We start from the raw sequence: 72,089 nt of genomic DNA on the forward strand, positions 1-72,089 counted from the left end.
CGACATTAAATACGGTACAATGAAACAGTGCCCTACCAGCAACAATGTAAAATTAAACAGAGCCCGACATTAAATACGGTACAATGAAACAGTGCCCTACAGTGAACAATGTAAAATAAAACACAGCCCGACATTAAATACGGTACAATTAATCAGTGCCCTACCAGCAACAATGTAAAATTAAACAGAGCCCGACATTAAATACGGTACAATGAAACAGGGCTCTACTGTGAACAATGTAAAATAAAACAGAGCCCGACATTAAATACGGTACAATTAAACAGTGCCCTACAGTGAACAATGTAAAATTAAACAGAGCTCGACATTAAATACGGTACAATGAATCAGTGCCCTACACTGAACAAGGTAAAATTAAACAGAGCTCGACATTAAATACAGTACAATGAAACAGTGCCCTACACTGAACAATGTAAACTTAAACACAGCCCGACATTAAATACGGTACAATGAATCAGTGCCCTACACTGAACAAGGTAAAATTAAACAGAGCTCGACATTAAATACAGTACAATGAAACAGTGCCCTACAAGCAACAAGGAAAAATTAAACAGAGCCCGACATTAAATACAGTACAACGAAACAGTGCCCTACAGTGAACAAGGTAAAATTAAACAAAGCCCGACATTAAATACAGTACAATGAAACAGTGACCTACAGTAAACAAGGCAAAATTAAACAGAGCCCTACATTAAATACGGTACAATGAATCAGTGCCCGACACTGAACAATGTAAAATTAAACACAGCCCGGCATTAAATACAGGACAATGAAACAGTGACCTACAGTAAACAAGGTAAAATTAAACAGAGCTCGACATTAAATACAGTACAATGTAACAGTGCACTGAACTGAGCAAGGAAAAATTAAACACAGCCCGACATCAAATACGGTACAATGAAACAGTGCCCTACAGTGAACAATGTACAATTAAACACAGCCCGACATTAAATACGGTACAATGAAACAGTGCCCTACAGTGAACAATGTACAATTAAACAGAGCCCGACATTAAATACGGTAAAATGAAACAGTGCCCCAAACTAAAGAAGGTAAAATTAAACACAGCCTGACATTAAATACGGTACAATGAAACAGTGCCCTACACTGAACAAGGTAAAATTTAACAGAGCCCGACATTAAATACGATACAATGAAACAGTGCCCTACACTGAACAAGGTAAAATTAAACAGAGCCCGACATTAAATACGGTACAATGAAACAGTGCCCTACAGTGAACAATGTAAAATAAAACACAGCCCGACATTAAATACGGTACAATTAATCAGTGCCCTACCAGCAACAATGTAAAATTAAACAGAGCCCGACATTAAATACGGTACAATGAAACAGGGCTCTACTGTGAACAATGTAAAATAAAACAGAGCCCGACATTAAATACGGTACAATTAAACAGTGCCCTACAGTGAACAATGTAAAATTAAACAGAGCTCGACATTAAATACGGTACAATGAATCAGTGCCCTACACTGAACAAGGTAAAATTAAACAGAGCTCGACATTAAATACAGTACAATGAAACAGTGCCCTACACTGAACAATGTAAACTTAAACACAGCCCGACATTAAATACGGTACAATGAATCAGTGCCCTACACTGAACAAGGTAAAATTAAACAGAGCTCGACATTAAATACAGTACAATGAAACAGTGCCCTACAAGCAACAAGGAAAAATTAAACAGAGCCCGACATTAAATACGGTACAATGAATCAGTGCCCTACAAGCTACAATGTAAAATTAAACAGAGCCCGACATTAAATACGGGACAATGAAACAGTGCCCTACAGTGAACAATGTAAAATTAAACAGAGCACGACATTAAATACAGTACAATGTAACAGTGCCCTCCACTGAGCAAGGTAAAATTAAACACAGCCCGACATTAAATACAGTACAATGAAACAGTGCCCTACACTGAACAATGTAAAATTAAACAGAGCCCGACATTAAATACGGGACAATGAAACAGTGACCTACAGTAAACAAGTCAAAATTAAACAGAGCCCGACATTAAATACAGTACAATGAAACAGTGCCCTACACTGAACAATGTAAAATTAAACAGTGCCCGACATTAAATACGGTACAATGAAACAGTGACCTACAGTGAACAATGTACAATTAAACAGAGCCCGACATTAAATACAGTACAATGAAACAGTGCCCTACACTGAACAATGTAAAATTAATCATAGCCCGACATTAAATACGGTACAATGAAACAGTGCCCGACAGTGAACAATGTACAATTAAACACAGCCCGACATTAAATACGGTACAATGAAACAGTGCCCGATAGTGAACAATGTAAAATTAAACACAGCCCGACATTAAATACGGTAAAATGAAACAGTGCCCTACAGTGAACAAGGTAAAATTAAACAAAGCCCGACATTAAATACGGTGCAATGAATCAGTGCCCTACACTGAACAATGTAAAATTAAACACAGCCCGACATTAAATACAGCACAATGAAACAGTGCCCTACAGTGAACAAGGTAACATTAAACAGAACCCGACATTAAATACGGTACAATAAAACAGTGCCCTACACTGAACAATGTAAAATTAAACACAGCCCGACATTAAATACGGTGCAATGAATCAGTGCCCTACACTGAACAATGTAAAATTAAACACAGCCCGACATTAAATACGGTGCAATGAATCAGTGCCCTACACTGAACAATGTAAAATAAAACACAGCCCGACATTAAATACAGTACAATGAAACAGTGACCTACAGTGAACAATGTAAAATTAAACCGAGCCTGACATTAAATACAGTACAATGAAACAGTGACCTACAGTAAACAAGGCAAAATTAAACAGAGCCCGACATTAAATACAGTACAATGAAACAGTGTCCTACCAGCAACAATGTAAAATTAAACAGAGCCCGACATTAAATACGGTACAATGAAACAGTGCCCTACAGTGAACAAAGTAAAATTAAACAGAGCCCGACATTAAATCCGGTACAATGAAACAGTGCCCTACTGTGAACAATGTAAAATAAAACAGAGCCCGACATTAAATACGGTACAATTAAACAGTGCCCTACAGTGAACAATGTAAAATTAAACAGAGCTCGACATTAAATACGGTACAATGAATCAGTGCCCTACACTGAACAAGGTAAAATTAAACAGAGCTCGACATTAAATACGGTACAATGAAACAGTGCCCTACAAGCAACAAGGAAAAATTAAACAGAGCCCGACATTAAATACGGTACAATGAAACAGTGCCCTACAGTGAATAATGTAAAATTAAACAGAGCACGACATTAAATACAGTACAATGTAACAGTGCCCTCCACTGAGCAAGGTAAAATTAAACACAGCCCGACATTAAATACAGTACAATGAAACAGTGCCCTACACTGAACAATGTAAAATTAAACACAGCCCGACATTAAATACAGTACAATGAAACAGTGCCCTACACTGAACAATGTAAAATTAAACAGAGCCCGACATTAAATACAGTACAATGAAACAGTGCCCTACACTGAACAATGTAAAATTAAACACAGCCCGACATTAAATACAGTACAATGAAACAGTGCCCTACACTGAACAATGTAAAATTAAACCGAGCCTGACATTAAATACAGTACAATGAAACAGTGACCTACAGTAAACAAGGCAAAATTAAACAGAGCCCGACATTAAATACAGTACAATGAAACAGTGCCCTCCACTGAGGAAGGTAAAATTAAACACAGCCCGACATTAAGTACGGTACAATGAAACAGTGCCCGATAGTGAACAATGTAAAATTTAACAGAGCCCGACATTAAATACAGTACAATGAAACAGTGCACTACAGTGAACAATGTAAAATTAAACAGAGCCCGACATTTAATACAGGACAATGAAACAGTGACCTACAGTAAACAAGGCAAAATAAAACAGAGCCCGACATTTAATACAGGACAATGAAACAGTGACCTACAGTAAACAAGGCAAAATTAAACAGAGCCCGACATTAAATACGGTACAATGAAACAGTGCCCTACACTGAACACTGTAAAATTAATCAAGCCCGACATTAAATACGGTACAATGAAACAGTGCCCTACACTGAACACTGTAAAATTAATCAGAGCCCGACATTAAATACAGTACAATGAAACAGTGCCCTACAGTGAACAATGTAAAATTAAACAGAGCACGACATTAAATACAGTACAATGAAACAGTGACCTACAGTAAACAAGGCAAAATTAAACAGAGCCCGACATTAAATCCAGTACAATGAAACAATGCCCTACACTGAACACTGAAAAATTAAACAGAGCCCGACATTAAATACGGGACAATGAAACAGTGCCCGACAGTGAACATAGTAAAATTAAACAGAGCCCAACATTAAATACAGCACAATGAAACAATGCCCTACAGTGAACAATGTAAAACTAAACACAGCCCGACATTAAATACGGTAAAATGAAACAGTGCCCTACACTGAACAAGGTAAAATTAAACAGAGCCCGACATTAAATACGGTACAATGAAAGAGTGCCCTACACTGAACAATGTAAAATTAAACAGAGCCCGACATTAAATACAGTACAATGAAACAGTGCCCTACACTGAACAAGGTAACATTAAACAGAGCCCGACATTAAATACAGTACAATGAAACAGTGCCCTACAGTGAACAATGTAAAATTAATCAGAGCCCGACATTAAATACGGTACAATGAATCAGTGCCCTACACTGAACAATGTAAACTTAAACATAGCCCGACATTAAATACAGTACAATGAATCAGTGCCCTACACTGAACAATGTAAACTTAAACACAGCCCGACATTAAATACGGTACAATGAATCACTGCCCTACACTGAACAATGTAAAATTATACACAGCCCGACATTAAATACAGTACAATGAAACAGTGACCTACAGTAAACAAGGCAAAATTAAACAGTGCCCGACATTAAATACGGTACAATGAAACAGTGCCCAACAGTGAACAATGTAAAATTAAACAGAGCCCGACATTAAATACAGCACAATGAAACAGTGCCCTACACTGAACAATGTAAACTTCAACACAGCCCGACATTAAATACAGTACAATGAATCAGTGCCCTACACTGAACAATGTAAACTTAAACACAGCCCGACATTAAATACGGTACAATGAATCACTGCCCTACACTGAACAATGTAAAATTAAACACAGCCCGACATTAAATACGGTAAAATGAAACAGTGCCCTACACTGAACAAGGTAAAATTAAACAGAGCCCGACATTAAATACGGTACAATGAAACAGTGCCCTACACTGAACAAGGTAAAATTAAACAGAGCCCGACATTAAATACAGTACACTGAAACAGTGACCTACAGTAAACAAGGCAAAATTAAACAGAGCCCGACATTAAATACAGTACAATGAAACAGTGCCCTACACTGAACAATGTAACATTAAACAGAGCCCGACATTAAGTACGGGACAATGAAACAGTGCCGACAGTGAACAAGGTAAAATTAAACATAGCCCAACATTAAATACAGCACAATGAAAAAATGCCCTACAGTGAAGAATGTAAAATTAAACACAGCCCGACATTAAATACAGTCCAATGAAACAGTGACCTACAGTGAAGAATGTAAAATTAAACATAGCCCGACATTAAATACGGTACAATGAAACAGTGCCCTACAGTGAACAAGGTAACATTAAACAGAACCCGACATTAAATACAGCACAATGAAACAGTGCCCTACACTGAACAATGTAAACTTAAACACAGCCCGACATTAAATACAGTACAATGAATCAGTTCCCTACACTGAAGAATGTAAACTTAAACACAGCCCGACATTAAATACGGTACAATGAATCACTGCCCTACACTGAACAATGTAAAATTATACACAGCCCGACATTAAATACAGTACAATGAAACAGTGACCTACAGTAAACAAGGCAAAATTAAACAGTGCCCGACATTAAATACGGTACAATGAAACAGTGCCCTACACTGAACAATGTAAAATTAAACAGAGCCCGATATTAAATACAGTACAATGAAACAGTGCCCAACAGTGAACAATGTAAAATTAAACAGAGCCCGACATTAAATACAGCACAATGAAACAGTGCCCTACACTGAACAATGTAAACTTAAACACAGCCCGACATTAAATACGGTACAATGAATCACTGCCCTACACTGAACAATGTAAAATTATACACAGCCCGACATTAAATACAGTACAATGAAACAGTGCCCTACAGTGAACAAGGTAAAATTAAACAGAGCCCGACATTAAATACGGTACAATGAAACAGTGCCCTACAGTGAACAATGTAAAGTTAAACAGATCCCGACATTAAATACAGTACAATGAAACAGTGCCCTACAGTCTACAAAGTAAAGTTAAACAGAGCCCGACATTAAATACAGTACAATGAAACATTGCCCTACAGTACAAAGTAAAATTAAACAGAGCACGACGTTAAATACAGTACAATGAAACAGTGCCCTACAGTGAACAAGGTTAAATTAAACAGAGCCCGACATTAAATACAGTACAATGAAACAGTGCCCCACTTTGAACAAGGTAAAATTAAACAGAGCCCGACATTAAATACGGTACAATGAAACAGTGCCCTACAATCAACAATGTAAAATTAAACAGAGCCCGACATTAAATACGGTGCAATGAAACAGTGCCCTACACTGAACAAGGTAAAATTAAACAGAGCCCAACATTAAATACGGTGCAATGAAACAGTGCCCTTCAGTGAACAATGTAAAATTAAACAGAGCCCGACATTAAATAAAGTCAATGAAACAGTGCCCTACACTGAACAATGTAAAATTAAACACAGACCGACATTAAATACGGTGCAATGAAACAGTGCCCTACAGTGTACAAGGTTAAATTAAACAGAGACCGACATTAAATACAGTACAATGAAACAGTGTCCTACACGGAACAATGAAAATTAAACAGAGCCCGACATTAAATACAGTGCAATGAAACAGTGCCTTACAGTAAAAATGTAAAAATAAACAGAGCCCGACATTAAATAAAGTCAATGAAACAATGCCCTACAGTGTACAAGGTTAAATTAAACAGAGACCGACATTAAATACAGTACAATGAAACAGTGTCCTACACGGAACAATGAAAAATTAAACAGAGCCCGACATTAAATACGGTACAATGAAACAGTGCCCTACAGTGAACAAGGTAACATTAAACAGAGCCCGACATTAAATACAGATCAATGAAACAGTACCCTACACGGAACAATGTAAAATTAAACAGAGCCCGACATTAAATACAGTACAATGAAACAGTGCCCTACAGTGAACAATGTAAAATTAAACAGAGCCCGACATTAAATACGGTACAATGAAACAGTGACCTACAGTAAACAAGGAAAATTTAAACAGAGCCCGACATTAAATACAGTACAATCAAACAGTGCCCTACACTGAAAAATGTAAAATTAAACACAGCCCGACATTAAATACGGTAAAATGAAACTGTGCCCTACACTGAACAATGTAACATTAAACAGACCCCGACATTAAATACGGGACAATGAAACAGTGCCGACAGTGAACAAGGTAAAATTAAACAGAGCCCAACATTAAATACAGCACAATGAAAAAATGCCCTACAGTGAAGAATGTAAAATTAAACACAGCCCGACATTAAATACAGTACAATGAAACAGTGACCTACAGTGAAGAATGTAAAATTAAACATAGCCCGACATTAAATACGGTACAATGAAACAGTGCCCTACAGTGAACAATGTACAATTAAACACAGACCGACAGTAAATACGGTACAATGAAACAGTGCCCTACACTGAACAAGGTAAAATTAAACAGAGCCCGACATTAAATACGGTACAATGAATCACTGCCCTGCACTGAACAAGGTAAAATTAAACGGAGCCCGACATTAAATACGGTACAATGAAACAGTGACCTACAGTGAACAAGGTAAAATTAAACAGAGCCCAGCATTAAATACAGCACAATGAAACAGTGCCCTACACTGAACAATGTAAACTTAAACACAGCCCGACATTAAATACATTACAATGAATCAGTGCCCTACACTGAACAATGTAAACTTAAACACAGCCCGACATTAAATACGGTACAATGAATCACTGCCCTACACTGAACAATGTAAAATTATACACAGCCCGACATTAAATACAGTACAATGAAACAGTGACCTACAGTAAACAAGGCAAAATTAAACAGTGCCCGACATTAAATACGGTACAATGAAACAGTGCCCTACACTGAACAATGTAAAATTAAACAGAGCCCGACATTAAATACAGTACAATGAAACAGTGCCCAACAGTGAACAATGTAAAATTAAACAGAGCCCGACATTAAATACAGCACAATGAAACAGTGCCCTACACTGAACAATGTAAACTTAAACACAGCCCGACATTAAATACAGTACAATGAATCAGTGCCCTACACTGAACAATGTAAACTTAAACACAGCCCGACATTAAATACGGTACAATGAATCACTGCCCTACACTGAACAATGTAAAATTATACACAGCCCGACATTAAATACAGTACAATGAAACAGTGCCCTACAGTGAACAATGTAAAGTTAAACACAGCCCGACATTAAATACAGTACAATGAATCACTGCCCTACACTGAACAATGTAAAATTATACACAGCCCGACATTAAATACAGTACAATGAAACAGTGCCCTACAGTGAACAATGTACAATTAAACACAGCCCGACATTAAATACGGTACAATGAAACAGTGCCCTACAGTGAACAATGTACAATTAAACACAGCCCGACATTAAATACAGTACAATGAAACAGTGCCCTACAGTGAACAAGGTAAAATTAAACAGAGCCCGACATTAAATACAGTACAATGAAACAGTGCCCTACAGTGAACAATGTAACATTAAACACAGCCCGACATTAAATACGGTACAATGAAACAGTGACCTACAGTGAACAATGTAAAATTTAAACAGAGCCCGACATTAAATACGGTACAATGAAACAGTGCCCTACAAGCAACGAGGTAAAATTAAACAGAGCCCGACATTAAATAAAGTCAATGAAACAATGCCCTACAGTGTACAAGGTTAAATTAAACAGAGACCGACATTAAATACAGTACAATGAAACAGTGTCCTACACGGAACAATGAAAAATTAAACAGAGCCCGACATTAAATACAGCACAATGAAACAGTGCCCTACAGTGAACAATGTAACATTAAACAGAGCCCGACATTAAATACAGTACAATGAAACAGTGACCTACAGTGAACAATGTAAAATTAAACAGAGCCCGACATTAAATACAGTACAATGAAACAGTGACCTACAGTAAACAAGGAAAAATTAAACAGAGCCCGACATTAAATACAGTACAATGAAACAGTGCCCTACACTGAACAATGTAAAATTAAACACAGCCCGACATTAAATACGGTAAAATGAAACTGTGCCCTACACTGAACAATGTAACATTAAACAGAGCCCGACATAAAATACGGGACAATGAAACAGTGCCGACAGTGAACAAGGTAAAATTAAACAGAGCCCGACATTAAATACGGTACAATGAAAAAATGCCTTACAGTGAAGAATGTAAAATTAAACAGAGCCCGACATTAAATACAGTACAATGAAAAAATGCCTTACAGTGAAGAATGTAAAATTAAACAGAGCCCGACATTAAATACAGTACAATGAAACAGTGCCCTACACTGAACAAGGTAAAATTAAACAGAGCCCAACATTAAATACAGCACAATGAAAAAATGCCTTACAGTGAAGAATGTAAAATTAAACAGAGCCCGACATTAAATACAGTACAATGAAACAGTGACCTACAGTGAACAATGTAAAATTAAACATAGCCCGACATTAAATACGGTACAATGAAACAGTGCCCTACAGTGAAAAATGTAAAATAAAACACAGCCCGACATTAAATACGGTACAATTAATCAGTGCCCTACCAGCAACAATGTAAAATTAAACAGAGCCCGACATTAAATACGGTACAATGAAACAGTGCCCTACAGTGAACAACGTAAAATTAAACAGAGCCCGACATTAAATACAGTACAATGAAACAGTGCCCTACAGTGAACAATGTAAAATTAAACAGAGCTCGACATTAAATACGGTACAATGAATCAGTGCCCTACACTGAACAAGGTAAAATTAAACAGAGCTCGACATTAAATACAGCACAATGAAACAGTGCCCTACAGTGAACAAAGTAATATTAAACAGAGCCCGACATTAAATACAGTACAATGAAACAGTGCCCTACACTGAACAATGTAAAATTAAACAGAGCCCGACATTAAATACAGTCCAATGAAACAGTGCCCTACAGTGAACAATGTAAAATTAAACAGAGCCCGACATTAAATACAGTACAATGAAACAGTGCCCTACAGTGAACAATGTAAAATTAAACAGAGCCCGACATTAAATACAGTACAATGAAACAGTGCCCTATAGTGAACAATGTAAAATTAAACAGAGCCCGACATTAAATACAGTACAATGAAACAGTGCCCTACAGTGAACAATGTAAAATTAAACAGAGCCCGACATTAAATACAGTACAATGAAACAGTGCCCTACAGTGAACAATGTAAAATTAAACAGAGCTCGACATTAAATACGGTACAATGAATCAGTGCCCTACACTGAACAAGGTAAAATTAAACAGAGCTCGACATTAAATACGGTACAATGAAACAGTGCCCGACAGTGAACAATGTAAAATTAAACAGAGCACGACATTAAATACGGTACACTGAAACAGTGCCCTACAAGCAACAAGGAAAAATTAAACACAGCCCGACATTAAATACGGTACAATGAAACAGTGCCCTACAGTGAACAATGTAAAATTAAACAGAGCACGACATTAAATACAGTACAATGTAACAGTGCCCTCCACTGAGCAAGGTAAAATTAAACACAGCCCGACATTAAATACAGTACAATGAAACAGTGCCCTACACTGAACAATGTAAAATTAAAAAGAGCCCGACATTAAATACGGGACAATGAAACAGTGACCTACAGTAAACAAGGCAAAATTAAACAGAGCCCGACATTAAATACAGTACAATGAAACAGTGCCCTACACTGAACAATGTAAAATTAATCATAGCCCGACATTAAATACGGTACAATGAAACAGTGCCCTACACTGAACAATGTAACATTAAACAGAGCCCGACATAAAATACGGGACAATGAAACAGTGCCGACAGTGAACAAGGTAAAATTAAACAGAGCCCGACATTAAATACGGTACAATGAAAAAATGCCTTACAGTGAAGAATGTAAAATTAAACAGAGCCCGACATTAAATACAGTACAATGAAAAAATGCCTTACAGTGAAGAATGTAAAATTAAACAGAGCCCGACATTAAATACAGTACAATGAAACAGTGCCCTACACTGAACAAGGTAAAATTAAACAGAGCCCAACATTAAATACAGCACAATGAAAAAATGCCTTACAGTGAAGAATGTAAAATTAAACAGAGCCCGACATTAAATACAGTACAATGAAACAGTGACCTACAGTGAACAATGTAAAATTAAACATAGCCCGACATTAAATACGGTACAATGAAACAGTGCCCTACAGTGAAAAATGTAAAATAAAACACAGCCCGACATTAAATACGGTACAATTAATCAGTGCCCTACCAGCAACAATGTAAAATTAAACAGAGCCCGACATTAAATACGGTACAATGAAACAGTGCCCTACAGTGAACAACGTAAAATTAAACAGAGCCCGACATTAAATACAGTACAATGAAACAGTGCCCTACAGTGAACAATGTAAAATTAAACAGAGCTCGACATTAAATACGGTACAATGAATCAGTGCCCTACACTGAACAAGGTAAAATTAAACAGAGCTCGACATTAAATACAGCACAATGAAACAGTGCCCTACAGTGAACAAAGTAATATTAAACAGAGCCCGACATTAAATACAGTACAATGAAACAGTGCCCTACACTGAACAATGTAAAATTAAACAGAGCCCGACATTAAATACAGTCCAATGAAACAGTGCCCTACAGTGAACAATGTAAAATTAAACAGAGCCCGACATTAAATACGGTACAATGAAACAGTGCCCTACAGTGAAAAATGTAAAATAAAACACAGCCCGACATTAAATACGGTACAATTAATCAGTGCCCTACCAGCAACAATGTAAAATTAAACAGAGCCCGACATTAAATACGGTACAATGAAACAGTGCCCTACAGTGAACAACGTAAAATTAAACAGAGCCCGACATTAAATACAGTACAATGAAACAGTGCCCTACAGTGAACAATGTAAAATTAAACAGAGCTCGACATTAAATACGGTACAATGAATCAGTGCCCTACACTGAACAAGGTAAAATTAAACAGAGCTCGACATTAAATACAGCACAATGAAACAGTGCCCTACAGTGAACAAAGTAATATTAAACAGAGCCCGACATTAAATACAGTACAATGAAACAGTGCCCTACACTGAACAATGTAAAATTAAACAGAGCCCGACATTAAATACAGTCCAATGAAACAGTGCCCTACAGTGAACAATGTAAAATTAAACAGAGCCCGACATTAAATACAGTACAATGAAACAGTGCCCTACAGTGAACAATGTAAAATTAAACAGAGCCCGACATTAAATACAGTACAATGAAACAGTGCCCTATAGTGAACAATGTAAAATTAAACAGAGCCCGACATTAAATACAGTACAATGAAACAGTGCCCTACAGTGAACAATGTAAAATTAAACAGAGCCCGACATTAAATACAGTACAATGAAACAGTGCCCTACAGTGAACAATGTAAAATTAAACAGAGCTCGACATTAAATACGGTACAATGAATCAGTGCCCTACACTGAACAAGGTAAAATTAAACAGAGCTCGACATTAAATACGGTACAATGAAACAGTGCCCGACAGTGAACAATGTAAAATTAAACAGAGCACGACATTAAATACGGTACACTGAAACAGTGCCCTACAAGCAACAAGGAAAAATTAAACACAGCCCGACATTAAATACGGTACAATGAAACAGTGCCCTACAGTGAACAATGTAAAATTAAACAGAGCACGACATTAAATACAGTACAATGTAACAGTGCCCTCCACTGAGCAAGGTAAAATTAAACACAGCCCGACATTAAATACAGTACAATGAAACAGTGCCCTACACTGAACAATGTAAAATTAAAAAGAGCCCGACATTAAATACGGGACAATGAAACAGTGACCTACAGTAAACAAGGCAAAATTAAACAGAGCCCGACATTAAATACAGTACAATGAAACAGTGCCCTACACTGAACAATGTAAAATTAATCATAGCCCGACATTAAATACGGTACAATGAAACAGTGCCCTACACTGAACAATGTAACATTAAACAGAGCCCGACATAAAATACGGGACAATGAAACAGTGCCGACAGTGAACAAGGTAAAATTAAACAGAGCCCGACATTAAATACGGTACAATGAAAAAATGCCTTACAGTGAAGAATGTAAAATTAAACAGAGCCCGACATTAAATACAGTACAATGAAAAAATGCCTTACAGTGAAGAATGTAAAATTAAACAGAGCCCGACATTAAATACAGTACAATGAAACAGTGCCCTACACTGAACAAGGTAAAATTAAACAGAGCCCAACATTAAATACAGCACAATGAAAAAATGCCTTACAGTGAAGAATGTAAAATTAAACAGAGCCCGACATTAAATACAGTACAATGAAACAGTGACCTACAGTGAACAATGTAAAATTAAACATAGCCCGACATTAAATACGGTACAATGAAACAGTGCCCTACAGTGAAAAATGTAAAATAAAACACAGCCCGACATTAAATACGGTACAATTAATCAGTGCCCTACCAGCAACAATGTAAAATTAAACAGAGCCCGACATTAAATACGGTACAATGAAACAGTGCCCTACAGTGAACAACGTAAAATTAAACAGAGCCCGACATTAAATACAGTACAATGAAACAGTGCCCTACAGTGAACAATGTAAAATTAAACAGAGCTCGACATTAAATACGGTACAATGAATCAGTGCCCTACACTGAACAAGGTAAAATTAAACAGAGCTCGACATTAAATACAGCACAATGAAACAGTGCCCTACAGTGAACAAAGTAATATTAAACAGAGCCCGACATTAAATACAGTACAATGAAACAGTGCCCTACACTGAACAATGTAAAATTAAACAGAGCCCGACATTAAATACAGTCCAATGAAACAGTGCCCTACAGTGAACAATGTAAAATTAAACAGAGCCCGACATTAAATACAGTACAATGAAACAGTGCCCTACAGTGAACAATGTAAAATTAAACAGAGCCCGACATTAAATACAGTACAATGAAACAGTGCCCTATAGTGAACAATGTAAAATTAAACAGAGCCCGACATTAAATACAGTACAATGAAACAGTGCCCTACAGTGAACAATGTAAAATTAAACAGAGCCCGACATTAAATACAGTACAATGAAACAGTGCCCTACAGTGAACAATGTAAAATTAAACAGAGCTCGACATTAAATACGGTACAATGAATCAGTGCCCTACACTGAACAAGGTAAAATTAAACAGAGCTCGACATTAAATACGGTACAATGAAACAGTGCCCGACAGTGAACAATGTAAAATTAAACAGAGCACGACATTAAATACGGTACACTGAAACAGTGCCCTACAAGCAACAAGGAAAAATTAAACACAGCCCGACATTAAATACGGTACAATGAAACAGTGCCCTACAGTGAACAATGTAAAATTAAACAGAGCACGACATTAAATACAGTACAATGTAACAGTGCCCTCCACTGAGCAAGGTAAAATTAAACACAGCCCGACATTAAATACAGTACAATGAAACAGTGCCCTACACTGAACAATGTAAAATTAAAAAGAGCCCGACATTAAATACGGGACAATGAAACAGTGACCTACAGTAAACAAGGCAAAATTAAACAGAGCCCGACATTAAATACAGTACAATGAAACAGTGCCCTACACTGAACAATGTAAAATTAATCATAGCCCGACATTAAATACGGTACAATGAAACAGTGCCCAACAGTGAACAATGTACAATTAAACACAGCCCGACATTAAATACGGTACAATGAAACAGTGCCCGATAGTGAACAAGGTAAAATTAAACAAAGCCCGACATTAAATATAGTACAATGAAACAGTGCCCTACAGTGAACAAGGTAACATTAAACAGAACCCAACATTAAATACGGTACAATAAAACAGTGCCCTACACTGAACAATGTAAAATTAAACACAGCCCGACATTAAATACGGTACAATGAATCAGTGCCCTACACTGAACAATGTAAAATTAAACACAGCCCGACATTAAATACGGTACAATGAATCAGTGCCCTACACTGAACAATGTAAAATTAAACACAGCCCGACATTAAATACGGTACAATGAAACAGTGCCCTACAGTGAACAATGTAAAATTAAACCGAGCCTGACATTAAATACAGTACAATGAAACAGTGACCTACAGTAAACAAGGCAAAATTAAAAAGAGCCCGACATTAAATACGGTACAATGAAACAGTGCCCTACCAGCAACAATGTTAAATTAAACAGAGCCCGACATTAAATACGGTACAATGAAACAGTGCCCTACACTGAACAATGTAAAATTAAACACAGCCCGACATTAAATACGGTACAATTAAACAGTGCCCTACAGTGAACAATGTAAAATTAAACAGAGCTCGAAATTAAATACGGTACAATGAATCAGTGCCCTACACTGAACAAGGTAAAATTAAACAGAGCTCGACATTAAATACGGTACAATTAAACAGTGCCCTACAGTGAACAATGTAAAATTAAACAGAGCTCGAAATTAAATACGGTACAATGAATCAGTGCCCTACACTGAACAAGGTAAAATTAAACAGAGCTCGACATTAAATACGGTACAATGAATCAGTGCCCTACACTGAACAAGGTAAAATTAAACAGAGCTCGACATTAAATACAGTACAATGAAACAGTGCCCTACAAGCAACAAGGAAAAATTAAACAGAGCCCGACATTAAATACGGTACAATGAAACAGTGCCCTACAGTGAACAATGCTAAATTAAACAGAGCCCCACATTAAATGCAGTACAATGAAACAGTGCCCTACACTGAACAATGTAAAATTAAACATTGCCCGACATTAAATACGGTACAATGAAACAGTGCCCTACACTGAACAATGTAAAATTAAACACAGCCCGACATTAAATACGGTACAATGAAACAGTGCCCGACAGTGAACAATGTACAATTAAACACAGCCCGACATTAAATACGGTACAATGAAACAGTGCCCTACACTGAACAATGTAAAATTAAACCGAGCCCGACATTAAATACAGTACAATGAAACAGTGACCTACAGTAAACAAGGCAAAATTAAACAGAGCCCGACATTAAATACAGTACAATGAAACAGTGCCCTCCACTGAACAATGTAAAATTAAACACAGCCCGACATTAAATACGGTACAATGAAACAGTGCCCGATAGTGAACAATGTAAAATTAAACAGAGCCCGACATTAAATACGGTACAATGAAACAGTGCCCGATAGTGAACAATGTAAAATTAAACAGAGCCCGACATTAAATACGGTACAATGAAACAGTGCCCGATAGTGAACAATGTAAAATTTAACAGAGCCCGACATTAAATACAGTGCAATGAAACAGTGCCCTACACTGAACAAGGTAAAATTAAACAGAGCCCGACATTAAATACAGTACAATGAAACAGTGCACTACAGTGAACAATGTAAAATTAAACAGAGCCCGACATTTAATACAGGACAATGAAACAGTGACCTACAGTAAACAAGGCAAAATTAAACAGAGCCCAACATTAAATACGGTACAATGAATCAGTGCCCTACACTGAACAAGGTAAAATTAAACAGAGCCCGACATTAAATACGGTACGATGAAACAATGCCCTACAGTGAAGAATGTAAAATTAAACAGAGCCCGACATTAAATACGGTACAATGAAACAGTGCCCTAATGTGACCAATGTACAATTAAACACAGCCCGACATTAAATACAGTACAATGAAACAGTGCCCTACACTGAGCAATGTAAAATTAATCAGAGCCCGACATTAAATACGGTACAATGAAACAGTGCCCTACAGTGAACAATGTAAAATTAAACACAGCCCAACATTAAATACAGTACAATGAAACAGTGCCCTATAGTGAACAAGGTAAAATTAATCAGAGCCCGACATTAAATACGGTACAATGAAACAGTGCCCTACACTGAACACTGTAAAATTAATCAGAGCCCGACATTAAATACGGTACAATGAATCAGTGCCCTACACTGAACACTGTAAAATTAATCAGAGCCCGACATTAAATACAGTGCAATGAAACAGTGCCCTACAGTGAACAATGTAAAATTAAACAGAGCCCGACATTAAATACAGTACAATGAAACAGTGACCTACAGTAAACAAGGCAAAATTAAACAGAGCCCGACATTAAATCCAGTACAATGAAACAATGCCCTACACTGAACACTGAAAAATTAAACAGAGCCCGACATTAAATACAGCACAATGAAACAATGCCCTACAGTGAACAATGTAAAACTAAACACAGCCCGACATTAAATACGGTAAAATGAAACAGTGCCCTACACTGAACAATGTAAACTTAAACACAGCCCGACATTAAATACAGTACAATGAATCAGTGCCCGACACTGAACAATGTAAACTTAAACACAGCCCGACATTAAATACGGTACAATGAATCACTGCCCTACACTGAACAATGTAAAATTATACACAGCCCGACATTAAATACAGTACAATGAAACAGTGACCTACAGTAAACAAGGCAAAATTAAACAGTGCCCGACATTAAATACGGTACAATGAAACAGTGCCCAACAGTGAACAATGTAAAATTAAACAGAGCCCGACATTAAATACAGTACAATGAAACAGTGCCCTACACTGAACAATGTAAAATTAAACACAGCCCGACATTAAATACGGTAAAATGAAACAGTGCCCTACACTGAACAAGGTAAAATTAAACAGAGCCCGACATTAAATACGGTACAATGAAACAGTGCCCTACACTGAACAAGGTAAAATTAAACAGAGCCCGACATTAAATACAGTACACTGAAACAGTGACCTACAGTAAACAAGGCAAAATTAAACAGAGCCCGACATTAAATACAGTACAATGAAACAGTGCCCTACACTGAACAATGTAACATTAAACAGAGCCCGACATTAAATACGGGACAATGAAACAGTGCCGACAGTGAACAAGGTAAAATTAAAAAGAGCCCAGCATTAAATACAGTACAATGAAACAGTGCCCTACACTGAACAATGTAAAATTAAACACAGCCCGACATTAAATACAGTACAATGAAACAGTGACCTACAGTGAAGAATGTAAAATTAAACATAGCCCGACATTAAATACGGTACCATGAAACAGTGCCCTACAGTGAACAATGTAAAATTAAACACAGCCCGACAGTAAATACGGTACAATGAAACAGTGCCCTACACTGAACAAGGTAAAATTAAACAGAGCCCGACATTAAATACGGTACAATGAAACAGTGCCCTGCACTGAACAAGGTAATATTAAACGGAGCCCGACATTAAATACGGTACAATGAAACAATGCCCTACAGTGAAGTATGTAAAAGTAAACAGAGCCCGACATTAAATACGGTACAATGAAACAGTGACCTACAGTGAACAAGGTAAAATTAAACAGAGCCCAGCATTAAATACAGCACAATGAAACAGTGCCCTACACTGAACAATGTAAACTTAAACACAGCCCGACATTAAATACAGTACAATGAATCAGTGCCCTACACTGAACAATGTAAACTTAAACACAGCCCGACATTAAATACGGTACAATGAATCACTGCCCTACACTGAACAATGTAAAATTATACACAGCCCGACATTAAATACAGTACAATGAAACAGTGACCTACAGTAAACAAGGCAAAATTAAACAGTGCCCGACATTAAATACTGTACAATGAAACAGTGCCCTACACTGAACAATGTAAATTAAACAGTGCCCGACATTAAATACAGTACAATGAAACAGTGCCCAACAGTGAACAATGTAAAATTAAACACATCCCGACATTAAATACAGTACAATGAAACAGTGCCCTACAGTCTACAAAGTAAAGTTAAACAGAGCCCGACATTAAATACAGTACAATGAAACAGTGCCCTACAGTCTACAAAGTAAAGTTAAACAGAGCCCGACATTAAATACAGTACAATGAAACATTGCCCTACAGTACAAAGTAAAATTAAACAGAGCACGACGTTAAATACAGTACAATGAAACAGTGCCCTACAGTGAACAAGGTTAAATTAAACAGAGCCCGACATTAAATACAGTACAATGAAACAGTGCCCCACTTTGAACAAGGTAAAATTAAACAGAGCCCGACATTAAATACGGTACAATGAAACAGTGCCCTACAATCAACAATGTAAAATTCAACAGAGCCCGACATTAAATACGGTACAATGAAACAGTGCCCTTCAGTGAACAATGTAAAATTAAACAGAGCCCGACATTAAATACAGTACAATGAAACAGTGCCCTACAGTGAACAAGGTAACATTAAGCAGAGCCCGACATTAAATACAGTGCAATGAAACAGTGCCTTACAGTCAAAAATGTAAAAATAAACAGAGCTCGACATTAAATAAAGTCAATGAAACAATGCCCTACAGTGTACAAGGTTAAATTAAACAGAGACCGACATTAAATACAGTACAATGAAACAGTGTTCGACACGGAACAATGAAAAATTAAACAGAGCCCGACATTAAATACAGCACAATGAAACAGTGCCCTACAGTGAACAAGGTAACATTAAACAGAGCCCGACATTAAATATAGATCAAAGAAACAGTGCCCTACACGGAACAATGTAAAATTAAACAGAGCCCGACATTAAATACAGTACAATGAAACAGTGCCCTACAGTGAACAATGTAAAATTAAACAGAGCCCGACATTAAATACAGTACAATGAAACAGTGACCTACAGTAAACAAGGAAAAATTAAACAGAGCCCGACATTAAATACAGTACAATGAAACAGTGCCCTACACTGAACAAGGTAAAATTAAACAGAGCCGGACATTAAATACGGTACAATGAAACAGTGCCCTACAGTGAACACCGTAAAATTAAACAGAGCCCGACATTAAATACAGTACAATGAAACAGTGACCTACAGTAAACAAGGAAAAATTAAACAGAGCCCGACATTAAATACAGAACAATGAAACAGTGCCCTACACTGAACAATGTAAAATTAAACACAGCCCGACATTAAATACGGTAAAATGAAACTGTGCCCTACACTGAACAATGTAACATTAAACAGAGCCCGACATTAAATACGGGACAATGAAACAGTGCCCTACAGTGAACAAGGTAAAATTAAACAGAGCCCAACATTAAATACAGCACAATGAAAAAATGCCCTACAGTGAAGAATGTAAAATTAAACAGAGCCCGACATTAAATACGGGACAATGAAACAGTGCCCGATAGTGAACAAGGTAAAATTAAACAGAGCCCAACATTAAATACAGCACAATGAAAAAATGCCCTACAGTGAAGAATGTAAAATTAAACAGAGCCCGACATTAAATACAGTACAATGAAACAGTGACCTACAGTGAACAATGTAAAATTAAACATAGCCCGACATTAAATACGGTACAATGAAACAGTGCCCTACAGTGAACAATGTACAATTAAACACAGCCCGACAGTAAATACGGTACAATGAAACAGTGCCCTACACTGAACAAGGTAAAATTAAACAGAGCCCGACATTAAATACGGTACAATGAAACAGTGCCCGACACTGAACAATGTACAATTAAACACAGCCCGACATTAAATACGGTACAATGAAACAGTGCCCTACACTGATCAAGGTAAAATTAAACACAGCCCGACATTAAATACGGTAAAATGAAACAGTGCCCTACACTGAACAATGTACAATTAAACAGAGCCCGACATTAAATACGGTGCAATGAATCAGTGCCCTACACTGAACAACGTAAAATAAAACACAGCCCGGCATTAAATACGGTACAATGAAACCGTGCCCTGCACTGAACTATGTAAAATTAAACACAGCCCGACATTAAATACAGTACAATGAAACAGTGCCCTACACTGAACAATGTAAACTTAAACACAGCCCGACATTAAATACGGTACAATGAATCAGTGCCCTACACTGAACAATGTAAACTTAAACACAGCCCGACATTAAATACGGTACAATGAATCAGTGCCCTACACTGAACAATGTAAAATTAAACACAGCCCGACATTAAATACGGTAAAATGAAACTGTGCCCTACATTGAACAAGGTAAAATTAAACAGAGCCCGACATTAAATACGGTACAATGAAACAGTGCCCTACACTGAACAAGGTAAAATTAAACAGAGCCCGACATTAAATACAGTACAATGAAACAGAGACCTACAGTAAACAAGGCAAAATTAAACAGAGCCCGACATTAAATACAGTACAATAAAACAGTGCCCTACACTGAACAATGTAAACTTAAACACAGCCCGACATTAAATACGGTACAATGAATCAGTGCCCTACACTGAACAATGCAAAATTAAACACAGCCCGGCATTAAATACAGTCCAATGAAACAGTGACCTACAGTAAACAAGGCAAAATTAAACAGAGCCCGACATTAAAGACAGTACAATGAAACAGTGCCCTACACTGAATAATGTAAAATTAAACAGAGCCCGACATTAAATACAGTACAATGAAACAGTGCCCCACTTTGAACAAGGTAAAATTAAACAGAGCCCGACATTAAATACGGTACAATGAAACAGTGCCCTACAATCAACAATGTAAAATTAAACAGAGCCCGACATTAAATACGGTACAATGAAACAGTGCCCTTCAGTGAACAATGTAAAATTAAACAGAGCCCGACATTAAATACAGTACAATGAAACAGTGCCCTACAGTGAACAAGGTAACATTAAGCAGAGCCCGACATTAAATACAGTGCAATGAAACAGTGCCTTACAGTCAAAAATGTAAAAATAAACAGAGCCCGACATTAAATAAAGTCAATGAAACAATGCCCTACAGTGTACAAGGTTAAATTAAACAGAGCCCGACATTAAATACAGCACAATGAAACAGTGCCCTACAGTGAACAAGGTAACATTAAACAGAGCCCGACATTAAATATAGATCAATGAAACAGTGCCCTACACGGAACAATGTAAAATTAAACAGAGCCCGACATTAAATACAGTACAATGAAACAGTGCCCGACAGTGAACAATGTAAAATTAAACAGAGCCCGACATTAAATACAGTACAATGAAACAGTGACCTACAGTAAACAAGGAAAAATTAAACAGAGCCCGACATTAAATACAGTACAATGAAACAGTGCCCTACACTGAACAAGGTAAAATTAAACAGAGCCGGACATTAAATACGGTACAATGAAACAGTGCCCTACAGTGAACAATGTAAAATTAAACAGAGCCCGACATTAAATACAGTACAATGAAACAGTGACCTACAGTAAACAAGGAAAAATTAAACAGAGCCCGACATTAAATACAGAACAATGAAACAGTGCCCTACACTGAACAATGTAAAATTAAACACAGCCCGACATTAAATACGGTAAAATGAAACAGTGCCCTACACTGAACAATGTACAATTAAACAGAGCCCGACATTAAATACGGTGCAATGAATCAGTGCCCTACACTGAACAATGTAAAATAAAACACAGCCCGGCATTAAATACGGTACAATGAAACAGTGCCCTGCACTGAACTATGTAAAATTAAACACAGCCCGACATTAAATACAGTACAATGAAACAGTGCCCTACACTGAACAATGTAAACTTAAACACAGCCCGACATTAAATACGGTACAATGAATCAGTGCCCTACACTGAACAATGTAAACTTAAACACAGCCCGACATTAAATACGGTACAATGAATCAGTGCCCTACACTGAACAATGTAAAATTAAACACAGCCCGACATTAAATACGGTAAAATGAAACTGTGCCCTACACTGAACAAGGTAAAATTAAACAGAGCCCGACATTAAATACGGTACAATGAAACAGTGCCCTACACTGAACAAGGTAAAATTAAACAGAGCCCGAAATTAAATACAGTACAATGAAACAGTGACCTACAGTAAACAAGGCAAAATTAAACAGAGCCCGACATTAAATACAGTACAATAAAACAGTGCCCTACACTGAACAATGTAAACTTAAACACAGCCCGACATTAAATACGGTACAATGAATCAGTGCCCTACACTGAACAATGCAAAATTAAACACAGCCCGGCATTAAATACAGTCCAATGAAACAGTGACCTACAGTAAACAAGGCAAAATTAAACAGAGCCCGACATTAAAGACAGTACAATGAAACAGTGCCCTACACTGAATAATGTAAAATTAAACAGAGCCCGACATTAAATACGGGACAATGGAACAGTGACCTACAGTAAACAAGGCAAACTTAAACACAGCCCGACATTAAATACGGTACAATGAATAAGTGCCCTACACTGAACAATGCAAAATTAAACACAGCCCGGCATTAAATACAGTCCAATGAAACAGTGACCTACAGTAAACAAGGCAAAATTAAACAGAGCCCGACATTAAAGACAGTACAATGAAACAGTGCCCTACACTGAACAATGTAACATTAAACAGAGCCCGACATTAAATACGGGACAATGAAACAGTGCCCAACAGTGAACAATGTAAAATTAAACAGAGCCCAACATTAAATACAGCACAATGAAACAATGCCCTACAGTGAACAATGTAAAGTTAAACACAGCCCGACATTAAATACGGTAAAATGAAACAATGCCCTACACTAAACAAGGTAAAATTAAACAGAGCCCGACATTAAATACGGGACAACGAAACAGTGCCCGACAGTGAACAAGGTAAAATTAGACAGAGCCCAACATTAAATACGGTACAATGAAACAGTGCCCTACAGTGAACAATGTAAAATTAAACAGAGCACGACAATAAATACAGTACAATGAAACAGTGCCCTACAGTGAACAATGTACAATTAAACACAGCCCGACATTAAATACGGTACAATGAAACAGTGCCCTACACTGAACAAGGTAAAATTAAACACAGCCCGACATTAAATACGGTACAATGAATCAGTGCCCTACACTGAACAATGTAAAATTAAACAGAGCCCGACATTAAAGACTGTACAATGAAACAGTGCCCTACACTGAATAATGTAAAATTAAACAGAGCCCGACATTAAATACGGGACAATGAAAGAGTGCCCGACAGTGAACAAGGTAAAATTAAACAGAGCACGACATTAAATACAGTACAATGTAACAGTGCCCTCCACTGAGCAAGGTAAAATTAAACAGAGCACGACATTAAATACGGTACACTGAAACAGTGCCCTACACTGAGCAATGTAAAATTAAACATAGCCCGACATTAAATACGGTACAATGAAACAGTGCCCTACAGTGAACAATGTAAAATTAAACACAGCCCGACATTAAATACAGTACAATGAAACAGTGCCCTACAGTGAACAATGTAAAATTAAACAGAGAACGACATTAAATACAGTCCAATGAAACAGTGACCTACAGTAAACAAGGCAAAATTAAACAGAGCCCGACATTAAAGACAGTACAATGAAACAGTGCCCTACACTGAATAATGTAAAATTAAACAGAGCCCGACATTAAATACGGGACAATGGAACAGTGCCCAACAGTGAACAATGTAAAATTAAACAGAGCCCAACATTAAATACAGCACAATGAAACAATGCCCTACAGTGAACAATGTAAAGTTAAACACAGCCCGACATTAAATACGGTAAAATGAAACAGTGCCCTACACTGAACAAGGTAAAATTAAACAGAGCCCGACATTAAATACGGTACAATGAAACAGTGACCTACAGTGAACAAGGTAAAATTAAACACAGCACGACATTAAATACAGTACAATGAAACAGTGACCTACAGTGAACAATGTAAAATTAAACATAGCCCGACATTAAATACGGTACAATGAAACTGTGCCCTACAGTGAACAATGTAAAATTAAACAGAGAACGACATTAAATACAGTACAATGTAACAGTGCCCTACACTGAGCAAGGTAAAATTAAACACAGCACGACATTAAATACAGTACAATGAAACAGTGACCTACAGTGAACAATGTAAAATTAAACATAGCCCGACATTAAATACGGTACAATGAAACAGAGCCCTACGGTGAACAATGTAAAATTAAACAGAGCACGACATTAAATACAGTACAATGTAACAGTGTCCTCCACTGAGCAAGGTAAAATTAAACACAGCCCGACATTAAATACGGTACAATGAAACAGTGCCCGACAGTGAACAATGTACAATTACACACAGCCCAACATTAAATACGGTACAATGAAACAGTGCCCTACACTGAACAAGGTAAAATTAAACAGAGCCCGACATTAAATACAGTACAATGAAACTGTGCCCTACAGTGAATAATGTACAATTAAACACAGCCCAACATTAAATACTAAACAGTGAAACAGTGCCCTACACTGAACAAGGTAAAATTAAAAACAGCCCGACATTAAATACGTTACAATGAAACAGTGCCCTACACTGAACAAGGTAAAATTAAACAGAGCCCGACATTAAATACGGTACAATGAAACAGTGCCCTACACTGAACAAGGTAAAATTAAACAGAGCCCGACATTAAATACAGTACAATGAAACTGTGCCCTACAGTGAACAATGTACAATTAAACACAGCCCGACATTAAATACTGTACAATGAAACAGTGCCCTACAGTGAACAGTGTACAATTAAACACAGCACGACAGTAAATACGGTACAATGAAACAGTGCCCTACACTGAACAAGGTAAAATTAAACAGAGCCCGACATTAAATACGGTACAATGAAACAGTACCCTACACTGAACAAGGTAAAATTAAACAGAGCCCGACATTAAATACGGTACAATGAAACAGTGCCCTACAGTGAACAATGTAAAATTAAACACAGCCCGACATTAAATACAGTACAATGAATCAGTGCCCTACCAGCAACAATGTAAAATTAAACAGAGCTAGACATTAAATACGGTACAATGAAACAGTGCCCTACAGTGAACAACGTAAAATTAAACAGAGCCCTACATTAAATACAGTACAATGAAACAGGGCCCTAATGTGAACAATGTAAAATAAAACAGAGCCCGACATTAAATACGGTACAATGAAACAGTGCCCTACACTGAACAATGTAAAATTAAACAGAGCCCGACATTAAATACGGTACAATGAATCAGTGCCCTACACTGAACAATGTAAAATTAAACACAGCCCGACATTAAATACAGTAAAATGAAACAGTGCCCTACAAGCAACAAGGTAAAATTAAACAGAGCCCGACATTAAATACGGTAGAATGAAACAGTGCACTACACTGAACAATGTAAAATTAAACACAGCCCGACATTAAATACGGTGCAATGAAACAGTGACCTACAGTGAACAATGTAAACATAAACACAGCCCGACATTAAATACGGTAAAATGAAACAGTGCCCTACACTGAACAAGGTAAAATTAAACAGAGCCCGACATTAAATACGGTACAATGAAACAGTGCCCTACACTGAACAAGGTAAAATTAAACAGAGCCCGACATTAAATACAGTACAATGAAACAGTGACCTACAGTAAACAAGGCAAAATTAAACAGAGCCCGACATTAAATACAGTACAATGAAACAGTGCCCTCCACTGAACAATGTAAATTTAAACACAGCCCGACATTAAATACGGTACAATGAATCAGTGCCCTACACTGAACAATGTAAAATTAAACACAGCCCGGCATTAAATACAGTACAATGAAACAGTGACCTACAGTAAACAAGGCAAAATTATACAGAGCCCGACATTAAAGACAGTACAATGAAACAGTGCCCTACACTGAATAATGTAAAATTAAACAGAGCCCGACATTAAATACGGGACAATGAAACAGTGCCCTACAGTGAACAATGTAAAGTTAAACACAGCCCGACATTAAATACGGTAAAATGAAACAGTGCCCTACACTGAACAAGGTAAAATTAAACAGTCCGACATTAAATACAGTACAATGAAACAGTGCCCTAGACTGAACAAGGTAAAATTAAACAGAGCCCGACATTAAATACGGTACAATGAAACAGTGCCCTACACTGAACAATGTAAAATTAAACATAGCCCGACATTAAATACGGTACAATGAAACAGTGCCCTACAGTGAACAATGTAAAATTAAACAGAGAACGACATTAAATACGGTACAATGAATCAGTGCCCTACACTGAACAATGTAAAATTAAACACAGCCCGGCATTAAATACAGTACAATGAAACAGTGACCTACAGTAAACAAGGCAAAATTATACAGAGCCCGACATTAAAGACAGTACAATGAAACAGTGCCCTACACTGAATAACGTAAAATTAAACAGAGCCCGACATTAAATACGGGACAATGAAACAGTGCCCTACAGTGAACAATGTAAAGTTAAACACAGCCCGACATTAAATACGGTAAAATGAAACAGTGCCCTACACTGAACGAGGTAAAATTAAACACAGCCCGACATTAAATACAGTACAATGAAACAGTGCCCTAGACTGAACAAGGTAAAATTAAACAGAGCCCGACATTAAATACGGTACAATGAAACAGTGCCCTACACTGAACAATGTAAAATTAAACATAGCCCGACATTAAATACGGTACAATGAAACAGTGCCCTACAGTGAACAATGTAAAATTAAACAGAGAACGACATTAAATACAGTACAATGTAACAGTGCCCTACACTGAGCAAGGTAAAATTAAACACAGCCCGACATTAAATACAGTACAATGAAACAGTGACCTACAGTGAACAATGTAAAATTAAACATAGCCCGACATTAAATACGGTACAATGAAACAGTGCCCTACAGTGAACAATGTAAAATTAAACAGAGCACGACATTAAATACAGTACAATGTAACAGTGCCCTCCACTGAGCAAGGTAAAATTAAACACAGCCCGACATTAAATACGGTACAATGAAACAGTGCCCTACAGAGAACAATGTACAATTAAACAGAGCCCAACATTAAATACGGTACAATGAAACAGTGCCCTACAGTGAACAATGTACAATTAAACACAGCCCGACATTAAATACGGTACAGTGAAACAGTGCCCTACACTGAACAAGGTAAAATTAAACACAGCCCGACATTAAATTCGTTACAATGAAACAGTGCCCTACACTGAACAATGTAAAATTAAACACAGCCCGACATTAAATACGGTACAATGAAACAGTGCCCTACACTGAACAAGGTAAAATTAAACAGAGCCCGACATTAAATACAGTACAATGAAACAGTGCCCTACAGTGAACAATGTACAATTAAACACAGCCCAACATTAAATACGGTACAGTGAAACAGTGCCCTACACTGAACAAGGTAAAATTAAACACAGCCCGACATTAAATACGTTACAATGAAACAGTGCCCTACACGGAACAATGTAAAATTAAACACAGCCCGACATTAAATACGGTACAATGAAACAGTGCCCTACACTGAACAAGGTAAAATTAAACAGAGCCCGACATTAAATACAGTACAATGAAACAGTGCCCCCTACACTGAACAAGGAAAAATTAAACAGAGCCCGACATTAAATACAGTACAATGAAACAGTGCCCTACAGTTAACAATGTACAATTAAACACAGCCCGACATTAAATACGGTACAATGAAACAGTGCCCCACAGTGAACAATGTACAATCAAACACAGCCCGACATTAAATACGTTACAATGAAATAGTGCCCTACACTGAACAATGTAAAATTAAACACAGCGCGACATTAAATACGGTACAATGAAACAGTGCCCTACACTGAACAAGGTAAAATTAAACAGAGCCCGACATTAAATACGGTACAATGAAACAGTGCCCCACAGTGAACAATGTACAATTAAACACAGCCCGACATTAAATACGGTACAATGAAACAGTGCCCTACAGTGAACAATGTAAAATTAAACAGAGCACGACATTAAATACAGTACAATGTAACAGTGCCCTCCACTGAGCAAGGTAAAATTAAACACAGCCCGACATTAAATACGGTACAATGAAACAGTGCCCTACAGAGAACAATGTACAATTAAACAGAGCCCAACATTAAATACGGTACAATGAAACAGTGCCCTACAGTGAACAATGTACAATTAAACACAGCCCGACATTAAATACGGTACAGTGAAACAGTGCCCTACACTGAACAAGGTAAAATTAAACACAGCCCGACATTAAATTCGTGACAATGAAACAGTGCCCTACACTGAACAATGTAAAATTAAACACAGCCCGACATTAAATACGGTACAATGAAACAGTGCCCTACACTGAACAAGGTAAAATTAAACAGAGCCCGACATTAAATACAGTACAATGAAACAGTGCCCTACAGTGAACAATGTACAATTAAACACAGCCCAACATTAAATACGGTACAGTGAAACAGTGCCCTACACTGAACAAGGTAAAATTAAACACAGCCCGACATTAAATACGTTACAATGAAACAGTGCCCTACACGGAACAATGTAAAATTAAACACAGCCCGACATTAAATACGGTACAATGAAACAGTGCCCTACACTGAACAAGGTAAAATTAAACAGAGCCCGACATTAAATACAGTACAATGAAACAGTGCCCCCTACACTGAACAAGGAAAAATTAAACAGAGCCCGACATTAAATACAGTACAATGAAACAGTGCCCTACAGTGAACAATGTACAATTAAACACAGCCCGACATTAAATACGGTACAATGAAACAGTGCCCCACAGTGAACAATGTACAATCAAACACAGCCCGACATTAAATACGTTACAATGAAATAGTGCCCTACACTGAACAATGTAAAATTAAACACAGCGCGACATTAAATACGGTACAATGAAACAGTGCCCTACACTGAACAAGGTAAAATTAAACAGAGCCCGACATTAAATACGGTACAATGAAACAGTGCCCCACAGTGAACAATGTACAATTAAACACAGCCCGACATTAAATACGTTACAATGAAACATTGCCCTACACTGAACAATGTAAAATTAAACACAGCCCGACATTAAATACGGTACAATGAAACAGTGCCCTACAGTGAACAATGTACAATTAAACACAGCCCGACATTAAATACGGTACAATGAAACAGTGCCCCACAGTGAACAATGTACAATTAAACACAGCCCGACAGTAAATACGGTACAATGAAACAGTGCCCTACACTGAACAAGGTACAATTAAACACAGCCCGACAGTAAATACGGTACAATGAAACAGTGCCCTACACTGAACAAGGTAACATTAAACAGAGCCCGACATTAAATACGGTACAATGAAACAGTGCCCGACACTGAACAAGGTAAAATTAAACAGAGCCCGACATTAAATACGGTACAATGAAACAGTGCCCTACAGTGAACAATGTAAAATTAAACACAGCCCGACATTAAATACGGTACAATGAAACAGTGCACTACACTGAACAATGTAAAATTAAACACAGCCCGACATTAAATACGGTGCAATGAAACAGTGACCTACAGTGAACAAGGTAAAATTAAACAGAGCCCGACACTAAATACGGTACAATGAAACAGTGCCCTACAAGCAACAAGGTTAAATTAAACAGAGCCCGAGATTAAAGACAGTACAATGAAACAGTGCCCTACACTGAATAATGTAAAATTAAACAGAGCCCGTCATTAAATACGGTGCAATGAAACAGTGACCTACAGTGAATAATGTAAACTTAAACACAGCCCGACATTAAATTCGGTAAAATGAAACAGTGCCCTACACTGAACAAGGTAAAATTAAACAGAGCCCGACATTAAATACGGTACAATGAAACAGTGCCCTACACTGAACAAGGTAAAATTAAACAGAGCCCGACATTACATACAGTACAATGAAACAGTGCCCTACAGTGAACAAGGTACAATTAAACACAGCCCGACATTAAATACGGTACAATGAAACAGTGCCCCACAGTGAACAATGTACAATCAAACACAGCCCGACATTAAATACGTTACAATGAAATAGTGCCCTACACTGAACAATGTAAAATTAAACACAGCGCGACATTAAATACGGTACAATGAAACAGTGCCCTACACTGAACAAGGTAAAATTAAACAGAGCCCGACATTAAATACGGTACAATGAAACAGTGCCCCACAGTGAACAATGTACAATTAAACACAGCCCGACATTAAATACGGTACAATGAAACAGTGCCCTACAGTGAACAATGTAAAATTAAACAGAGCACGACATTAAATACAGTACAATGTAACAGTGCCCTCCACTGAGCAAGGTAAAATTAAACACAGCCCGACATTAAATACGGTACAATGAAACAGTGCCCTACAGAGAACAATGTACAATTAAACAGAGCCCAACATTAAATACGGTACAATGAAACAGTGCCCTACAGTGAACAATGTACAATTAAACACAGCCCGACATTAAATACGGTACAGTGAAACAGTGCCCTACACTGAACAAGGTAAAATTAAACACAGCCCGACATTAAATTCGTGACAATGAAACAGTGCCCTACACTGAACAATGTAAAATTAAACACAGCCCGACATTAAATACGGTACAATGAAACAGTGCCCTACACTGAACAAGGTAAAATTAAACAGAGCCCGACATTAAATACAGTACAATGAAACAGTGCCCTACAGTGAACAATGTACAATTAAACACAGCCCAACATTAAATACGGTACAGTGAAACAGTGCCCTACACTGAACAAGGTAAAATTAAACACAGCCCGACATTAAATACGTTACAATGAAACAGTGCCCTACACGGAACAATGTAAAATTAAACACAGCCCGACATTAAATACGGTACAATGAAACAGTGCCCTACACTGAACAAGGTAAAATTAAACAGAGCCCGACATTAAATACAGTACAATGAAACAGTGCCCCCTACACTGAACAAGGAAAAATTAAACAGAGCCCGACATTAAATACAGTACAATGAAACAGTGCCCTACAGTGAACAATGTACAATTAAACACAGCCCGACATTAAATACGGTACAATGAAACAGTGCCCCACAGTGAACAATGTACAATCAAACACAGCCCGACATTAAATACGTTACAATGAAATAGTGCCCTACACTGAACAATGTAAAATTAAACACAGCGCGACATTAAATACGGTACAATGAAACAGTGCCCTACACTGAACAAGGTAAAATTAAACAGAGCCCGACATTAAATACGGTACAATGAAACAGTGCCCCACAGTGAACAATGTACAATTAAACACAGCCCGACATTAAATACGTTACAATGAAACATTGCCCTACACTGAACAATGTAAAATTAAACACAGCCCGACATTAAATACGGTACAATGAAACAGTGCCCTACAGTGAACAATGTACAATTAAACACAGCCCGACATTAAATACGGTACAATGAAACAGTGCCCCACAGTGAACAATGTACAATTAAACACAGCCCGACAGTAAATACGGTACAATGAAACAGTGCCCTACACTGAACAAGGTACAATTAAACACAGCCCGACAGTAAATACGGTACAATGAAACAGTGCCCTACACTGAACAAGGTAACATTAAACAGAGCCCGACATTAAATACGGTACAATGAAACAGTGCCCGACACTGAACAAGGTAAAATTAAACAGAGCCCGACATTAAATACGGTACAATGAAACAGTGCCCTACAGTGAACAATGTAAAATTAAACACAGCCCGACATTAAATACGGTACAATGAAACAGTGCACTACACTGAACAATGTAAAATTAAACACAGCCCGACATTAAATACGGTGCAATGAAACAGTGACCTACAGTGAACAAGGTAAAATTAAACAGAGCCCGACACTAAATACGGTACAATGAAACAGTGCCCTACAAGCAACAAGGTTAAATTAAACAGAGCCCGAGATTAAAGACAGTACAATGAAACAGTGCCCTACACTGAATAATGTAAAATTAAACAGAGCCCGTCATTAAATACGGTGCAATGAAACAGTGACCTACAGTGAATAATGTAAACTTAAACACAGCCCGACATTAAATTCGGTAAAATGAAACAGTGCCCTACACTGAACAAGGTAAAATTAAACAGAGCCCGACATTAAATACGGTACAATGAAACAGTGCCCTACACTGAACAAGGTAAAATTAAACAGAGCCCGACATTACATACAGTACAATGAAACAGTGCCCTACAGTGAACAAGGTAAAATTAAACAGAGCCCGACATTAAATACAGTACAATGAAACAGTGCCCTACACTGAACAATGTAAACTTAAACGCAGCCCGACATTAAATACGGTACAATGAATCAGTGCACTACACTGAACAATGTAAAATTAAACACAGCCCGGCATTAAATACAGGGCAATGAAACAGTGACCTACAGTAAACAAGGCAAAATTAAACAGAGCCCGACATTAAAGACAGTACAATGAAACAGTGCCCTACACTGAACAATGTAAACTTAAACGCAGCCCGACATTAAATACGGTACAATGAAACAGTGCCCTACACTGAACAATGTACAATTAAACAGAGCCCGACATTAAATACGGTGCAATGAATCAGTGCCCTACACTGAACAATGTAAAATAAAACACAGCCCGGCATTAAATACGGTACAATGATACAGTGCCCTACACTGAACAATGTAAAATTAAACAGAGCCCGACATTAAATACAGTACAATGAAACAGTGACCTACAGTAAACAAGGAAAAATTAAACAGAGCCCGACATTAAATACAGAACAATGAAACAGTGCCCTACACTGAACAATGTAAAATTAAACACAGCCCGACATTAAATACGGTAAAATGAAACAGTGCCCTACACTGAACAATGTACAATTAAACAGAGCCCGACATTAAATACGGTGCAATGAATCAGTGCCCTACACTGAACAATGTAAAATAAAACACAGCCCGGCATTAAATACGGTACAATGAAACAGTGCCCTGCACTGAACTATGTAAAATTAAACACAGCCCGACATTAAATACAGTACAATGAAACAGTGCCCTACACTGAACAATGTAAACTTAAACACAGCCCGACATTAAATACGGTACAATGAATCAGTGCCCTACACTGAACAATGTAAACTTAAACACAGCCCGACATTAAATACGGTACAATGAATCAGTGCCCTACACTGAACAATGTAAAATTAAATACAGCCCGACATTAAATACGGTAAAATGAAACTGTGCCCTACACTGAACAAGGTAAAATTAAACAGAGCCCGACATTAAATACGGTACAATGAAACAGTGCCCTACACTGAACAAGGTAAAATTAAACAGAGCCCGAAATTAAATACAGTACAATGAAACAGTGACCTACAGTAAACAAGGCAAAATTAAACAGAGCCCGACATTAAATACAGTACAATAAAACAGTGCCCTACACTGAACAATGTAAACTTAAACACAGCCCGACATTAAATACGGTACAATGAATCAGTGCCCTACACTGAACAATGCAAAATTAAACACAGCCCGGCATTAAATACAGTCCAATGAAACAGTGACCTACAGTAAACAAGGCAAAATTAAACAGAGCCCGACATTAAAGACAGTACAATGAAACAGTGCCCTACACTGAATAATGTAAAATTAAACAGAGCCCGACATTAAATACGGGACAATGGAACAGTGACCTACAGTAAACAAGGCAAACTTAAACACAGCCCGACATTAAATACGGTACAATGAATAAGTGCCCTACACTGAACAATGCAAAATTAAACACAGCCCGGCATTAAATACAGTCCAATGAAACAGTGACCTACAGTAAACAAGGCAAAATTAAACAGAGCCCGACATTAAAGACAGTACAATGAAACAGTGCCCTACACTGAACAATGTAACATTAAACAGAGCCCGACATTAAATACGGGACAATGAAACAGTGCCCAACAGTGAACAATGTAAAATTAAACAGAGCCCAACATTAAATACAGCACAATGAAACAATGCCCTACAGTGAACAATGTAAAGTTAAACACAGCCCGACATTAAATACGGTAAAATGAAACAATGCCCTACACTAAACAAGGTAAAATTAAACAGAGCCCGACATTAAATACGGGACAACGAAACAGTGCCCGACAGTGAACAAGGTAAAATTAGACAGAGCCCAACATTAAATACGGTACAATGAAACAGTGCCCTACAGTGAACAATGTAAAATTAAACAGAGCACGACAATAAATACAGTACAATGAAACAGTGCCCTACAGTGAACAATGTACAATTAAACACAGCCCGACATTAAATACGGTACAATGAAACAGTGCCCTACACTGAACAAGGTAAAATTAAACACAGCCCGACATTAAATACGGTACAATGAATCAGTGCCCTACACTGAACAATGTAAAATTAAACAGAGCCCGACATTAAAGACTGTACAATGAAACAGTGCCCTACACTGAATAATGTAAAATTAAACAGAGCCCGACATTAAATACGGGACAATGAAAGAGTGCCCGACAGTGAACAAGGTAAAATTAAACAGAGCACGACATTAAATACAGTACAATGTAACAGTGCCCTCCACTGAGCAAGGTAAAATTAAACAGAGCACGACATTAAATACGGTACACTGAAACAGTGCCCTACACTGAGCAATGTAAAATTAAACATAGCCCGACATTAAATACGGTACAATGAAACAGTGCCCTACAGTGAACAATGTAAAATTAAACACAGCCCGACATTAAATACAGTACAATGAAACAGTGCCCTACAGTGAACAATGTAAAATTAAACAGAGAACGACATTAAATACAGTCCAATGAAACAGTGACCTACAGTAAACAAGGCAAAATTAAACAGAGCCCGACATTAAAGACAGTACAATGAAACAGTGCCCTACACTGAATAATGTAAAATTAAACAGAGCCCGACATTAAATACGGGACAATGGAACAGTGCCCAACAGTGAACAATGTAAAATTAAACAGAGCCCAACATTAAATACAGCACAATGAAACAATGCCCTACAGTGAACAATGTAAAGTTAAACACAGCCCGACATTAAATACGGTAAAATGAAACAGTGCCCTACACTGAACAAGGTAAAATTAAACAGAGCCCGACATTAAATACGGTACAATGAAACAGTGACCTACAGTGAACAAGGTAAAATTAAACACAGCACGACATTAAATACAGTACAATGAAACAGTGACCTACAGTGAACAATGTAAAATTAAACATAGCCCGACATTAAATACGGTACAATGAAACTGTGCCCTACAGTGAACAATGTAAAATTAAACAGAGAACGACATTAAATACAGTACAATGTAACAGTGCCCTACACTGAGCAAGGTAAAATTAAACACAGCACGACATTAAATACAGTACAATGAAACAGTGACCTACAGTGAACAATGTAAAATTAAACATAGCCCGACATTAAATACGGTACAATGAAACAGAGCCCTACGGTGAACAATGTAAAATTAAACAGAGCACGACATTAAATACAGTACAATGTAACAGTGTCCTCCACTGAGCAAGGTAAAATTAAACACAGCCCGACATTAAATACGGTACAATGAAACAGTGCCCGACAGTGAACAATGTACAATTACACACAGCCCAACATTAAATACGGTACAATGAAACAGTGCCCTACACTGAACAAGGTAAAATTAAACAGAGCCCGACATTAAATACAGTACAATGAAACTGTGCCCTACAGTGAATAATGTACAATTAAACACAGCCCAACATTAAATACTAAACAGTGAAACAGTGCCCTACACTGAACAAGGTAAAATTAAAAACAGCCCGACATTAAATACGTTACAATGAAACAGTGCCCTACACTGAACAAGGTAAAATTAAACAGAGCCCGACATTAAATACGGTACAATGAAACAGTGCCCTACACTGAACAAGGTAAAATTAAACAGAGCCCGACATTAAATACAGTACAATGAAACTGTGCCCTACAGTGAACAATGTACAATTAAACACAGCCCGACATTAAATACTGTACAATGAAACAGTGCCCTACAGTGAACAGTGTACAATTAAACACAGCACGACAGTAAATACGGTACAATGAAACAGTGCCCTACACTGAACAAGGTAAAATTAAACAGAGCCCGACATTAAATACGGTACAATGAAACAGTACCCTACACTGAACAAGGTAAAATTAAACAGAGCCCGACATTAAATACGGTACAATGAAACAGTGCCCTACAGTGAACAATGTAAAATTAAACACAGCCCGACATTAAATACAGTACAATGAATCAGTGCCCTACCAGCAACAATGTAAAATTAAACAGAGCTAGACATTAAATACGGTACAATGAAACAGTGCCCTACAGTGAACAACGTAAAATTAAACAGAGCCCTACATTAAATACAGTACAATGAAACAGGGCCCTAATGTGAACAATGTAAAATAAAACAGAGCCCGACATTAAATACGGTACAATGAAACAGTGCCCTACACTGAACAATGTAAAATTAAACAGAGCCCGACATTAAATACGGTACAATGAATCAGTGCCCTACACTGAACAATGTAAAATTAAACACAGCCCGACATTAAATACAGTAAAATGAAACAGTGCCCTACAAGCAACAAGGTAAAATTAAACAGAGCCCGACATTAAATACGGTAGAATGAAACAGTGCACTACACTGAACAATGTAAAATTAAACACAGCCCGACATTAAATACGGTGCAATGAAACAGTGACCTACAGTGAACAATGTAAACATAAACACAGCCCGACATTAAATACGGTAAAATGAAACAGTGCCCTACACTGAACAAGGTAAAATTAAACAGAGCCCGACATTAAATACGGTACAATGAAACAGTGCCCTACACTGAACAAGGTAAAATTAAACAGAGCCCGACATTAAATACAGTACAATGAAACAGTGACCTACAGTAAACAAGGCAAAATTAAACAGAGCCCGACATTAAATACAGTACAATGAAACAGTGCCCTCCACTGAACAATGTAAATTTAAACACAGCCCGACATTAAATACGGTACAATGAATCAGTGCCCTACACTGAACAATGTAAAATTAAACACAGCCCGGCATTAAATACAGTACAATGAAACAGTGACCTACAGTAAACAAGGCAAAATTATACAGAGCCCGACATTAAAGACAGTACAATGAAACAGTGCCCTACACTGAATAATGTAAAATTAAACAGAGCCCGACATTAAATACGGGACAATGAAACAGTGCCCTACAGTGAACAATGTAAAGTTAAACACAGCCCGACATTAAATACGGTAAAATGAAACAGTGCCCTACACTGAACAAGGTAAAATTAAACAGTCCGACATTAAATACAGTACAATGAAACAGTGCCCTAGACTGAACAAGGTAAAATTAAACAGAGCCCGACATTAAATACGGTACAATGAAACAGTGCCCTACACTGAACAATGTAAAATTAAACATAGCCCGACATTAAATACGGTACAATGAAACAGTGCCCTACAGTGAACAATGTAAAATTAAACAGAGAACGACATTAAATACGGTACAATGAATCAGTGCCCTACACTGAACAATGTAAAATTAAACACAGCCCGGCATTAAATACAGTACAATGAAACAGTGACCTACAGTAAACAAGGCAAAATTATACAGAGCCCGACATTAAAGACAGTACAATGAAACAGTGCCCTACACTGAATAACGTAAAATTAAACAGAGCCCGACATTAAATACGGGACAATGAAACAGTGCCCTACAGTGAACAATGTAAAGTTAAACACAGCCCGACATTAAATACGGTAAAATGAAACAGTGCCCTACACTGAACGAGGTAAAATTAAACACAGCCCGACATTAAATACAGTACAATGAAACAGTGCCCTAGACTGAACAAGGTAAAATTAAACAGAGCCCGACATTAAATACGGTACAATGAAACAGTGCCCTACACTGAACAATGTAAAATTAAACATAGCCCGACATTAAATACGGTACAATGAAACAGTGCCCTACAGTGAACAATGTAAAATTAAACAGAGAACGACATTAAATACAGTACAATGTAACAGTGCCCTACACTGAGCAAGGTAAAATTAAACACAGCCCGACATTAAATACAGTACAATGAAACAGTGACCTACAGTGAACAATGTAAAATTAAACATAGCCCGACATTAAATACGGTACAATGAAACAGTGCCCTACAGTGAACAATGTAAAATTAAACAGAGCACGACATTAAATACAGTACAATGTAACAGTGCCCTCCACTGAGCAAGGTAAAATTAAACACAGCCCGACATTAAATACGGTACAATGAAACAGTGCCCTACAGAGAACAATGTACAATTAAACAGAGCCCAACATTAAATACGGTACAATGAAACAGTGCCCTACAGTGAACAATGTACAATTAAACACAGCCCGACATTAAATACGGTACAGTGAAACAGTGCCCTACACTGAACAAGGTAAAATTAAACACAGCCCGACATTAAATTCGTTACAATGAAACAGTGCCCTACACTGAACAATGTAAAATTAAACACAGCCCGACATTAAATACGGTACAATGAAACAGTGCCCTACACTGAACAAGGTAAAATTAAACAGAGCCCGACATTAAATACAGTACAATGAAACAGTGCCCTACAGTGAACAATGTACAATTAAACACAGCCCAACATTAAATACGGTACAGTGAAACAGTGCCCTACACTGAACAAGGTAAAATTAAACACAGCCCGACATTAAATACGTTACAATGAAACAGTGCCCTACACGGAACAATGTAAAATTAAACACAGCCCGACATTAAATACGGTACAATGAAACAGTGCCCTACACTGAACAAGGTAAAATTAAACAGAGCCCGACATTAAATACAGTACAATGAAACAGTGCCCCCTACACTGAACAAGGAAAAATTAAACAGAGCCCGACATTAAATACAGTACAATGAAACAGTGCCCTACAGTTAACAATGTACAATTAAACACAGCCCGACATTAAATACGGTACAATGAAACAGTGCCCCACAGTGAACAATGTACAATCAAACACAGCCCGACATTAAATACGTTACAATGAAATAGTGCCCTACACTGAACAATGTAAAATTAAACACAGCGCGACATTAAATACGGTACAATGAAACAGTGCCCTACACTGAACAAGGTAAAATTAAACAGAGCCCGACATTAAATACGGTACAATGAAACAGTGCCCCACAGTGAACAATGTACAATTATACACAGCCCGACATTAAATACGGTACAATGAAACAGTGCCCTACAGTGAACAATGTAAAATTAAACAGAGCACGACATTAAATACAGTACAATGTAACAGTGCCCTCCACTGAGCAAGGTAAAATTAAACACAGCCCGACATTAAATACGGTACAATGAAACAGTGCCCTACAGAGAACAATGTACAATTAAACAGAGCCCAACATTAAATACGGTACAATGAAACAGTGCCCTACAGTGAACAATGTACAATTAAACACAGCCCGACATTAAATACGGTACAGTGAAACAGTGCCCTACACTGAACAAGGTAAAATTAAACACAGCCCGACATTAAATTCGTTACAATGAAACAGTGCCCTACACTGAACAATGTAAAATTAAACACAGCCCGACATTAAATACGGTACAATGAAACAGTGCCCTACACTGAACAAGGTAAAATTAAACAGAGCCCGACATTAAATACAGTACAATGAAACAGTGCCCTACAGTGAACAATGTACAATTAAACACAGCCCAACATTAAATACGGTACAGTGAAACAGTGCCCTACACTGAACAAGGTAAAATTAAACACAGCCCGACATTAAATACGTTACAATGAAACAGTGCCCTACACGGAACAATGTAAAATTAAACACAGCCCGACATTAAATACGGTACAATGAAACAGTGCCCTACACTGAACAAGGTAAAATTAAACAGAGCCCGACATTAAATACAGTACAATGAAACAGTGCCCCCTACACTGAACAAGGAAAAATTAAACAGAGCCCGACATTAAATACAGTACAATGAAACAGTGCCCTACAGTGAACAATGTACAATTAAACACAGCCCGACATTAAATACGGTACAATGAAACAGTGCCCCACAGTGAACAATGTACAATCAAACACAGCCCGACATTAAATACGTTACAATGAAATAGTGCCCTACACTGAACAATGTAAAATTAAACACAGCGCGACATTAAATACGGTACAATGAAACAGTGCCCTACACTGAACAAGGTAAAATTAAACAGAGCCCGACATTAAATACGGTACAATGAAACAGTGCCCCACAGTGAACAATGTACAATTAAACACAGCCCGACATTAAATACGTTACAATGAAACATTGCCCTACACTGAACAATGTAAAATTAAACACAGCCCGACATTAAATACGGTACAATGAAACAGTGCCCTACAGTGAACAATGTACAATTAAACACAGCCCGACATTAAATACGGTACAATGAAACAGTGCCCCACAGTGAACAATGTACAATTAAACACAGCCCGACAGTAAATACGGTACAATGAAACAGTGCCCTACACTGAACAAGGTACAATTAAACACAGCCCGACAGTAAATACGGTACAATGAAACAGTGCCCTACACTGAACAAGGTAACATTAAACAGAGCCCGACATTAAATACGGTACAATGAAACAGTGCCCGACACTGAACAAGGTAAAATTAAACAGAGCCCGACATTAAATACGGTACAATGAAACAGTGCCCTACAGTGAACAATGTAAAATTAAACACAGCCCGACATTAAATACGGTACAATGAAACAGTGCACTACACTGAACAATGTAAAATTAAACACAGCCCGACATTAAATACGGTGCAATGAAACAGTGACCTACAGTGAACAAGGTAAAATTAAACAGAGCCCGACACTAAATACGGTACAATGAAACAGTGCCCTACAAGCAACAAGGTTAAATTAAACAGAGCCCGAGATTAAAGACAGTACAATGAAACAGTGCCCTACACTGAATAATGTAAAATTAAACAGAGCCCGTCATTAAATACGGTGCAATGAAACAGTGACCTACAGTGAATAATGTAAACTTAAACACAGCCCGACATTAAATTCGGTAAAATGAAACAGTGCCCTACACTGAACAAGGTAAAATTAAACAGAGCCCGACATTAAATACGGTACAATGAAACAGTGCCCTACACTGAACAAGGTAAAATTAAACAGAGCCCGACATTACATACAGTACAATGAAACAGTGCCCTACAGTGAACAAGGTAAAATTAAACAGAGCCCGACATTAAATACAGTACAATGAAACAGTGCCCTACACTGAACAATGTAAACTTAAACGCAGCCCGACATTAAATACGGTACAATGAATCAGTGCACTACACTGAACAATGTAAAATTAAACACAGCCCGGCATTAAATACAGGGCAATGAAACAGTGACCTACAGTAAACAAGGCAAAATTAAACAGAGCCCGACATTAAAGACAGTACAATGAAACAGTGCCCTACACTGAACAATGTAAACTTAAACGCAGCCCGACATTAAATACGGTACAATGAATCAGTGCACTTCACTGAACAATGTAAAATTAAACACAGCCCGGCATTAAATACAGGACAATGAAACAGTGACCTACAGTAAACAAGGCAAAATTAAACAGAGCCCGACATTAAAGACAGTACAGTGAAACAGTGCCCTACACTGAATAATGTAAAATTAAACAGAGCCCGACATTAAATACGGGACAATGAAACAGTGCCCAACAGTGAACAAGGTAAAATTAAACAGAGCCCAACATTAAATACAGCACAATGAAACAATGCCCTGCAGTGAACAATGTAAAGTTAAACACAGCCCGACATTAAATACGGTACAATGAAACAGTGACCTACAGTAAACAAGGCAAAATTATACAGAGCCCGACATTAAAGACAGTACAATGAAATAGTGCCCTACACTGAACAAGGCAAAATTAAACAGAGCCCGACATTAAATACGGTACAATGAAACAGTGCCCTACACTGAACAATGTAAAATTAAACATAGCCCGACATTAAATACGGTACAATGAAACAGTGCCCTACAGTGAACAATGTAAAATTAAACAGAGAACGACATTAAATACAGTACAATGAAACAGTGCCCTACAGTGAACAATGTAAAATTAAACAGAGCACGACATTAAATACAGTACAATGTAACAGTGCCCTCCACTGAGCAAGGTAAAATTAAACACAGCCCGACATTAAATACGGTACAATGAAACAGTGCCCTACAGTGAACAATGTACAATTAAACAGAGCCCAACATTAAATACGGTACAATGAAACAGTGCCCTACAGTGTACAATGTAAAATTAAACACAGCCCGACATTAAATACGGTGCAATGAAACAGTGACCTACAGTGAACAAGGTAAAATTAAACAGAGCCCGACACTAAATACGGTACAATGAAACAGTGCCCGGCACTGAACAAGGTAAAATTAAACAGAGCCCGACATTAAATACGGTACAATGAAACAGTGCCCTACAGTGAACAATGTAAAATTAAACACAGCCCGACATTAAATACGGTACAATGAAACAGTGCACTACACTGAACAATGTAAAATTAAACACAGCCCGACATTAAATACGGTGCAATGAAACAGTGACCTACAGTGAACAAGGTAAAATTAAACAGAGCCCGACACTAAATACGGTACTATGAAACAGTGCCCTACAAGCAACAAGGTAAAATTAAACAGAGCCCGAGATTAAAGACAGTACAATGAAACAGTGCCCTACACTGAATAATGTAAAATTAAACAGAGCCCGACATTAAATACGGTGCAATGAAACAGTGACCTACAGTGAATAATGTAAACTTAAACACAGCCCGACATTAAATACGGTAAAATGAAACAGTGCCCTACACTGAACAAGGTAAAATTAAACAGAGCCCGACATTAAATACGGTACAATCAAACAGTGCCCTACACTGAACAAGGTGAAATTAAACAGAGCCCGACATTACATACAGTACAATGAAACAGTGACCTACAGTAAACAAGGCAAAATTAAACAGAGCCCGACATTAAATACAGTACAAGGATCAGTGCCCTACACTGAACAATGTAAACTTATACGCAGCCCGACATTAAATACGGTACAATGAATCAGTGCCCTACACTGAACAATGTAAAATTAAACAGAGCCCGACATTAAATACGGGACAATGAAACAGTGCCCAACAGTGAACAAGGTAAAATTAAACAGAGCCCAACATTAAAGACAGTACAATGAAATAGTGCCCTACACTGAATAATGTAAAATTAAACACAGCCCGACATTAAATACGGTAAAATGAAACAGTGCCCTACACTGAACGAGGTAAAATTAAACACAGCCCGACATTAAATACAGTACAATGAAACAGTGCCCTAGACTGAACAAGGTAAAATTAAACAGAGCCCGACATTAACTACGGTACAATGAAACAGTGCCCTACACTGAACAATGTAAAATTAAACATAGCCCGACATTAAATACGGTACAATGAAACAGTGCCCTACAGTGAACAATGTAAAATTAAACAGAGAACGACATTAAATACAGTACAATGTAACAGTGCCCTACACTGAGCAAGGTAAAATTAAACACAGCCCGACATTAAATACAGTACAATGAAACAGTGACCTACAGTGAACAATGTAAAATTAAACATAGCCCGACATTAAATACGGTACAATGAAACAGTGCCCTACAGTGAACAATGTAAAATTAAACAGAGCACGACATATAAATACAGTACAATGTAACAGTGCCCTCCACTGAGCAAGGTAAAATTAAACACAGCCCGACATTAAATACGGTACAATGAAACAGTGCCCTACAGTGAACAATGTACAATTAAACAGAGCCCAACATTAAATACGGTACAATGAAACAGTGCCCTACAGTGAACAATGTACAATTAAACACAGCCCGACATTAAATACGGTACAGTGAAACAGTGCCCTACACTGAACAAGGTAAAATTAAACACAGCCCGACATTAAATACGTTACAATGAAACAGTGCCCTACACTGAACAATGTAAAATTAAACACAGCCCGACATTAAATACGGTACAATGAAACAGTGCCCTACACTGAATAATGTAAACTTAAACACAGCCCGACATTAAATACGGTAAAATGAAACAGTGCCCTACACTGAACAAGGTAAAATTAAACAGAGCCCGACATTAAATACGGTACAATGAAACAGTGCCCTACACTGAACAAGGTAAAATTAAACAGAGCCCGACATTACATACAGTACAATGAAACAGTGACCTACAGTAAACAAGGCAAAATTAAACAGAGCCCGACATTAAATACAGTACAATGAAACAGTGCCCTACACTGAACAATGTAAACTTAAACGCAGCCCGACATTAAATACGGTACAATGAATCAGTGCCCTACACTGAACAATGTAAAATTAAACACAGCCCGGCATTAAATACAGGACAATGAAACAGTAACCTACAGTAAACAAGGCAAAATTAAACAGAGCCCGACATTAAAGACAGTACAATGAAACAGTGCCCTACACTGAATAATGTAAAATGAAACAGAGCCCGACATTAAATACGGGACAATGAAACAGTGCCCAACAGTGAACAAGGTAAAATTAAACAGAGCCCAACATTAAATACAGCACAATGAAACAATGCCCTGCAGTTAACAATGTAAAGTTAAACACAGCCCGACATTAAATACGGTACAATGAAACAGTGACCTACAGTAAACAAGGCAAAATTATACAGAGCCCGACATTAAAGACAGTACAATGAAATAGTGCCCTACACTGAATAATGTAAAATTAAACACAGCCCGACATTAAATACGGTAAAATGAAACAGTGCCCTACACTGAACGAGGTAAAATTAAACACAGCCCGACATTAAATACAGTACAATGAAACAGTGCCCTAGACTGAACAAGGTAAAATTAAACAGAGCCCGACATTAAATACGGTACAATGAAACAGTGCCCTACACTGAACAATGTAAAATTAAACATAGCCCGACATTAAATACGGTACAATGAAACAGTGCCCTACAGTGAACAATGTAAAATTAAACAGAGAACGACATTAAATACAGTACAATGTAACAGTGCCCTACACTGAGCAAGGTAAAATTAAACACAGCCCGACATTAAATACAGTACAATGAAACAGTGACCTACAGTGAACAATGTAAAATTAAACATAGCCCGACATTAAATACGGTACAATGAAACAGTGCCCTACAGTGAACAATGTAAAATTAAACACAGCCCGACATTAAATACGTTACAATGAAACAGTGCCCTACACTGAACAATGTAAAATTAAACACAGCCCGACATTAAATACGGTACAATGAAACAGTGCCCTACACTGAACAAGGTAAAATTAAACAGAGCCCGACATTAAATACAGTACAATGAAACAGTGCCCTACAGTGAACAATGTACAATTAAACACAGCCCAACATTAAATACGGTACAGTGAAACAGTGCCCTACACTGAACAAGGTAAAATTAAACACAGCCCGACATTAAATACGTTACAATGAAACAGTGCCCTACACGGAACAATGTAAAATTAAACACAGCCCGACATTAAATACGGTACAATGAAACAGTGCCCGACACTGAATAAGGTAAAATTAAACAGAGCCCGACATTAAATACGGTACAATGAAACAGTGCCCTACAGTGAACAATGTAAAATTAAACACAGCCCGACATTAAATACGATACAATGAAACAGTGCACTACACTGAACAATGTAAAATTAAACACAGCCCGACATTAAATACGGTCCAATGAAACAGTGACCTACAGTGAACAAGGTAAAATTAAACAGAGCCCGACACTAAATACGGTACAATGAAACAGTGCCCTACAAGCAACAAGGTAAAATTAAACAGAGCCCGAGATTAAAGACAGGAGAATGAAACAGTGCCCTACACTGAATAATGTAAAGTTAAACAGAGCCCGACATTAAATACGGTGCAATGAAACAGTGACCTACAGTGAATAATGTAAACTTAAACACAGCCCGACATTAAATACGGTAAAATTAAACAGTGCCCTACACTGAACAAGGTAAAATTAAACAGAGCCGGACATTAAATACGGTACAATGAAACAGTGCCCGACACTGAACAAGGTAAAATTAAACAGAGCCCGACATTAAATACAGTACAATGAAACAGTGACCTACAGTAAACAAGGCAACATTAAACAGAGCCCGACATTAAATACAGTACAATGAAACAGTACCCTACACTGAACAATGTAAACTTAAACGCAGCCCGACATTAAATACGTTACAATGAATCAGTGCCCTCCACTGAACAATGTAAAATTAAACACAGCCCGGCATTAAATACAGGACAATGAAACAGTGACCTACAGTAAACAAGGCAAAATTAAACAGAGCCCGATATTAAAGACAGTACAATGAAACAGTGCCCTACACTGAATAATGTAAAATTAAACAGAGCCCGACATTAAATACGGGACAATGAAACAGTGCCCAACAGTGAACAAGGTAAAATTAAACAGAGCCCAACATTAAATACAGCACAATGAAACAATGCCCTGCAGTGAACAATGTAAAGTTAAACACAGCCCGACATTAAATACGGTACAATGAATCAGTGCCCTACCAGCAACAATGTAAAATTAAACAGAGCCCGACATTAAATACGGTACAATGAATCAGTGCCCTACACTGAACAAGGTAAAATTAAACAGAGCCCGACATTAAATACAGTACAATGAAACAGTGCCCTACAGTGAACAATGTACAATTAAACACAGCCCGACATTAAATACGGTACAATGAAACAGTGCCCTACAGTGAACAATGTACATTTAAACACAACCCGACAGTAAATACGGTACAGTGAAACAGTGCCCTACACTGAACAAGGTAAAATTAAACAGAGCCCGACATTAAATACGGTACAATGAAACAGTGCCCTACACTGAACAAGGTAAAATTAAACAGAGCCCGACATTAAATACAGTACAATGAAACAGTGCCCTACAGTGAACAATGTACAATTAAACACAGCCCGACATTAAATACGGTACAATGAAACAGTGCCCTACAGTGAACAATGTACAATTAAACACAGCCCGACAGTAAGTACGGTACAATGAAACAGTGCCCTACACTGAACAAGGTAAAATTAAACAGAGCCCGACATTAAATACGGTACAATGAAACAGTGCCCTACACTGAACAAGGTAAAATTAAACAGAGCCCGACATTAAATACGGTACAATGAATCAGTGCCCTACAGTGAACAACGTAAAATTAAACAGAGCCCGACATTAAATACAGCAAAATGAAACAGTGCCCTACAGTGAACAAGGTAAAATTAAACAGAGACCGACATTAAATACAGTGCAATGAAACAGTGCCCTACAGTGAACAATGTAAAATTAAACACAGCCCGACATTAAATACAGTACAATGAAGCAGTGACCTACAGTGAACAAGGTAAAATTAAACAGAGCCCGACATTAAATACAGTACAATGAAACAGTGCCCTACTAGCTACAATGTAAAATTAAACAGAGCTCGACATTAAATACGGTACAATGAAACAGTGCACTACACTGAACAATGTAAAATTAAACACAGCCCGACATTAAATACGGTGCAATGATACAGTGACCTACAGTGAACAAGGTAAAATTAAACATAGCCCGACATTAAATACGGTACAATGAAACAGTGCCCTACAAGCAACAAGGTAAAATTAAACAGAGCCCGACATTAAATACGGTGCAATGAAACAGTGAACTACAGTGAACAATGTAAACTTAAACACAGCCCGACATTAAATACGGTACAATGAATCAGTGCCCTACACTGAACAATGTAAAATTAAACACAGCCCGGCATTAAATACAGTACAATGAAACAATGCCCTACAGTGAACAATGTAAAGTTAAACACAGCCCGACATTAAATACGGTAAAATGAAACAGTGCCCTACACTGAACAAGGTAAAATTAAACAGAGCCCGACATTAAATATGGTACAATGAAACAGTGCCCTACAGTAAACAAGGCAAAATTAAACAGAGCCCGACATTAAATACAGTACAATGAAACAGTGCCCTACACTGAACAATGTAACATTAAACAGAGCCCGACATTAAATACGGGACAACGAAACAGTGACCGACAGTGAACAAGGTAAAATTAAACAGAGTCCAACATTAAATACAGCACAATGAAACAGTGCCCTACACTGAACAATGTAAAGTTAAACAGAGCCCGACATTAAATACGGTACAATGAAACAGTGCCCTACACTGAACAAGGTAAAATTAAACAGAGCCCGACATTAAATACGGTACAATGAAACAGTGCCCAACCAGCAACAATGTAAAATTAAACAGAGCCCGACATTAAATACGGTACAATGAAACAGTGCCCTACAGTGAACAATGTAACATTAAACAGAGCCCGACATTAAATACGGTACAATGAAACAGTGCCCGACACTGAACAATGTAAAATTAAACAGAGCCCGACATTAAATACGGTACAATGAAACAGTGCCCAACCAGCAACAATGTAAAATTAAACAGAGCCCGACATTAAAGACGGTACAATGAAACAGTGCCCTACAGTGAACAATGTAACATTAAACAGAGCCCGACATTAAATACGGTACAATGAAACAGTGCCCTACAGTGAACAACGTAAAATTAAACAGAGCCCGGCATTTAATACCGTACAATGAAACAGTGACCTACAGTGAACAATGTAAAATTAAATCTAGCCCGACATTAAATACGGTACAGTGAAACAGTGCCCTACACTGAACAATGTAAAATTAAACACAGCCCGACATTAAATACGGTACAATGAAACAGTGCCCGACAGTGAACAATGTACAATTAAACACAGCCCAACATTAAATACGGTACAATGAAACAGTGCCCTACAGTGAACAATGTACAATTAAACACAGCCCAACATTAAATACGGTACAATGAAACAGTGTCCTACAGTGAACAATGTACAATTAAACACATCCCGTCATTAAATACGGTAATATGAAAGAGTGCCCTACACTGACCAAGGTAAAATTAAACACAGCCCGACATTAAATACGGTACAATGAAAAAGTGCCCTACACTGAACAATGTAAAATTAAACACAGCCCGACATTAAATACGGTACAATTAAACAGTGCCCTACAGTGAACAATGTACAATTAAACACGGCCCGACAGTAAATACGGTACAATGAAACAGTGCCCTAGACTGAACAAGGTAAAATTAAACAGAGCCCGTCATTAAATACGGTACAATGAAACAGTGCCCTACACTGAACAAGGTAAAATTAAACAGAGCCCGACATTAAATACGGTACAATGAAACAGTGCCCTACAAGCAACAAGGTAAAATTTAACAGAGCCCGACATTAAATACAGTACAATGAAACAGTGCCCTACAAGCAACGAGGTAAAATTAAACAGAGCCCGACATTAAATACAGTACAATGAAACAGTGCCCTACACTGAACAATGTAAAATTAAACAGAGCCCGACATTTAATACAGTACAATGAAACAGTGCCCTACAGTGAAAAATGTAAAATTAAACAGAGCCCGACATTAAATACGGTACAATGAATCAGTGCCCTATACTGAACAATGTAAAATTAAACAGAGCCCGACATTAAATACGGTACAATGAAACAGTGCCCTACAAGCAACAAGGTAAAATTAAACACAGCCCGACATTAAATACGGTACAATGAAACAGTGCCCTACAGTGAACAATGTACAATTAAACACAGCCCAACATTAAATACGGTAATATAAAACAGTGTCCTACACTGAACAAGGTAAAATTAAACAGAGCCGGACATTAAAAACAGTACAATGAAACAGTGCCCTACAGTGAACAAGGTAAAATTAAACAGAGCCCGACATTAAACACAGTACAATGAAACAGTGCCCTACAAGCAACGAGGTAAAATTAAACAGAGCCCGACATTAAATACAGCACAATAAAACAGTGCCCTACAGTGAACAATGTAAAATTAAACAGAGCCCGACATTAAATACGGTACAATGAAACAGTGCCCTACAAGCAACAAGGTAAAATTAAACAGCGCCCGACATTAAATACAGTACAATGAAACAGTGACCTACAGTGAACAATGTAAAATTAAACATAGCCCGACATTAAATACCGTGCAGTGAAACAGTGCCCTACACTGAACAATGTAAAATTAAACACAGCCCGACATTAAATACAGTGCAATGAATCAGTGCCCTACACTGAACAATGTAAACTTAAACACAGCCCGACATTAAATACGGTACAATGAAACAGTGCCCTACAGTGAACAATGTACAATTACACACAGCCCAACATTAAATACGGTACAATGAAACAGTGCCCTACAGTGAACAATGTACAATTAAACACAGCCCAACATTAAATACGGTAATATAAAACAGTGTCCTACACTGAACAAGGTAAAATTAAACAGAGTCCGACATTAAATACAGTACAATGAAACAGTGCCCTACAGTGAACAATGTACAATTAAACACAGCCCGACATTAAATACGGTACAATGAAACAGTGCCCTACAGTGAACAATGTACAATTAAACACAGCCCGACAGTAAATACGGTACAATGAAACAGTGCCTACACTGAACAAGGTAAAATTAAACAGAGCCCGACATTAAATACGGTACAATGAAACAGTGCCCTAATGTGAACAATGTAAAATAAAACAGAGCCCGACATTAAATACGGTACAATGAAACAGTGCCCTACAGTGAACAATGTAAAATTAAACACAGCCCGACATTAAATACGGTACAATGAAACAGTGCCCTACAAGCAACAAGGTAAAATTAAACAGAGCCCGACATTAAATACAGTGCAATGAAACAGTGCCCTACAGTGAACGATGTAAAATTAAACAGAGCCCGACATTAAATACAGTACAATGAAACAGTGCCCTACAAGCTACAATGTAAAATTAAACAGAGCTCGACATTAAATACGGTACAATGAAACAGTGCCCTACAAGCAACAAGGTAAAATTAAACAGAGCCCAACATTAAATAGGGTAGAATGAAACAGTGCCCTACACTGAACAATGTAAAATTAAACACAGCCCGACATTAAATACGGTAAAATGAAACAGTGCCCTACAGTGAACGATGTAAAATTAAACAGAGCCCGACATTAAATACAGTACAATGAAACAGTGCCCTACAAGCTACAATGTAAAATTAAACAGAGCTCGACATTAAATACGGTACAATGAAACAGTGCCCTACAAGCAACAAGGTAAAATTAAACTGAGCCCGACATTAAATACGGTGCAATGAAACAGTGACCTACAGTGAACAAGGTAAAATTAAACAGAGCCCGACATTAAATACTGTACAATGAAACAGTGCCCTACAAGCAACAATGTACAATTAAACACAGCCCGACATTAAATACAGTACAATGAAACAGTGACCTACAGTGAACAATGTAAAATTAAACACAGCCCGACATTAAATACGGTACAATGAAACAGTGCCCGACAGTGAACAATGTACAATTAAACACAGCCCAACATTAAATACGGTACAATGAAACAGTGCCCTACAGTGAACAATGTACAATTAAACACAGCCCAACATTAAATACGGTACAATGAAACAGTGTCCTACATGAACAATGTACAATTAAACACATCCCGTCATTAAATACGGTAATATGAAAGAGTGCCCTACACTGAACAAGGTAAAATTAAACACAGCCCGACATTAAATACGGTACAATGAAACAGTGCCCTACACTGAACAATGTAAAATTAAACACAGCCCGACATTAAATACGGTACAATTAAACAGTGCCCTACAGTGAACAATGTACAATTAAACACGGCCCGACAGTAAATACGGTACAATGAAACAGTGCCCTAGACTGAACAAGGTAAAATTAAACAGAGCCCGTCATTAAATACGGTACAATGAAACAGTGCCCTACACTGAACAAGGTAAAATTAAACAGAGCCCGACATTAAATACGGTACAATGAAACAGTGCCCTACAAGCAACAAGGTAAAATTTAACAGAGCCCGACATTAAATACAGTACAATGAAACAGTGCCCTACAAGCAACGAGGTAAAATTAAACAGAGCCCGACATTAAATACAGTACAATGAAACAGTGCCCTACACTGAACAATGTAAAATTAAACAGAGCCCGACATTTAATACAGTACAATGAAACAGTGCCCTACAGTGAAAAATGTAAAATTAAACAGAGCCCGACATTAAATACGGTACAATGAATCAGTGCCCTATACTGAACAATGTAAAATTAAACAGAGCCCGACATTAAATACGGTACAATGAAACAGTGCCCTACAAGCAACAAGGTAAAATTAAACAGAGCCCAACATTAAATACAGTAGAATGAAACAGTGCCCTACACTGAACAATGTAAAATTAAACAGAGCCCGACATTAAATACAGTACAATGTAACAGTGCCCTACACTGAACAATGTAAAATTAAACATAGCCCGACATTAAATACCGTGCAGTGAAACAGTGCCCTACACTGAACAATGTAAAATTAAACACAGCCCGACATTAAATACAGTACAATGAATCAGTGCCCTACACTGAACAATGTAAACTTAAACACAGCCCGACATTAAATACGGTACAATGAAACAGTGCCCTACAGTGAACAATGTACAATTAAACACAGCCCAACATTAAATACGGTAATATAAAACAGTGTCCTACACTGAACAAGGTAAAATTAAACAGAGCCGGACATTAAAAACAGTACAATGAAACAGTGCCCTACAGTGAACAAGGTAAAATTAAACAGAGCCCGACATTAAACACAGTACAATGAAACAGTGCCCTACAAGCAACGAGGTAAAATTAAACAGAGCCCGACATTAAATACAGCACAATAAAACAGTGCCCTACAGTGAACAATGTAAAATTAAACAGAGCCCGACATTAAATACGGTACAATGAAACAGTGCCCTACAAGCAACAAGGTAAAATTAAACAGCGCCCGACATTAAATACAGTACAATGAAACAGTGACCTACAGTGAACAATGTAAAATTAAACATAGCCCGACATTAAATACCGTGCAGTGAAACAGTGCCCTACACTGAACAATGTAAAATTAAACACAGCCCGACATTAAATACAGTGCAATGAATCAGTGCCCTACACTGAACAATGTAAACTTAAACACAGCCCGACATTAAATACGGTACAATGAAACAGTGCCCTACAGTGAACAATGTACAATTACACGCAGCCCAACATTAAATACGGTACAATGAAACAGTGCCCTACAGTGAACAATGTACAATTAAACACAGCCCAACATTAAATACGGTAATATAAAACAGTGTCCTACACTGAACAAGGTAAAATTAAACAGAGTCCGACATTAAATACAGTACAATGAAACAGTGCCCTACAGTGAACAATGTACAATTAAACACAGCCCGACATTAAATACGGTACAATGAAACAGTGCCCTACAGTGAACAATGTACAATTAAACACAGCCCGACAGTAAATACGGTACAATGAAACAGTGCCTACACTGAACAAGGTAAAATTAAACAGAGCCCGACATTAAATACGGTACAATGAAACAGTGCCCTAATGTGAACAATGTAAAATAAAACAGAGCCCGACATTAAATACGGTACAATGAAACAGTGCCCTACAGTGAACAATGTAAAATTAAACAGAGCCCGACATTAAATACGGTACAATGAATCAGTGCCCTACCAGCAACAATGTAAAATTAAACAGAGCCCGACATTAAATACGGTACAGTGAAACAGTGCCCTACACTGAACAAGGTAAAATTAAACAGAGCCCGACATTGAATACAGTACAATGAAACAGGGCCCTAATGCGAACAATGTAAAATAAAACAGAGCCCGACATTAAATACCGTACAATGAAACAGTGCCAACCAGTGAACAATGTAAAATTAAACAGAGCCCGACATTAAATACGGTACAATAAATCAGTGCCCTACACTGAACAATGTAAAATTAAACACAGCCCGAAATTAAATACAGTAAAATGAAACAGTGCCCTACAGTGAACAACGTAAAATTAAACAGAGCCCGACATTGAATACAGTACAATGAAACAGGGCCCTAATGTGAACAATGTAAAATAAAACAGAGCCCGACATTAAATACCGTACAATGAAACAGTGCCCTACAGTGAACAAGGTAAAATTAAACACAGCCCGACATTAAATACGGTACAATGAAACAGTGCCCTACAAGCACCAAGGTAAAATTAAACAGAGCCCGACATTAAATACAGTGCAATGAAACAGTGCCCTACAGTGAACGATGTAAAATTAAACAGAGCCCGACATTAGATACAGTACAATGAAACAGTGCCCTACAAGCTACAATGTAAAATTAAACAGAGCTCGACATTAAATACGGTACAATGAAACAGTGCCCTACAAGAAACAAGGTAAAATTAAACAGAGACCAACATTAAATACGGTAGAATGAAACAGTGCCCTACACTGAACAATGTAAAATTAAACACAGCCCGACATTAAATACGGTGCAATGAAACAGTGACCTACAGTGAACAAGGTAAAATTAAACAGAGCCCGACATTAAATACGGTACAATGAAACAGTGACCTACAGTGAACAAGGTAAAATTAAACGGAGCACGACATTAAATACAGTACAATGAAACAGTGCCCTACAAGCAACAATGTACAATTAAACACAGCCCGACATTAAATACAGTACAATGAAACAGTGACCTACAGTGAACAATGTAAAATTAAATCTAGCCCGACATTAAATACGGTACAGTGAAACAGTGCCCTACACTGAACAATGTAAAATTAAACACAGCCCGACATTAAATACGGTACAATGAAACAGTGCCCGACAGTGAACAATGTACAATTAAACACAGCCCAACATTAAATACGGTACAATGAAACAGTGCCCTACAGTGAACAATGTACAATTAAACACAGCCCAACATTAAATACGGTACAATGAAACAGTGTCCTACAGTGAACAATGTACAATTAAACACATCCCGTCATTAAATACGGTAATATGAAAGAGTGCCCTACACTGAACAAGGTAAAATTAAACACAGCCCGACATTAAATACGGTACAATGAAACAGTGCCCTACACTGAACAATGTAAAATTAAACACAGCCCGATATTAAATGCGGTACAATGAAACAGTGCCCTCCGCTGAACAAGGTAAAATTAAACAGAGCCCGACATTAAATACAGTACAATGAAACAGTGCCCTACACTGAACAAGGTAAAATTAAACAGAGCCCGACATTAAATACGGTACAATGAAACAGTGCCCTACAGTGAACAAGGTAAAATTTAACAGAGCCCGACATTAAATACAGTCCAATGAAACAGTGCCCTACATGCAACGAGGTAAAATTAAACAGAGCCCGTCATTAAATACAGTACAATGAAACAGTGCCCTACAGTGAAAAATGTAAAATTAAACAGAGCCCGACATTAAATACGGTACAATGAAACAGTGCCCTACAAGCAACATGGTAAAATTAAACAGAGCCCGACATTAAATACAGTGCAATGAAACAGTGCCCTACAGTGAACAATGTAAAATTAATCACAGCCCGACATTAAATACAGTACAATGTAACAGTGCCCTACAGTGAACAATGTACAATTAAACACAGCGCGACATTAAATACGGTACAATGAAACAGTGCCCTACAGTGAACAATGTACAATTAAACACAGCGCGACATTAAATACAGTACAATGAAACAGTGCCCTACAGTGAAGAATGTAAAATTAAACAGAGCCCGACATTAAATACGGTACAATGAAACAGTGCCCTACTGTGAACAAGGTAAAATTAAACAGAGCCCGACATTAAATACGGTACAATGAAACAGTGCCCTACAAGCAACAAGGTAAAATTAAACAGCGCCCGACATTAAGTACAGTACAATAAAACAGTGACCTACAGTGAACAATGTAAAATTAAACAGAGCCCGACATTAAATACAGTGCAATGAAACAGTGCCCTACACTGAACAATGTAAAATAAAACACAGCCCGACATTAAATACAGTACAATGAAACAGTGCCCTACAGTGAACGATGTAAAATTAAACAGAGCCCGACATTAAATACAGTACAATGAAACAGTGCCCTACAAGCTACAATGTAAAATTAAACAGAGCTCGACAGTAAATACGGTACAATGAAACAGTGCCCTACAAGAAACAAGGTAAAATTAAACAGAGACCAACATTAAATACGGTAGAATGAAACAGTGCCCTACACTGAACAAGGTAAAATTAAACACAGCCCGACATTAAATACGGTGCAATGAAACAGTGACCTACAGTGAACAATGTAAAATTAAACAGAGCCCGACATTAAATACGGTACAGTGAAACAGTGCCCTACACTGAACAATGTAAAATTAAACAGAGCCCGACATTAAATACGGTGCAATGAAACAGTGCCCTACAGTGAACAAGGTAAAATTAAACAGAGCCCGACATTAAATACGGTACAATGAAACAGTGCCCTACAGTGAAAAATGTAAAATTAAACAGAGCCCGACATTAAATACGGTACAATGAATCAGTGCCCTATACTGAACAATGTAAAATTAAACAGAGCCCGACATTAAATACGGTACAATGAAACAGTGCCCTACAAGCAACAAGGTAAAATTAAACACAGCCCGACATTAAATACGGTACAATGAAACAGTGCCCTACAGTGAACAATGTACAATTAAACACAGCCCAACATTAAATACGGTAATATAAAACAGTGTCCTACACTGAACAAGGTAAAATTAAACAGAGCCGGACATTAAAAACAGTACAATGAAACAGTGCCCTACAGTGAACAAGGTAAAATTAAACAGAGCCCGACATTAAACACAGTACAATGAAACAGTGCCCTACAAGCAACGAGGTAAAATTAAACAGAGCCCGACATTAAATACAGCACAATAAAACAGTGCCCTACAGTGAACAATGTAAAATTAAACAGAGCCCGACATTAAATACGGTACAATGAAACAGTGCCCTACAAGCAACAAGGTAAAATTAAACAGCGCCCGACATTAAATACAGTACAATGAAACAGTGACCTACAGTGAACAATGTAAAATTAAACATAGCCCGACATTAAATACCGTGCAGTGAAACAGTGCCCTACACTGAACAATGTAAAATTAAACACAGCCCGACATTAAATACAGTGCAATGAATCAGTGCCCTACACTGAACAATGTAAACTTAAACACAGCCCGACATTAAATACGGTACAATGAAACAGTGCCCTACAGTGAACAATGTACAATTACACACAGCCCAACATTAAATACGGTACAATGAAACAGTGCCCTACAGTGAACAATGTACAATTAAACACAGCCCAACATTAAATACGGTAATATAAAACAGTGTCCTACACTGAACAAGGTAAAATTAAACAGAGTCCGACATTAAATACAGTACAATGAAACAGTGCCCTACAGTGAACAATGTACAATTAAACACAGCCCGACATTAAATACGGTACAATGAAACAGTGCCCTACAGTGAACAATGTACAATTAAACACAGCCCGACAGTAAATACGGTACAATGAAACAGTGCCTACACTGAACAAGGTAAAATTAAACAGAGCCCGACATTAAATACGGTACAATGAAACAGTGCCCTAATGTGAACAATGTAAAATAAAACAGAGCCCGACATTAAATACGGTACAATGAAACAGTGCCCTACAGTGAACAATGTAAAATTAAACACAGCCCGACATTAAATACGGTACAATGAAACAGTGCCCTACAAGCAACAAGGTAAAATTAAACAGAGCCCGACATTAAATACAGTGCAATGAAACAGTGCCCTACAGTGAACGATGTAAAATTAAACAGAGCCCGACATTAAATACAGTACAATGAAACAGTGCCCTACAAGCTACAATGTAAAATTAAACAGAGCTCGACATTAAATACGGTACAATGAAACAGTGCCCTACAAGCAACAAGGTAAAATTAAACAGAGCCCAACATTAAATAGGGTAGAATGAAACAGTGCCCTACACTGAACAATGTAAAATTAAACACAGCCCGACATTAAATACGGTAAAATGAAACAGTGCCCTACAGTGAACGATGTAAAATTAAACAGAGCCCGACATTAAATACAGTACAATGAAACAGTGCCCTACAAGCTACAATGTAAAATTAAACAGAGCTCGACATTAAATACGGTACAATGAAACAGTGCCCTACAAGCAACAAGGTAAAATTAAACTGAGCCCGACATTAAATACGGTGCAATGAAACAGTGACCTACAGTGAACAAGGTAAAATTAAACAGAGCCCGACATTAAATACTGCACAATGAAACAGTGCCCTACAAGCAACAATGTACAATTAAACACAGCCCGACATTAAATACAGTACAATGAAACAGTGACCTACAGTGAACAATGTAAAATTAAACACAGCCCGACATTAAATACGGTACAATGAAACAGTGCCCGACAGTGAACAATGTACAATTAAACACAGCCCAACATTAAATACGGTACAATGAAACAGTGCCCTACAGTGAACAATGTACAATTAAACACAGCCCAACATTAAATACGGTACAATGAAACAGTGTCCTACATGAACAATGTACAATTAAACACATCCCGTCATTAAATACGGTAATATGAAAGAGTGCCCTACACTGAACAAGGTAAAATTAAACACAGCCCGACATTAAATACGGTACAATGAAACAGTGCCCTACACTGAACAATGTAAAATTAAACACAGCCCGACATTAAATACGGTACAATTAAACAGTGCCCTACAGTGAACAATGTACAATTAAACACGGCCCGACAGTAAATACGGTACAATGAAACAGTGCCCTAGACTGAACAAGGTAAAATTAAACAGAGCCCGTCATTAAATACGGTACAATGAAACAGTGCCCTACACTGAACAAGGTAAAATTAAACAGAGCCCGACATTAAATACGGTACAATGAAACAGTGCCCTACAAGCAACAAGGTAAAATTTAACAGAGCCCGACATTAAATACAGTACAATGAAACAGTGCCCTACAAGCAACGAGGTAAAATTAAACAGAGCCCGACATTAAATACAGTACAATGAAACAGTGCCCTACACTGAACAATGTAAAATTAAACAGAGCCCGACATTTAATACAGTACAATGAAACAGTGCCCTACAGTGAAAAATGTAAAATTAAACAGAGCCCGACATTAAATACGGTACAATGAATCAGTGCCCTATACTGAACAATGTAAAATTAAACAGAGCCCGACATTAAATACGGTACAATGAAACAGTGCCCTACAAGCAACAAGGTAAAATTAAACAGAGCCCAACATTAAATACAGTAGAATGAAACAGTGCCCTACACTGAACAATGTAAAATTAAACAGAGCCCGACATTAAATACAGTACAATGTAACAGTGCCCTACACTGAACAATGTAAAATTAAACATAGCCCGACATTAAATACCGTGCAGTGAAACAGTGCCCTACACTGAACAATGTAAAATTAAACACAGCCCGACATTAAATACAGTACAATGAATCAGTGCCCTACACTGAACAATGTAAACTTAAACACAGCCCGACATTAAATACGGTACAATGAAACAGTGCCCTACAGTGAACAATGTACAATTAAACACAGCCCAACATTAAATACGGTAATATAAAACAGTGTCCTACACTGAACAAGGTAAAATTAAACAGAGCCGGACATTAAAAACAGTACAATGAAACAGTGCCCTACAGTGAACAAGGTAAAATTAAACAGAGCCCGACATTAAACACAGTACAATGAAACAGTGCCCTACAAGCAACGAGGTAAAATTAAACAGAGCCCGACATTAAATACAGCACAATAAAACAGTGCCCTACAGTGAACAATGTAAAATTAAACAGAGCCCGACATTAAATACGGTACAATGAAACAGTGCCCTACAAGCAACAAGGTAAAATTAAACAGCGCCCGACATTAAATACAGTACAATGAAACAGTGACCTACAGTGAACAATGTAAAATTAAACATAGCCCGACATTAAATACCGTGCAGTGAAACAGTGCCCTACACTGAACAATGTAAAATTAAACACAGCCCGACATTAAATACAGTGCAATGAATCAGTGCCCTACACTGAACAATGTAAACTTAAACACAGCCCGACATTAAATACGGTACAATGAAACAGTGCCCTACAGTGAACAATGTACAATTACACGCAGCCCAACATTAAATACGGTACAATGAAACAGTGCCCTACAGTGAACAATGTACAATTAAACACAGCCCAACATTAAATACGGTAATATAAAACAGTGTCCTACACTGAACAAGGTAAAATTAAACAGAGTCCGACATTAAATACAGTACAATGAAACAGTGCCCTACAGTGAACAATGTACAATTAAACACAGCCCGACATTAAATACGGTACAATGAAACAGTGCCCTACAGTGAACAATGTACAATTAAACACAGCCCGACAGTAAATACGGTACAATGAAACAGTGCCTACACTGAACAAGGTAAAATTAAACAGAGCCCGACATTAAATACGGTACAATGAAACAGTGCCCTAATGTGAACAATGTAAAATAAAACAGAGCCCGACATTAAATACGGTACAATGAAACAGTGCCCTACAGTGAACAATGTAAAATTAAACAGAGCCCGACATTAAATACGGTACAATGAATCAGTGCCCTACCAGCAACAATGTAAAATTAAACAGAGCCCGACATTAAATACGGTACAGTGAAACAGTGCCCTACACTGAACAAGGTAAAATTAAACAGAGCCCGACATTGAATACAGTACAATGAAACAGGGCCCTAATGCGAACAATGTAAAATAAAACAGAGCCCGACATTAAATACCGTACAATGAAACAGTGCCAACCAGTGAACAATGTAAAATTAAACAGAGCCCGACATTAAATACGGTACAATAAATCAGTGCCCTACACTGAACAATGTAAAATTAAACACAGCCCGAAATTAAATACAGTAAAATGAAACAGTGCCCTACAGTGAACAACGTAAAATTAAACAGAGCCCGACATTGAATACAGTACAATGAAACAGGGCCCTAATGTGAACAATGTAAAATAAAACAGAGCCCGACATTAAATACCGTACAATGAAACAGTGCCCTACAGTGAACAAGGTAAAATTAAACACAGCCCGACATTAAATACGGTACAATGAAACAGTGCCCTACAAGCACCAAGGTAAAATTAAACAGAGCCCGACATTAAATACAGTGCAATGAAACAGTGCCCTACAGTGAACGATGTAAAATTAAACAGAGCCCGACATTAGATACAGTACAATGAAACAGTGCCCTACAAGCTACAATGTAAAATTAAACAGAGCTCGACATTAAATACGGTACAATGAAACAGTGCCCTACAAGAAACAAGGTAAAATTAAACAGAGACCAACATTAAATACGGTAGAATGAAACAGTGCCCTACACTGAACAATGTAAAATTAAACACAGCCCGACATTAAATACGGTGCAATGAAACAGTGACCTACAGTGAACAAGGTAAAATTAAACAGAGCCCGACATTAAATACGGTACAATGAAACAGTGACCTACAGTGAACAAGGTAAAATTAAACGGAGCACGACATTAAATACAGTACAATGAAACAGTGCCCTACAAGCAACAATGTACAATTAAACACAGCCCGACATTAAATACAGTACAATGAAACAGTGACCTACAGTGAACAATGTAAAATTAAATCTAGCCCGACATTAAATACGGTACAGTGAAACAGTGCCCTACACTGAACAATGTAAAATTAAACACAGCCCGACATTAAATACGGTACAATGAAACAGTGCCCGACAGTGAACAATGTACAATTAAACACAGCCCAACATTAAATACGGTACAATGAAACAGTGCCCTACAGTGAACAATGTACAATTAAACACAGCCCAACATTAAATACGGTACAATGAAACAGTGTCCTACAGTGAACAATGTACAATTAAACACATCCCGTCATTAAATACGGTAATATGAAAGAGTGCCCTACACTGAACAAGGTAAAATTAAACACAGCCCGACATTAAATACGGTACAATGAAACAGTGCCCTACACTGAACAATGTAAAATTAAACACAGCCCGATATTAAATGCGGTACAATGAAACAGTGCCCTCCGCTGAACAAGGTAAAATTAAACAGAGCCCGACATTAAATACAGTACAATGAAACAGTGCCCTACACTGAACAAGGTAAAATTAAACAGAGCCCGACATTAAATACGGTACAATGAAACAGTGCCCTACAGTGAACAAGGTAAAATTTAACAGAGCCCGACATTAAATACAGTCCAATGAAACAGTGCCCTACATGCAACGAGGTAAAATTAAACAGAGCCCGTCATTAAATACAGTACAATGAAACAGTGCCCTACAGTGAAAAATGTAAAATTAAACAGAGCCCGACATTAAATACGGTACAATGAAACAGTGCCCTACAAGCAACATGGTAAAATTAAACAGAGCCCGACATTAAATACAGTGCAATGAAACAGTGCCCTACAGTGAACAATGTAAAATTAATCACAGCCCGACATTAAATACAGTACAATGTAACAGTGCCCTACAGTGAACAATGTACAATTAAACACAGCGCGACATTAAATACGGTACAATGAAACAGTGCCCTACAGTGAACAATGTACAATTAAACACAGCGCGACATTAAATACAGTACAATGAAACAGTGCCCTACAGTGAAGAATGTAAAATTAAACAGAGCCCGACATTAAATACGGTACAATGAAACAGTGCCCTACTGTGAACAAGGTAAAATTAAACAGAGCCCGACATTAAATACGGTACAATGAAACAGTGCCCTACAAGCAACAAGGTAAAATTAAACAGCGCCCGACATTAAGTACAGTACAATAAAACAGTGACCTACAGTGAACAATGTAAAATTAAACAGAGCCCGACATTAAATACAGTGCAATGAAACAGTGCCCTACACTGAACAATGTAAAATAAAACACAGCCCGACATTAAATACAGTACAATGAAACAGTGCCCTACAGTGAACGATGTAAAATTAAACAGAGCCCGACATTAAATACAGTACAATGAAACAGTGCCCTACAAGCTACAATGTAAAATTAAACAGAGCTCGACAGTAAATACGGTACAATGAAACAGTGCCCTACAAGAAACAAGGTAAAATTAAACAGAGACCAACATTAAATACGGTAGAATGAAACAGTGCCCTACACTGAACAAGGTAAAATTAAACACAGCCCGACATTAAATACGGTGCAATGAAACAGTGACCTACAGTGAACAATGTAAAATTAAACAGAGCCCGACATTAAATACGGTACAGTGAAACAGTGCCCTACACTGAACAATGTAAAATTAAACAGAGCCCGACATTAAATACGGTGCAATGAAACAGTGCCCTACAGTGAACAAGGTAAAATTAAACAGAGCCCGACATTAAATACGGTACAATGAAACAGTGCCCTACAGTGAACAAGGTAAAATTAAACAGAGCCCGACATTAAATACGGTACAATGAAACAATGCCCTACAGGGAACAATGTACAATTAAACACAGCCCGACATTAAATACAGTACAATGAAACAGTGCCCTACAAGCAACAATGTACAATTAAACACAGCCCGACATTAAATACAGTACAATGAAACAGTGACCTACAGTGAACAATGTAAAATTAAATCTAGCCCGACATTAAATACGGTACAGTGAAACAGTGCCCTACACTGAACAATGTAAAATTAAACACAGCCCGACATTAAATACGGTACAATGAAACAGTGCCCGACAGTGAACAATGTACAATTAAACACAGCCCAACATTAAATACGGTACAATGAAACAGTGTCCTACAGTGAACAATGTACAATTAAACACATCCCGTCATTAAATACGGTAATATGAAAGAGTGCCCTACACTGAACAAGGTAAAATTAAACACAGCCCGACATTAAATACGGTACAATGAAACAGTGCCCTACACTGAACAATGTAAAATTAAACACAGCCCGATATTAAATGCGGTACAATGAAACAGTGCCCTCCGCTGAACAAGGTAAAATTAAACAGAGCCGGACATTAAATACAGTACAATGAAACAGTGCCCTACAGTGAACAATGTACAATTAAACACAGCCCGACATTAAATACGGTACAATTAAACAGTGCCCTCCAGTGAACAATGTACAATTAAACACGGCCCGACAGTAAATACGGTACAATGAAACAGTGCCCTACACTGAACAAGGTAAAATTAAACAGAGCCCGTCATTAAATACGGTACAATGAAACAGTGCCCTACACTGAACAAGGTAAAATTAAACAGAGCCCGACATTAAATACGGTACAATGAAACAGTGCCCTACAGTGAACAAGGTAAAATTTAACAGAGCCCGACATTAAATACAGTCCAATGAAACAGTGCCCTACAAGCAACGAGGTAAAATTAAACAGAGCCCGTCATTAAATACAGTACAATAAAACAGTGACCTACAGTGAACAATGTAAAATTAAACATAGCCCGACATTAAATACGGTACAGTGAAACAGTGCCCTATACTGAACAATGTAAAATTAAACACAGCCCGACTTTAAATACAGTACAATGAATCAGTGCCCTACACTGAACAATGTAAACTTAAACACAGCCCGACATTAAATACGGTACAATGAAACAGAGCCCGACATTAAATACAGGACAACGAAACAGTGCCCGACAGTGAACAAGGTAAAATTAAACAGAGCCCAACATTAAATACAGCACAATGAAACAATGCCCTGCAGTGAAGAATGTAAAATTAAACACAGCCCGACATTAAATACAGTACAATGAAACAGTGACCTACAGTGAACAGTGTAAAATTAAACATAGCCCGACATTAAATACCGTGCAGTGAAACAGTGCCCTACACTGAACAATGTAAAATTAAACACAGCCCGACATTGAATACAGTACAATGAATCAGTGCCCTACACTGAACAATGTAAACTTAAACACAGCCCGACATTAAATACGGTACAATGAAACAGTGCCCTACAGTGAACAATGTACAATTACACACAGCCCAACATTAAATACGGTACAATGAAACAGTGCCCTACAGTGAACAATGTACAATTAAACACAGCCCAACATTAAATACGGTAATATAAAACAGTGTCCTACACTGAACAATGTAAAATTAAACAGAGCCCGCAATTAAATACAGTACAATGAAACAGTGCCCTACAGTGAACAATGTACAATTAAACACAGCCCGACATTAAATACGGTACAATGAAACAGTGCCCTACAGTGAACAATGTACAATTAAACACAGTCCGACAGTAAATACGGTACAATGAAACAGTGCCCTACACTGAACAAGGTAAAATTAAACAGAGCCCGACATTAAATACGGTACAATGAAACAGTGCCCTAATGTGAACAATGTAAAATAAAACAGAGCCCGACATTAAATACGGTACAATGAAACAGTGCCCTACAGTGAACAATGTAAAATTAAACACAGCCCGACATTAAATACGGTGCAATGAATCAGTGCCCTACCAGCAACAATGTAAAATTAAACACAGCCCGAAATTAAATACGGTACAGTGAAACAGTGCCCTACAGTGAACAACGTAAAATTAAACAGAGCCCGACATTAAATACAGTACAATGAAACAGTGCCCTACAAGCAACGAGGTAAAATTAAACAGAGCCCGACATTAAATACAGCACAATGAAACAGTGCCCTACAGTGAACAATGTAAAATTAAACAGAGCCCGACATTAAATACGGTACAATGAAACAGTGCCCTACAAGCAACAAGGTAAAATTAAACAGAGCCCGACATTAAATACAGTGCAATGAAACAGTGCCCTACAGTGAACAATGTAAAATTAAACAGAGCCCGACATTAAATACAGTACAATGAAACAGTGCCCTACAAGCTACAATGTAAAATTAAACAGAGCTCGACATTAAATACGGTACAATGAAACAGTGCCCTACAAGCAACAATGTACAATTAAACACAGCCCGACATTAAATACATTACAATGAAACAGTGACCTACAGTGAACAATGTAAAATTAAATCTTGCCCGACATTAAATACGGTACAATGAAACAGTGTCCTACAGTGAACAATGTACAATTAAACACAGCCCAACATTAAATACGGTACAATGAAACAGTGTCCTACAGTGAACAATGTACAATTAAACACACCCCGTCATTAAATACGGTAATATGAAAGAGTGCCCTACACTGAACAAGGTAAAATTAAACACAGCCCGACATTAAATACGGTACAATGAAACAGTGCCCTACACTGAACAATGTAAAATTAAACACAGCCCGATATTAAATGCGGTACAATGAAACAGTGCCCTCCACTGAAAAAGGTAAAATTAAACAGAGCCCGACATTAAATACAGTACAATGAAACAGTGCCCTACAGTGAACAATGTACAATTAAACACAGCCCGACATTAAATACGGTACAATGAAACAGTGCCCTACAGTGAACAATGTACAATTAAATACAGCCCGACAGTAAATACGGTACAATGAAACAGTGCCCTACACTGAACAAGGTAAAATTAAACAGAGCCCATCATTAAATACGGTACAATGAAACAGTGCCCTACACTGAACAAGGTAAAATTAAACAGAGCCCGACATTAAATACGGTACAATGAAACAGTGCCCTACAGTGAACAATGTAAAATTAAACACAGCCCGACATTAAATACGGTACAATGAAACAGTGCCCTACAAGCAACAAGGAAAATTAAACAGCGCCCGACATTAAGTCCAGTACAATGAAACAGTGACCTACAGTGAACAATGTAAAATTAAACATCGCCCGACATTAAATACGGTACAGTGAAACAGTGCCCTACACGGAACAATGTAAAATTAAACACAGCCCGACATTAAATACAGGACAATGAATCAGTGCCCTACACTGAACAATGTAAACTTAAACACAGCCCGACATTAAATACGGTACAATGAAACAGTGCCCTACAGTGAACAATGTACAATTAAACACAGCCCAACATTAAATACGGTACAATGAATCAGTGTCCTACAGTGAACAATGTACAATTAAACACAGCCCGACATTAAATACGGTAATATGAAACAGTGCCCTACACTGAACAAGGTAAAATTAAACACAGCCCGACATTAAATACGGTACAATGAAACAGAGCCCGACATTAAATACAGTACACTGAAACATTGACCTACAGTAAACAAGGCAAAATTAAACAGAGCCCGACATTAAATACAGTACAATGAAACAGTGCCCTTCACTGAACAATGTAACATTAAACAGAGCCCGACATTAAATACGGGACAATGAACCAGTGCCCGACAGTGAACAAGGTAAAATTAAACAGAGCCCAACATTAAATACGGTACAATGAAACAATGCCCTGCAGTGAAGAATGTAAAATTAAACACAGCCCGACATTAAATACAGTACAATGAAACAGTAACCTACAGTGAACAATGTAAAATTAAACATAGCCCGACATTAAATACGGTACAATGAAACAGTGCCCTACAGTGAACAATGTAAAATTAAACAGAGCACGACATTAAATAAAGTACAATGTAACCGTGCCCTCCACTGAGCAAGGTAAAATTAAACACAGCCCGACATTAAATACAGTACAATGAAACAGTGCCCTACAGTGAACAATGTAAAATTAAACAGAGCACGACATTAAATACAGTATAATGTAACAGTGCCCTCCACTGAGCAAGGTAAAATTAAACACAGCCCGACATTAAATACGGTACAATGAAAGAGTGCCCTACAGTGAACAATGTACAATTAAACACAGCCCAACATTAAATACGGTACAATGAAACAGTGCCGACAGTGAACAAGGTAAAATTAAACACAGCCCGACATTAAATACGGAACAATGAAACAGTGCCCTACACTGAACAATGTAAAATAAAACACAGCCCGACATTAAATACGGTACAATGAAACAGTGCCCTACAGTGAACAATGTAAAATTAAACACAGCCCGACATTAAATACGATACAATGAATCAGTGCCCTCCCAGTAACAATGTAAAATTAAACAGAGCCCGACATTAAATACGGTACAATGAAACAGTGCCCTACAGTGAACAATGTAAAATTAAACAGAGCACGAAATTAAATACAGTACAATGTAACAGTGCCCTCCACTGAGCATGGTAAAATTAAACACAGCCCGACAGTAAATACGGTACAATGAAAGAGTGCCCTACAGTGAACAATGTACAATTAAACACAGCCCAACATTAAATACGGTACAATGAAACAGTGCCTACAGTGAACAAGGTAAAATTAAACACAGCCCGACATTAAATACGGTACAATGAAACATTGCCCTACACTGAACAATGTAAAATAAAACACAGCCCGACATTAAATACGGTACAATGAAACAGTGCCCTACACTGAGCAAGGTAAATTTAAACTGAGCCCGACAGTTAATACGGTACAATGAAACAGTGTCCTACACTGAACAAGGTAAAATTAAACAGAGCCCGACATTAAATACGGTACAATGAAACAGTGCCCTACAGTGAACAATGTAAAATTAAACACAGCCCGACATTAAATACGATACAATGAATCAGTGCCCTACCACTAACAATGTAAAATTAAACAGAGCCCGACATTAAATACGGTACAATGAAACAGTGCCCTACAGTGAACAAAGTAAAATTAAACAGAGCCCGGCATTAAATACAGTACAATGAAACAGTGCCCTACAAGCAACGAGGTAAAATTAAACACAGCCCGACATTAAATGCGGTACAATGAAACAGTGCCCTACACTGAACAAGGTAAAATTAAACAGAGCCCGACATTAAATACAGCACAATGAAACAGTGCCCTACAGTGAACAATGTAAAATTAAACAGTGCCCGACATTAAATACAGTACAATGAAACAGTGACCTACAGTGAACAAGGTAAAATTAAACAGAGCCCGACATTAAATACAGTACAATGAAACAGTGCCCTACAAGCTACAAGGTAAAATTAAACAGATCCCAACATTAAATACGGTAGAATGAAACAGTGCACTACACTGAACAATGTAAAATTAAACACAGCCCGACATTAAATACGGTACAGTGAAACAGTGCCCTACAGTGAACAATGTAAAATTAAACAGAGCACGACATTAAATATTTACAGTGGTCCCTGGGTAGAATATCATCATTTACACTGGCTCCTGCGATATTAATTATTATTTACTGCGGTACTTGGATAGTATATCAATATTTACAGTGGACCACGTGTAGAATATCATTATTTACCGTGGTCCCTGGGTATTATATCATTGTTCAAAGTGGTCCCTGTGTAGAATATCATTATTTACATTGGTCCCTGGGTAGAATATCATTATTTACAGTGTTCCCTGGGTAGTATATCATTATTTACAGTGATCCCTGGGTATTATATCATTGTTTAAAGTGGTCCCTGTGTAGAATATCATTATTTACAGTGGTCCCTGGGTAGTGTATCATTATTTACAGTGGTCACTGGGTAGAATATCATTATTTACAGTTGTCCCTGGGTAATATATCATTAGTTACATTGTTCCCTGGGTAATGTCTCAATATTTACAGCGCCCTGGTTATTTATAAATATTAACAGTGGTCCCGGCGTACAATATCATTATTTACAGTTGTCCCTGTGTATAATATCATTATTTACAGTGGTCCCTCGGTAGTGTATCATTATTTACAGTGGTCACTGGGTAGAATATCATTATTTACAGTGGTCCCTGGGTAATATATCATTGGTTACATTGTTCCCTGGGTAATGTCTCAATATTTACAGCGCCCTGGTTATTTATAAATATTAACAGAGGTCCCGGCGTACAATATCATTATTTACAGTGGTCCCTGGGTAGAATATCATCATTTACAGTGGCTCCTGGGATATGAATTATTATTTACTGTGGTACTTGGATTATATATCAATATTTACAGTGGACCACGGGTAGAATATCATTATTTACAATGTACCGTAGGTAGTACATCATTATTTTCCGTGGTCCCTGGATAGTATATCAATATTTACAGTGGTCCCTGGGTAGTGTATCATTATTTACCGTGGTCACTGGGTATTATATCATTGATGTGGAGATGCCGGCGTTGGACTGGGGTGAGCACAGTACGAAGTCTTACAACACCAGGTTAAAGTCCAACAGGTTTGTTTCGATGTCACTAGCTTTCGGAGC

The sequence above is a fragment of the Scyliorhinus torazame genome, chromosome 23 (genome assembly GCF_047496885.1).
Source record: "Scyliorhinus torazame isolate Kashiwa2021f chromosome 23, sScyTor2.1, whole genome shotgun sequence".
NCBI classification, from domain to species: domain Eukaryota; kingdom Metazoa; phylum Chordata; class Chondrichthyes; order Carcharhiniformes; family Scyliorhinidae; genus Scyliorhinus; species Scyliorhinus torazame.